The sequence below is a fragment of the Cornus florida genome, unplaced genomic scaffold (assembly GCF_030987335.1).
Source record: "Cornus florida cultivar Cherokee Brave unplaced genomic scaffold, ASM3098733v1 CherokeeBrave_3.0.0_Hap2_Chr10, whole genome shotgun sequence".
Lineage (NCBI taxonomy): Eukaryota > Viridiplantae > Streptophyta > Magnoliopsida > Cornales > Cornaceae > Cornus > Cornus florida.
In genome coordinates this window covers 53,231,051-53,296,258 of record NW_026775580.1, presented here as the reverse complement: position 1 = coordinate 53,296,258, position 65,208 = coordinate 53,231,051, and the positions used below count along the sequence as shown (strand labels likewise).

Here is a 65,208-nt window from a genome sequence, read left to right as displayed (position 1 = left end):
AATAGACCCGACAAACTACTATTTATTTGATTTCCATATCTAAAACAATCATTCATAGAAAAAGGAAGTCCTTGTTGGTGTGCAGTTCTTTCAAACCAATAAGAAAATACTAAAATTGTCGAGTAAAATAGAAATCTAGAAAAATAGTAGCTCCTTTAATGGAAAAATTTTAAAATAATGAAATTATTGATTAAAATAAGAATCTAGAAAAGTAGTAGCTCCTTCAACGGGAAAATTTTATTTTTACGTGTTTTGTACATGAAAAGTTTTTATTTTATTTTATTTTTTTTGTGTAGGGGGGAGGGGGGTGGGGAATAGTTTACTTTCCTTAAAAATTCTCAAAATTTCTCAAAAATTTCTCTTTTCACTTTAATCAAACTTCTAATAGAATTATTATTATTATTATTGTTTTGTTTCTTTTCTAACTTCATGCTAACCAAACCAACTTAAGATACATAGACACTATTTATTTATTTATTTTAAAAAAAAAAGTCACTATCAATGGCAAAGGTGGCATGAAGGGGAGAGGGCATCAAAAAATTACGATATAGGAATAATTGGTTAGAGTGGACCACTTTTAGCTGGATCCTTTTACTTGACTCCTTTCTTTCTCGTGGACCCCACTCAAGTTTATCCTTTCAAATCTGTATTTCTCCACTTCTTCAAAGTTGCCAACACCAAATATATTAATACTACATTGGAGGGATGGAAAAATAAATGAAAAAGGGAGAGAAATGAATGAATGAGTTATTTTTAGAAAAGAAAATGTATTTTTTATTTTTATTTATTTTTTTATTTTTTTTTTTCACTTTTTATTTGATTGGATTGGATGTATAATAGAAAGAATGAATGGGGTGACACATTTGTTTTGTTTGGTTGAAAGAAAAGAAAAGATCGGTTTTTATATTATTTTTATTAATATATCCTTATTATTTAAAATTTTAAAAATTCTATAATTTTTAAAAAGGTTATAAATGAAAAATACATATTTACGGTAGTTATTACTTTTACAAGGGAGGGATGGATGCTTCATCCCTCTTTTCCCTTTCCTACAACTAAATACAAAAAAATTATATGTATATTTTATTTCCTCTCTCATCCATCCCTCCCTCCAACCAAACATAGCATAACTGGTGTTAATAAAATAAAATAAAATATTACAGGTATTAATTGAGTCCATTGCAAATTTACAATGTTACCCAATTAGGATACCTTAGGGAGTTGTTATTTGCGCTCTACATGTAAATTGTGGCCACTCCAACTCACTTTGATAAAGAAAATTACATAATTGTCATTTATTTTAATTTTCAACTAAATTAATCCACCCTTCCTCAAAACCCTAAGGAGGTGCAATGTGCTTGTTACATACTCTCTCCCACAAAAAAATGTCCATGTTTTTATTTTTTATTGTCCTAAAATAATTGTTCATTTTTCATATATGTCCTTGGAGTTTAAATTTTTAAATTTGAATATTCAAAACTTAAAAGGACAAGTTAGTAATTTTTTGGGAGGACAATACATGGCTTACATGCCCCCTTAAAAATTTCTACTCCCCAAAAAGGATATTCTTTTTGGGACAAAGGGAGTATTTTTAAAATATTCTTAATTTATTCTCTTTACCTTAAAGTTATAAAGGCAATTCAAGTTATGTGGACCCACGATAGAAGGGTATATTTGAAATTTCATTACCTACCACTATAATAAAAAAAGAAATTAAAAACTATACTCTTAAAAAATTAGGCTCCCAAAGAGGAGCATATATATATATATATATATATATATATATATATATATATTTGGGATAAAGAGAGTATAACAACTCTAAAATGAAAATAAAGACTCCCGCTTATTCATTTATCATCTCTTTTGAGGCTATATTCTTTACACTCGGGAATTACATATACTCTTCACTCTTCTCACAAATGCTCACCTTTAAACCCATTACATCTTTCCTCTCTCTACTATAATCTCTCACACTTATATCTATTTATAGAGTCTTCAATTACCAATTTCTTGTTGGACAAGAATTCCCCAACTTGCCTATAAGAGCTACCATATTAGTTTTTAACTCTAAAATAGCAGTCTAATACACCACAAATTTCTTCCCAATCTTCAGCCTATTTCCGCAAGTCTTCTGGATTCCAAAACCGATTAGGAACCCCTATTGAATTGGTTCCAAATAACTTAAACATGTTCCATCTTCATCCACCCGAATTGAATTTGTTTCAAATAATTTGAACCTGTTCACTTATGCCAGAACAATACTCGCACACTGAATTCGAGCCACAAAACACAACAATCTCCAACTTAGGTTGAATTCGGTCTTCACATGTTATCTATAGTTCCACCTCGAACAATAATATCTTTATAGCTCAATCTCGATCAACTAAAAATCTCTTCACCTCGAACAATACACATTAAGATGAAATTGAGAAACACTCTAACATTACGAAAGCTCTTTATTATTATTATTATTATTATTATTATTATTTATTTTTCTCATGAAGATCGAGAAGATGGGTTACTTAAATTGTAAAAAAAAATCAAAAAATAGGGATAGTGGTGTAATTTTTTTTTTTTTTTATTAAAATAAAGAGATAAAATAACAAAACTAAAAGTGGAGTGAGAATAAAGACACTCTATCTTTTAGGGTGTGTTTGGATATATAGATAGGGGAGAAAAGAAAAGAAAACATCATATTAGTTATGAGAGAAAATAAAAGAAAAGAAATGATAGTAATAATTTCTCTTCATGTTTGGATAAATAGAGGAAAAAAGAAAACAAAATGATAGTTATTCTCGTTTTGATAAGACAAAGGAGAGAAAAGAAAAGAAAGGATAATGACCTAATTATTGTCCTACCCTTTCATAACCACTTCACACATTATCCATTTTCAAAATCTCACGTGGGATATTTTGAAATGTTTCCTTCTATTAGTTCAATGTAATGGGTCCAAACAAAAGTAAAAAAGAGAAAGAAAAGAGAAAAGAGAAAAAAATGCAATATTTTTATTTTTATTTTTTTCCTTGTCAACAGAAGCCCTACGGCATCTATAAGAAACATAACCACGAAATACAACCAAAGCCAAACGGCACTGACAACACAGAACAAGTGATACAAAAAAAGATGGAGAGACCCTGCATAACCCTGACCACACAAAGCAAAAAAGGCTTGACAATATCCATGTGATGTCCAGCACCAACATGCGTAAGAAGGATTGAGAGCATACGTAGATACCCTACACAACCCTGACACAAAGCACAGACCTTGTGTGACCCTGAAGCCAACATCAGACACCACATGAGACGCCGGGAAAACCGAGGAGGACCAAGGGTTTCACAATCACCAAACCAAGGGAGTTGACCAATCGCCGGCGAACCACCAGTAAGGAAAGCATCGTCGGAAGCAAAACACCACCAAGAACAAAAAACATAATAAAATCGAAACGCCGAAGGATAACCAGCCTCACAGAGATGACCAGCAACAACAAGCTATGACCAATAGTCAATGGCGACCAAAGGAGAGACAACTCTGAACAGAGCAAGAGAAATGAGTAGCTAACTTACTTCAAGAACACGTCCAATGCACAACAACCCTAAACAAAAAAGAAACTCCGGCACGCAAGACCAAGAAAACAACGCACCTTGCCCAAATAGTGAAGCCGACGACAGGGACTCCGTTGCATCAACCAATCGTAACCCAGAAAGTGCGGCCACAGCAAGCATGACCACATACAAAAACCCGACGTGGACAAGCAAATGGCCAGAAAACAGTAGAACGGCCATAGAAGCCAAGCAAACCAACCAAATACCGGGATCAAAAGGGAAACATAGTGGAGATTGGCCAAAAACCCAGCCACCAGTCAAAACCCTCGATCGAACAACCCAGAAGAGCCAAAGATCCATCGGGTCCGCCCACCCACGCAAACCTTTGCCGGGATTGAGTATCAAAGCCATCCCAAAGAAACACCCATTGGAAGAAACGCAAATTTTGGAAACAGAGAATTTCTACTAAGAGAGGAAACTCAGATCACCGAATAACGGAGAAGAACAGGAATAGTGTCGCGAAGAGAGAGAAAGGAGAGACACACACAATGTCAAAAGTTAAAAAATGCAAATTTGGAAGCTTTTTATGGCAGAGATAGAACTAATCATTCGTCATCACCACAACTCAAATTAATACCACACATTCAGACATTACAATAGCACCAATTATGCAAAAAAAAATAATAATAATCAATTGCAAGATCATTACGAAAAATATGACATGCCAATATATTTACATACTACGCGTAATATATATACACAGAGTCACACTACACACAGTACACATTCAACATATATATATATATATATATATATATATATATATATTTTAAAGAAGTAGTCCCATATAAAGAAACTCCCTTTATGTATTATAAAATTATTACTAGTCACTGAAAATTAACAAGAAAAACAAAAAATTCATGTATCACAAAATTGGGATATAAATGGAATAACTTTTATATATATTGATTTGCGGAGGGTATTTTTTATATTACTAATTAATCACTTACTACACTATTTTTTGTCTCTCTATCTTCTCAAATTGGAAGAGAAACTATTCGTCCCTATTCTCTCTTTTCTCTTTTCTAACTCACTCAAATACACTCTCACCCTATCTTTTCTAACTCACTCAAATACACTCTCACCCTATCTTTTATTTTCTTTTCTCCCTATCCCTCCAAATCAACCAATCCAAACACACCCTTAAACTTTGCTTCAAACAATCATCCACAACTAAACTCCGCGTTTTACCCAAAACAGAAACAACTAAACTTGGCGTAACCGCGTGCAATAAAGAATACCAACTTATAATTGAGATAGCCAATCATCAAGAGCCACGTAAACACCTTGGTGAGGTATACCCCTGCATTTTATGCAATATGTTTGGTCCCTCACAACTTCAACGGGGCAAAATTGTCACTTTCAATTGATACATTCCCATGGTATAGAGAAGCATCTCGAATTCACAACATCAAAATCATCTGACAGTCTGTATCCCACTGTAATTCAATACCACAGCAACCCTTTGTATTCTTCGCCTACCTTTTTTTTCATACTATAAATACACCCACTAATGCTCTTCTTCTTCACGAATTGCTTCATTACATTTCATTATTTGATCTACATTTTGTTGTGATACACACACACACACACTCTTGTATTTCAGAGTAGGAAGTGAGAAAGATGAAGCTAGTCTTTGCAACTTTACTCCTTATGTCTCTTGTCCTCAGCTCTTCTCTTCTTCAGACCACAATGGCTGGTTCAAGTATGAAACCATATAACAATTTTTATTTATTTATACATTTTTTTCCTCATCTCTATTGTCTCTAATATTGTATTCATGAAATGGGTTTGTTTATTTATTTTGCAATATTTGTTTATATATATATATATATATATGTAATAATGTACTGATCTGGTGATGATTTGGGTTGTGTTTGGATAGGTTTGTGTGACTCCAAATGTGGAGTGAGGTGCTCAAAAGCATCAGTTCAGGACAGGTGCCTGAAATACTGTGGAATTTGCTGTGAGCAGTGCAAGTGTGTACCTCCTGGGACTTATGGAAACAAGGACAAGTGCCCTTGCTACAGAGACATGAAGAACTCTAAGGGCAAGCCCAAGTGCCCTTAAGTTTTATACCATCTATATAAAAATAGAGTCATGGACCTGTTAATTTTATATATTAAGTTGGTCTTTTGATATGGTGTGATTATATATAAAATTATATATATAATGGTAGCAAAATATATTTAGTGATGAATATACTGAAATAGCTAGAGAGATTGAAGGGAAGAACATGGGGGTTGTTTGCCTCACTGTTTATGCAGCTTGTGGTTTGTGATACATCTTTTTCATGGTCCATGTTGCTCCATGTCCATCTTGTTATGCTTGATATATTGTATTATGGTTCCTTTAAATGATACATTATTTCACTGATCAGTGAATTTTATATGGTAATTTTTCTGTGTGTGTGTGTTTGTGTGTGTGTGTGTGAAAGAGAGAGAGGGGGCAGATGGCTCCAAATCCAAATAGCATGGCATATATGCTTCAAGATTGAATTTGTGGATGATGAATTAAAGCTGTATTTCTTAATCCCCAACTATTTCCAAAAATAGATATGCGGAACATTTAATTCATGTATTTTTCCTTTCAAATGTAAAATTTAATCTTTAATAAGTTCATGCAATATATAAAGTTGTTTAGGATTATGACAAATAAGTAGTGTTAATGACTTATATTTAATTATATGTAATAATTTATATGTAATAATTCCTTAAATTTAAATGAAGAAATTGTGATACAAGTTCAGGACTCTCAAACTAATTTAATTGTATTTATGTGAGTGAGATATATGACATCATCAATTATAATAACATCATCAATTTTAATAATTTTGCCTTGAAGTCATTTTTTTACTTACATAAAATAATTAGTTATTGATTTCTTTGTATTTTTGAAAAAATAAATTATTATTATTAATTTATTTTTATTTTTTGACAAGTAAAAAAGTATGGTTGATACGAAACAATTGATATTTGGTAGTGAGTTGATAGTGAAGTATTAACGCGTAATATTTAATAGATTGAGGGTGACTGGGATTCTCTATGTGGTATGGGCACGTGCAGTGTACGACGTAGCAGATACTTTATTTGTCTGCGGTCCTTATGAACTTATGATGCTTTATGGGGCCCACCACGTACCAAACATGTCACGTGAAATTGTTACTGTAGGTTTTGATAGCATTTGTTATGTTTTTATTCATTCATTTATTTATTTATTTATTTTTAATTTAAATTGAGATTGTTATTTTTAAATTAAAAATGCAATATTATGGAATAATAATACAACATGATGTAAATGTATATATTATCGATTTTTTGGTTTTAAAATCTCGCATTTTTTTTTTACGTTTTATAGACTCAATCGTGCAGAAGTAAACCCTAATCCCTCTATCGTTCTCTCTCATACACTTGATTTTATTATTCTCTTTTACAAAGATCTTTGTTACTTTCAAACATTTTTTAAACATTCGTTCAGATTTCTTCTTGTCTAATTTGATACGTTTTAGTTTAAATTTGTAACAATTAACTAACTTGCAGGTTTTTTAAATTCAGAGAGAAGCCATTTCAAAGAATAAGTTTTCTGGAAAAGCAAAAGACAAAAAGGCCCTTATTCAAATGCCAATAGCTATAGATCATCTCAACAAACAGGTACCAGGGAGGGGCAAGGGTTTCGATTTGCACTAATTTCATTCCATCTTTATATAGAGTGAAGTTCCAACTGGGTACCAAATTGCCAATTTGACTACAGGCAATAGACTCATCTATTTGTTACAGCATATGGAACAATTCTACATCTACTGGAAAATAAATACACAAAATCTCTTTCAGTGGGCACCGGAGACGCCACCGGAAGGAAAAATGAATGCTTTGTCCATCCTCGGAAAGTATGAAGAATATCCTGCATGATCAATGCACCAATTTTGACCACGTCTGCTTCATCGTGTACTAGTAAGTACAGTAAAAGGCAAAATGCACTCAAATTTTCAATTTGTATGCACACTGTCGATATATGCACTGAAGTTCGAGGTATTTGTCGAAAGAGAACGCTTCACCGTTGAAAGAGTAGAACAACCCATCTGTGCTATTCGGCAAGGCTTTGGTGGACAGGGCATAACGACTTCTTGAAGTGTGTTCAAACAAGCATGAAATTGGTCGGCTCGGCTCAATTCCCTGCGTAAACATATCCTTTGGAGCGTATTAGGTTGAACAAAGTACAAGGCAGGCCACCACCATGTGAAATAAGATATATAATGAACGCCACATATGCAGCAGTCGCAGCACAGACCACGAAACCAATTAACACTCCATTAACTTCTGATAAGAAAAAATCCAGCAAAAGGTAGCCGTTGATCACTATTACCAGGGCAGCCACCGTCCAAGCAACTCTCTAAAACACAAATCAACAGCAAGTATAAGAAAATATACTAGTAAACCAGTATCTTACTGATGCATAATTTATTGATCACTATGGGCCGAAGCTTTGCTCAGAAATGACAAACAGAGTTTCACAATATGTGACACGTGCCAAACCCTTCCACCTCCTTGATGGCGACACGTCTCAACTATGATCACATGAGAAATTACAGTATTTAAATATAGCCCCAGAGCACACATGGCAAACATACAGCATGAAGCTCCTTAACCAGTGCGTGTTTTCAGAGTGATTCGATATTACATTCTAACCTTGCATCGTTCCTATACATCAAGTCACACGAAAATAGATGGCGAGAACCAGCAACTGCCTCAGAATGTGATGCGACCACAAACCCCAGTGTGGTAGATACTCTCTCTCTCTCTCTCTCTATATATATATATAAATTAGTAGTGTGGCAAATACAATTATAAAGGATATGGAAAATCACCTCACTTAGTCACAAATCTCTAAATCGACTCGAGCAATACAATAGCGTCGCAAATACAAGTAAATCTCTACCTCAGTCTTCAACACCATAAGAAGGGGATCATTTAGGGGTGGTGACATGAGAAAAAAGTTTTGAACTTTGTCCCAAAATGCATCTGTGCAACCACTCACATGAGTTGCTTGGCACAACTATAGTATTTCACAGGCAACCACTTCTATGAGGTGCTCAATCCAACTCTGACCTTTAAAAATTTCATGAACTACTCCATTTCCCCAAGCAAGAACTTCAGACATGGTTGATATGTAAAAGAGAGAAGAATGCAAAATGGAGAGAAAGAGAGCAGGGAAGCAAATAAGTCGGGCAAGGAAGAGAGCACAAGTGCATAAGAGTAGAAGATAACAAGTGGGATGAGTAGAAAGACATTGGCTTAAAAGCAATGAACTCGATGATTCAATTACTAAACGGATATCCAACATTCTTACATGAACTTTCCTATTTCCTTTCACGTGTCTGTGTCGACACGAAAAGACAATCGCATACCCAATCCTTCACATGGCATGATTGAAGAAGAAAAATCTAAAATTTAATAGAAGAGATAAGTTTCATATTTATGAGATAGTTGGAAACCCTTTTCTTTTACCACATCCCATTTAATTTGAGTAATATTTGAGTATAAAGCATATGATGTATTTAAATGTGTAGCACGTGTCTATGTATTCGTATCCAACTCTTGGACAAATGTTCCTGTACCCTATAATTTAGGATTCAAGGAGGCCTGACACTTGGACACCCCCCACACTGATACACCTAAACCCGGGTCCAGGTAACAAAGATATCCAAAATACCATGACGGTCCAGAAAGCCAATAAAAAAGAGACATAAATCTCAGAAAAAGCTGAAAATACATCTAATGACGTAGTAATCACTAAATCAAACAGCAAATCTAGGTGGAACACATGATTTAACTGTGTGATGCAGACACACGCGAGACAAAATGTTCTTCAGGATACTTGTGTATGTTTTCTTAACTCGGTGGCACAAGTTAGGGCAAGTTGAGGTAAAGTTTGAGTGCCACAACCTAAATAACAGACAATGTACACACATGTCATGGCCAGGTTATGGAAGGTATGGGCATGTGTTGCTTCAAGTGCAAGTACTGGTGAATCCTAACTAACTGATGTGTGCATGTACAACTATAAATACTGGATATTCTCCAAGCAGAAACAGCCAAAGAATAGAAACAATATTTCCACCAGTCAATCATGTCATCTCCACCTTATCAAAGCAACCTCTACAGCTTTAGTCACGACTGGCCAGAACTCATCTTACTCCCACCAATCAATCATGTCATCCCACCTTATCAAGAAATATCTTCATAACCATAATGATTTCTTCAGGATCTGGCATAGAAAGCTTCATAACAATCATTTTCACTCTGCCTAAAATGTTCTCTGTGAGTTACGCAAGTCCTACTTTTTCTTCAGGATCAACGAGTAAGACACAATGGTCTTCCCACCTTATCTTCATAACCACAATGATTTTTTTCAGGATCTGGCATAGAAACCTTCAAAACGATCATTTTTACTCTGCCTAAAATGTTGTCTGTGAGTTACGCAAGTCCTACTTTTTCTTCAGGATCAACAAGTAAGACACAATGGTCTTCCTGAAAAAGATCTTTATGAGCTACATGTATCTTGTGAGGTTAGAGTCTCCCTCAAGACCCCAGAGGGCATATCATTGCACATGCATGACCTAGGTTTCATGTTTTTTGCAAAACCCCATCATGATAAGGTATTGTGTGGTTTTTTTCCAAATAGAAATAAAAATTCCGCGTCATAAATAAGGTTTGACCCATCATCATCCACAATGCCTTGCGGCGTCACCAACGCAAGTTGTCATTCACAATACCACCAAGTCAACCAATGAATGTGTTATATTTCTCAAGTTCTCAACTAATTATGAATAATAATAGATAATATGCAATTCCAGCATTGCCAAACAACATTAATCAACTCTTTGTCATTTCAATACCTAAAAGAGTAAATCCTATTTTTTTAGACATACTTGTCAATGGTTTGTGTCTCCAAATCAACTGCTAGATATTTAGACAATCTTTAGGTCCCACGTATGTTTTAAAGGATTGTCTGAAGATGGAAAACTACTACCTCGAGTCGTAATGCACAGCGATTCTTGCCTTATGAGTTGGCAACTCCTGCTGCATTAGAATTTGGGCCTTGTAGCCAAATTGCCGCTCACATCCTCAGGAGCACCATAGAAGGGCAAGCAACAAATCATTCTAATTGGCTGATCATCTGGGACCCTTAAGAATCTATGGACTGAAATTTAATCCTTGGTCCTGCAAACCCTCTCTCTCCAAGCTCCGTATACCTCTGAGCTTCACTACTCTCATCTAGAGCTAATAGATAGGAAGTATATCACCTCCAAGGTCAAAGAATCCACACCACCAACGCACATCAAAATTCATCTTTCCCGTACCCCCAATTTGAAGAATTCCAATCTCTATACAAGGTACGAGTGTCAGCTTGAGTAGATTACTTATAAAGGGATTGGTCTTGCTTCTCTATTGGATCTTTTAGATTTTCACAACTTTAAAGAATCTTCCATATAACTATCATAGACACAAACACAACCATCACGACAGATAAGTTTATAGCTCATTAAAGTTGGCGTTTGTTAATTTTAGGCAAAGCGTTCGATCAAACAATAAGCAACTCAAACACAGTTGATATATGATATATAATGGAATTAAGCCAACCCAAACACGTGGTGGTTACTATAATGGAATTAGTACAACCCAAACACATTCTGGTTACTTCTAGATGCACAAACAGCAAAAGCTTGGAGAATCCTGTGCTTGAGCATCCCCATAATAAGATCAGACATGTTCCCTAGCTCTTCCAAGAGCCAATACAACACCACCACCATTATCTCTGAACCAATAAAGCAATGTACATCATTATTCAAATGCCATACTAAAATCAACGAATTCTTTTTCTTTTCTTTTTTTGGTAGTGTGGCGGGGCGGGGCCGCGCGGGCGCGGGGGGGGGGGGTTTAAACTTCCCTAACCTCCCGAGACTTGATCTAATTACCATCAATTTATATTTTAAAAAAGAAACTAAATGTACATTGTGCATTTACAACAATGCCCTTTTATTACATCAAAATTTTAGGTTATTGTTGTCGTAAGCATCCACAATGAAATGACTAATATACCCCTTTTAAACTCTCTATTACCCCTCTCTCTCGTTCTGTTTCGGTTCTCTCTCTTCTTTTCCACAGCCACCAACACCAGAGTCACAAACCACCACACACCGATGGCACAACCACTACCACAACCTCTCTCTCATCGGTCTCCTCTTCCTCTCTCTCTCTCTAACTTTTCTCCATTGCTGGTGCCACCACTACTTCTTTTGGCCAGACCCCACCTTCATCCTTCTTCTACCGCCGCTGCTGCCGCCACCATTACAATCTCTCTCAAAGGTGAAAAAATTACTTCTTTGTTAACAAATTTGACAATTTCAAAGGCAAAAAAAAAAAAAAAAAAACAGAGACCCAGATCATGGTTTCGGCTCCAAACCCTTGTTCTCGAAAGGATCTCACTTTAAAGACAATTTTCATCATCAAAGGGCAAGTCCGACTCAATATATTAACCACCGATTAACACAGATGAACACCCATCACGAAGTAACGGCAATTAACAATATGGATTGGTAGTTGAAGATTGTTTGTGGTGTGAATATACACACACATATATTATATCTCAAACCCAAATTCACAGAGAAATTCAATTGCCAAGCCTTTTGATTGTAGCATAGTAGAGCAAGAGAGACCGAGAGAGGAGATATGTTGGCAGAGGAGAGAGAGGATGGCTATGGAGGAAGACGGTGGTGGAGGAGAATGAGAACCTAGAGAGGACCGAGGGGATAGTGGCAAAGGACGTAGTAGTGGAGGATAGAGAAAACTGGGAGAGAAGATGGGGGGCAGATGAAAGTGGCAGCGGAGGAGAGAAGGACCAAAAGATCGAGAAGAGGGATGGTGGCTGACGTGTTGGTTGCCATGTAATATATATATTTTTTTTATAAGTAAAATTTGATTATAAAAGTGTTCAAAAGGGGAACGCGTCCCTAATACAAAAACAAAGGTTGAACCTAAGAACCAATAGAGTCCAATAGGTCAACTAAATCAACAATTGAGGAGCAATCGCTTCCTTTCACACAACAGAAAATAGAACGAAGAATATACATTTTCAAAATCACCACAGATGTTTCCTTCCCTTTAAAAATTCTGCTATTTCTCTCTCTTCATATACACTACCAAACACAATGTGGAACTATCCTCCAATAGTCACGAACTAGGAAGCACGAACACTCCAAAATGGGCGAAGAATCCGTGTCCGACACGTGTTGGACACGCCAAAAAACGTGTCTGGAATTTTTTATTTTTTTTGAATTTTTGGACACGGCACGAACACAGCTCGGACACGGCACGGACACTCCGCGGACACAGCATGGACACTCCGCGGACACGGACACGGCATGGACACTTTTGGAATTTTTTTTTTTAATGCTGATATGTTCTTTTTTTTTTTTTTTTTTTTTTTGTACTACCCTTTTGGTATTGTAAATAGTAAAAGTCCTAGGTCAAATGATGGATGGGAGTAGATGATAGTACACTGACTTGTTTTTGTATCTTTTTTGGGGACTAGCCTTTAGGTTTTTGTGAATGTTAAGTTCTAACAATAAAGTCATGAATGTTAATAGTCCTTTCTGTCTATGCTTTTGTATTTGGAGTAAAGTTGCAATGATGATTAAATGATACTAGTTATTATTCTAATGTCTTATTTTTTATTTGGTTTTATAATTCTGCAACATTGTTCTTTTATAGTTTATTAGTTATGAGTTATGATTTGTATTTTTTAAAGTACTACATCATATATATATATATACTATTTGCCGTGTCCGTGTCCTAATTTTTTTGGATTTGCCGTGTCGCCGTGTCGGTGTCGTGTCGGTATCGTGTCGTATCCGTATCCCGTATCCGTGTCCGTGCTTCTTAGGTCACGAGCGTGACTTTTCACTAGGCATCTTCTCCATGCATTGATCAAGCCTATGGAGGAACGGGGCATTACCCAATGCACAACCCTTCTCCACTGGCGATGTCGCTCCCTGCCAAATCTTCATAACCACTTTCCCAATAAAGCTCTATTAAAAGGAACCAGTTTTCTGATGCCTAAACAGCCTAACTTCAAGGGTTTGCAAACTTCCTCCCACTTAACAAGATAATACTTGAATTCCTCTCCCCTTCCAACCCATAGAAAGTCCCTTTGAATTTTTTCAATTCTTTCAGCGATAGAGCGTGGGATTTGAAACAATGATAAGAAATAAGTGGGTAGGGACGAGAGAGTACTCTTAATAAGAGTAACAACACCAACCCCCCCCCCCCCCCCGCCCCCCCGCGACAAATATTGCTTCTTCCATCCTGACAATCTCTTCTTATACCTATTAATCACCGAGTCCCAACTCCCCACCCTCCCAGAAGAAACCTCCAAAGGCAATCCCAAATAAGAAAGGGGAAAAGCACCGACTCCATACCCAAGAACTGCAGCTAAGGAGCAAATATCTGGGACATCCCCTACCGGGACAAGCATACTCTTTCCAACATTGATCTTAAGCCTAGAGACCGCCTGGAAGCACACCAGAATGCATCTCAAATATCTAAGTTGGGAGATATCAGCGTCACAAAAAACCAATGTATCATCCGCCAACAACAGATGTGAGATCGCCATTTGATGAGCTACGTCCCTACCAACTCTGAACCTCTGATATAACCCAAGTCCTCTGCTCTCCTCATTAGTTTGCTCAAACCCTCCATGACAATAAGGAATAAAAAAGATGACAAAGGGTCTCCCTGTCTCAAATCTCGAGAGCTCGTAAAGAAGCCAGCAGGAGATCTGTTCACTAGAACAGAGAACATAACGGACGAAATGCATGTTTCAATCCATTTCCTCCACCTATCTCCAAACCCCATCCTCTGAAGCAAGTAAAGGAGGAACTTCCAATTGACGTGATCATAAGCTTTCTCAATGTCAAGTTTGCATAAGACGCCAGTGACCCCAGTCTTCAACCTGGAATCAACGCATTCCCCTACTATTAGAACAGAATCCAAGATCTGCCATCCTCCAACAAAAGCATTCTAGGACTCCGAAATAACTTCATCCAATACATAACTCATCCTAAGAACTAGGGGTGGCAAATGGGCGGGTAGGGTCGGATTTGGACTGTGTTGAAAATGGGTGGGTCAAACATGGGTCAAGACCCATATTCAATCTGCTCAGAAAGGGTTGAAAATGGGCGGGTGAAAAATGTATAGGGTCAACCCATTATGACTCGTGAACCCATTAATTATTATTTTATTTTATTTTATTTTATTATTTTTTTAAAATTATATTTAAAAAATGTATAGGGTCAACCTGTTAAGACCCATATTGATGTTTAAAAAATAAAATTTTCTTAAAAATTTTGATATTTACAAACATAGAAAAGGAAAATATAATTTGCATATTTGAAAAAAAAAAAATTGACCTGTGAAACCTGCCCGACCCACCCAAAATATTAATGTTTAAAAAATAAAATTTTCTTAAAAATTTTGATGTTTACAAAATAGAAAAGGAAAATGTAATTTGTATATTTGTTAAAAAAAAAAAAAAAAATTGACCCGTGAAACCCGACCGACCCGTCCAAAATATTGATTCTTAAAAAATAAAATTTTCTTAAAAATTTTGATGTTTACAAACATGGAAAAAGAAAATATAATTTGCATATTTGAAAAAAAAAAAAAAATGACCAGTGAAACCTGACCGACCTGCCCAAAATTTTGATGTTTCAAAAAATAAAATTTTCTTAAAAAAATTGATATTTACAAACATGGAAAAGGAAAACGTAATGTGTATATTTGTAAAAACAAAAAAAAAAAAAATGACTCGTGAAACCCGATCGACCAGCCCAAAATATTGATGTTTAAAAATAAAATTTTCTTAAAAATTTTGATATTTACAAACATGGAAAAAGAAAATGTAATTTGCATATTTGAAAGAGAGGAAAAAAAAAAAAAAAAAGACCAGTGAAACCCGACCGGCCCTCCCAAAATATGGGCTCGGACTGGACTAGGTTGGGCTAGCCCAACTTGCAACCCTTCGTGAAAGAGAGAAATGAGTTTAGTGTAATATAGAATAGATGTGTGTTGTGTGTCTATTATGTGATGGGTGAAATGTAGGTTGAATATGGGTAACCATATCCAACCCATCTTGACTCTCAAATTAAGTGGTTAAAAATTACCCAACCCATTTTTAACCCCACTTAAATATAGTTCACCTATAACCATTAAAAAGCGGGCGGATATGAGCGGGTTGATGGTTTCTGACCCATTTTGCCACCCTTACTAAGAACGAGAACCTTGGCAATCAGCTTATACATGCACCCCACTAAGCTTATTGGCCGAAAGTCCTTAATATGCAAAGCGCCACCCTTCTTAAGAATAAGGGCAATAAAAGATGCGTTTAATGATTTCTCGAATTTTCCATAAAAATGAAATTCCTGAAAGGTGCCCATCACCTCATTACGCACCACCTCCCAACTCTCCAGTAGAAACTGCATTGTAAACCCATCAGGCCCCGGAGCTTTATCACCATCACAACTCGATAACGCCTTCAATACTTCCTCTTCAGAAAATGGAATCTCGAGCCTATCTCTATCCATCCCAGAAACGGTATCAAAGTGGAGACCATCAAGCTTAAGTCTCCGTCCCAACGTCTCAGTGTACAAGTGCTGATAAAAAGAAGCAATCCCCCCTCGCACCTCATCCTCTCTCCACAACTCCGAACCATTCATCCGGATGCGCCCAATATGATTACACCTTGTATAAGCATTAGCAAGCCTGTGAGAATTTTGTATTGCGATCCCCTTCTTTAAGCCATAGAGCCCGAGATTTCTGATGCCACGAAAGTTCCTCCATAATAGCGATCTCAGCAAAAATTGCCTGACAAGAAGCTCTCCGTGAACGCAAAGAATCCACATCCTGCCCCAACTTTTCAAGACGATCAATCTCTGCTATATCAGCTAGAACTCTATTCTTTCTCCATTCGAGGTTCCCAAACACCTCCTTATTCCACCTCTTGAGCTCGTTTTTGAGACTCTGTAGCTTTCTAGCTAGAACAAAGCTAGAAGAACCTGTGCGTGTCGCCTCCCCCCACCAGCACTGAACGTTCATTCGGAAATCTTCTGACCTCAACCACATATTCTCGAAACGGAATGGGGTTCGCTGAGATCTCAAACCCACACAATCAAGAACTAAGGGAACATGATCAGATGTCACCCTTGCAACGGCTGCCTGAGTAACATCCGAAAATATTACTTCCCACTTCCCAGAAATCAGGAATCTATCCAGTCTTGAGAAAGTAACCGGATCCCTTCCATTAGACCAAGTAAAGGCAACCCCTTCCATTGGCAAATCAATAAGAAAATTACTATCAATAAATTCTGAGAACTGGGTCATTTCCGAAGACCACCTGCCCTTGTGGACCTCTCAAACGGAGACCTAACAGAACTGAAATCCCCGCCCAAACACATAGCCGGTTGGTTGCCATGTAATATAGATTTATGTATATATAAATTCAGTAATATATATAAAACATGTAATATCACACCATGAAACTTTAGGAGAGAGTGACTGAACAACACCTAAGACGAGAGATGGAAGTGTCGGAGGTTCAATTTGGATTCATGCCGGTTAGGTCAAATGATTGAGGTTATTTACTTATTGAGGAGACTAATGGAAAGATATAGATTAAAGAAGAGAGATCTCCATATGGTTTTTTATTGATTTAGAGAAAACCTATGATAGGGTACCTAGAGACCTAATATGGAGGGTACATTGACACAATAAAGAGCGTACGATGGTTGTGTGACTATAGTTAGAACGCCTATAGGGGAAATGAGTGAATTTCCAATTAGTGTAGACCATATATATTACATGGACTCTTAAGAAGTAGGCGAAGTACTGGTATCGGACACACATTACACGGACATGGGCATGGAATATGTGTCCGACACTATTGGTTAGACATGCACCTATAAAGTATATCATATAATTTTATTTTATTGTATTATTGTTTCAAATGAGTGAAACACATATATTAGACACTGTTATATAAAAACATTATTTTGGTCTACAAAAACAGAAAAAATATATTAAATAATATGAATATTTAGCAGTGTCCCTATTGTCCAATTGTTTTCAAATTTGATACATCTGACGCTTGAATACGTACCCACACCGGACACATATACCCGACTCCAAAAAACATAGACTGTAGGCCTACACCAAGGGTCAACATTAAGTCCATACCTTTTTGCCTTGGTTATTGATGAGCTGACAAGACACATCCAAGATGAATTCCGTGGCGCATGTTATTTTCTAATGATATTGTTTTACTCAATGAGGCTAGAAAAGGAGATAAAATGGAATATATGGGGTGTACCTTTAGTAAATCCAAAAACACAAATGAGGATGTAATGAGGATTAAGAAACAAGAGGTACAAAAAAAGTGAACATTTTCGTTATTTAGGCTCAATTATTCATAATGAGGGAGAAATTAGAGATGATGTTAATCATAAAATCAAGGCAGGATGAGTTAAATAGAGAAGTGCATCTAGTCTATTGTGTGATAGGTGTATCCCCTTACGATTGAAAGGGAAGTTCTATAGAACAGCTATTAGACCAACCATACTTTATGATACCGAATGTTGAGAATGCGAATGCGAATGTTGAGAATTTGAGATGGATACGCAGTAAGGCTAGAAAGGATATGATTAGAAATGATCACATTCTGTATTTATAAAATAAAAAATAAAAATAAAAATAAAAAGAAGGAAAAAAAATAAAATGATCTACCCTTTTTTTAATGGGTAAGAAAGAATTCTAGTTAACTTTTAGCCATGGATGTAATAAATGCATTAAGGTTAAGAAGCACAAACACTTCTATGACGGTGCCGTGTCCGTGTCCGACACTGACACTTCATGCCGTGCCCATTATTTAAAAATCAACACATCTCGAACACTTGGTCGACACATTCCAGACACTCAACCAACACATCTACACTCTTCGTGAACGTAGATCATAGTTTCCAACCTCTAAAGGAACAAAAATCTAACTATGATGACGAGATAGAATAGTAATATCATATATAATACAACATATTATTTTTGAAATTCTAATAGCGTCATTTTCTAACTTATGTAACTTTAGTATAGAAATTATAAATTAATTAAAGTTCTATAATTGTCTCATTCAATGGATATATACATGGAGATTTATATTTATATTATCTGTGTCCATGCCGTGTCTCATTCAATGTATATATACATGGAAATTTATATTTATACTATCCGTGTCCATGCCGTGTCTGTGTCTGTGTCCTACTTTTTTAGAATTTGACGTGTTGTCGTATCGTGTCCGTATCCGTGCTTCTTAGCATTAAGGTCTGTCATTGGATCTATATTGCCAAATCGGAGACAAAAGGAGAGAAATCTTTAATTTCAAGTAACATACACTAACTTGAAGTTACCCTTTGTAATTATTGCTAGCCATATAGCTTTGACAAAGATTAAAAATCATATTTTTTATGCTCTAATTATCTGAGGTGGTGGGTTGTTAGTATAAAAAAAAGGTATTATTTTTGGTATTCTAAGTGACCTAAGACTCTTGGAAGCTTCCTTACAATAGTTAATGTGCTTGGACCCACATACCAAATGGTGATGATAGAATACTGAGGTCCATAAGACAAAAAGCACAACAGTAAGCAATTTAAACTCTGAAGATCAAGAAGTATATGCTTTGTAAGCTATCCAAATTCCGAGGCACAACCCAAATGGCATTTCCTCGGGGAAAAAATCAACACATCAATATTTCAATATGAAAGCCCTTGTAATATAGGTTAAAGATGAGAACTTGATTGATTTCAAAAATCTTTTGAACAATAATAATAAAAATAAAAATAAATAAATAAAGAAGAAGGTTGTTCTCATATGCACTTTTATGTACCAATCAAAAAAGGGGGAAAATAAAAATAAAAAGAGTGCACTTGTATTAAGATGAAAATCGTATGAAAATTAAAAGCAAATACATCAACGTGGCTGCAACTACTGACAGTTGGGACAAATAAAAGGCTATGCTTGATTAAGGATGTCAATTTACTGAGGTTCTACAATTGTTAAGATTAACTTATTTCTTGTAATAATAAGTCACTAATTATTAGAGGCTCAAAGCAATTTTAGAGTTGATTGTGTTTGATGCAGCATACAGTTTTATTGTTGGTAAGGCCAGTCACTTAAAGCAATAACTATTATCTACTGAAATGAAAGAACAGTTGAATTAACACATTACCTCCAAAGTAGGTCCAATTTTAAAGACTCCCATAACCTGCTGCTTAGTCACCAGCGTAAGAAGCGGGATAAGTGCAAAAGGAATCTGTACAGATTGAAGCACATTAAGCCATTCATTTAGAACATCTAGCGAAGCTTCAGATCTGTTAAAAACAAGAGCTACAATAATAGTTGGCACAATAGCACAACTTCGTGTAATCAATGCCCTCAGCCATTTCTTCAAACGCAAATTAAGAAAACCCCCCATGATAAACTGTCCTGCATAAGTGCCAGTTATGGTGCTACTTTGCCCTGCTGCCAATAACCCAATACCCCAGATATAGAGAATTGGAAACATTCCTCCACCATATTTCTCTTCAAGATACTGCCCTGCATTTACTAGGCCAATACTGTCTGCTTGTTTCGTACCATAGAATCCCTTAGCAAATACAGTTGTAACAAACAAATTGATCATGAAGGAGACAAAAAGTGCAACTGAGGACTCAATTGAGTAGTAATTCAGTGCCTCTTGGACCTGACCTTTCTTGTGAGGATCAATTTCTCTTGACTGTACCAAAGCAGAATGCAGAAATACATTGTGAGGCATTATCACACAACCCACTACTCCCACTGCCTGTCGAATTGTTTTTGAGCTAAGTTTTGGAACCAAAAGACCTGTGAAGAAGATCAAATACAGTTTTACCAACAGCAGTGAGCTATCGAGATAACCTAAAACAAAGAAGGAACATCCAGAAAAAAATATAAATTTACAATTTACCTACTAGAAGCTCTCTTCCACTAGGCTTTGTATCAGCAAACATCCAGGCAAAAGCTAGACCCATAGTTGAAATGAGAACTGCAAAAACAGCTTCCAACTTCCTCACTCCGTAGTTCTCAAGAAATAAAAACATGAAACTGCTCAGCCAAACAAAAGAAACCAACTTCATTCTTTTTTTTCTTAGAAGGAAGGGAATGGACATAAACATCAAAATTCAATAAAAAATGGTCAAATTTTGAACTTTTGATAACTTCTTTCAATAAAATTTAGGGAAATGTGTACACTGATAATTTCAGATGAAGTCATTCATACTATAGACACACATACATATAGCGACATATTTAAGCTGCCTGAATTAAGCAAAATAGTTGAATTGCAATGACATGAAGCAAAGATTTCTTGTTTATTCAGGTCCTAAACAATTAATACACTCATAAAATTCATATCACCCTTTTCCTACCTTTTCTGATCAGTCAAAACAGTGGATGGAAATTCAAAAACATCAAAGAAGCATAAAACTTACCTATCAGCAGCTGTAATTAAAACACCAGCCCAAAGAGGCAGAAGCCCATGGCTAAGAATCTGGATGGCAATGGCACTCCCAATCACCTCCTGTATATCAGCCCCAATCAAGGCCACCTCTGCCATGAACCACAACAACAACCCGGCCCAATAGGGGTACTCCTCCCTACAGAGCTCGGCCAAGTGCCGGCCGGTCGCGACACCGACCCTGGCAGACAAGAGTTGGATCAGTAGGCCCATAGACGTGGCCCACAGCAGCAACCACAACAGGGAGTAGCCGGCAATCGCTCCGGCCTGCAGATCTCCTTCTAGGTTTCCTGGATCCAGAAATGCAATGCTCATCAAGAACCCTGGGCCCGTGAATAACCACAATTTCTTCCATGAGAAAGGTGGGACCGCCGAGTAATCGGCGGCGGAAGCTTCGGTGGAATCGAAATTGACGATCAGGACCTTCTCTCGCGATTCGTAAGCGACTTCTTCGTCGTCTTTTTCACCGCCTGGTGACGGCGATAGAGAGAAAGATTGAGATTGTGCCGATTGGGAAGACAATAGACGATCGGCTTCGTCGTCTTTGGCGTTGTCTGCGTTTGAATCGTCTTCTCGGAGAGGATCGCTCATTGTGTAATAGCACCGACGGGTTGAATCAACGTCGTCGGAGTATTGGTTCGCCGGCGAGAAACGTCGTCAGAGAGCGAGCGAGCGAGCGAGAGAGAGAGAGAGAGAGAGAGAGTTCGTCGGACGATGGTGGTCTCGTGTCGTGCTCGTGGCCTGTGTTCTATTTATAGATTTGTTAGTAATTGATATGCTGTGAAATTTGTAAACTGGTACGCTTTGGCCATACGTAACATGACACGTGGGTGTTCGTTGGGGGTGATTTTGTCATTTACAAGAAACTGAAAGCCATCGTTTTTTACTTTATGACGAGCATGGAAAAACAACTCTCTTTACATTGGACAGTTTAACAAAAATTGTATAGTGTGTTATTTAGGTCAAACTTTGAGGGAGAATTGTGCGACAGAATATGATTTGATTGGTCATGGTTGCAACATGCAAAGAATAAGAGTTTCAATTCATTATATTTTGTACGAGCAATGATATTTATTTAGCCGTCTGGTATAAAAGATTTTTATTTATTGGATGTCATGATATTTAAGCATGGATAAGCCATATAAAAGATTTTTATTTATTGGATGTCATCAAAATATATATAATATATATTATTATATATAAATAATTTTTTTTTTTTTTTTTCATTTTATCCATATAATCATGAATAAAATCACTAATTTGAAACTTAGAATTGGATATTTGTTATTTTTGTTTTCTTAAATTATATATTAATTTTCTAATTAATTCATAATATATTTTAAATTGTATTAATCCCATCATTCAAAAAATAAAAAATATTACAAAACCCTCCGTCATATCCTGAAAATGCCCAAAACCTATCCTTACCGTGTCCCAGCCGTATCCACCAAGAAAATAAAATTTTTTATTTTCAAGATACTTTTAGCCATATCATGAGTCCCCCCTCCCCCTCCCCCTCCCTCGCGCGGCGGCGAACATGATTCCTAACTTTTTTCCTTACATTCCATTTATTTCGTTGATCAGTAAAAAAGTTTTATAATATAAAGTTTAATAATATGAACAAGGATCATCTCAAGCCTTTGAGAGGGCCGAAGAGAATCCAGTGTTTGAGATTGAATTAAAAGATAGGACCCACCAAGATCTTGTGGTAAAGATTGAATCATTAGATAGGACATACTAATAATGGACAACTTTCATCAATTGATGATGTAATCTCCACCTTTGATGGAGTGCAAGATGTCTCTAGCGCCGGAGAGGATCCAAGTCCTAATGATATGAACAATAATCCTCTCCAGCAATGGAGAGAGCTGGAGAGAATCCTATGGTTGAGATTGAATTGATAGATGGAACCCACCAAGGTCTTGTGGTGAAGATTGAATCATTAGATGGGACTTACTAAGAATAGTCAACTCTTATCAAGTGATGATATAATCTCTACGTTTGATGAAGTGTAGAACCTATTTGGTGTTGAAGAGGATCCAAGTCCTAACAATATGAACAACGATCCTCTCTAGCCATAGAGAATCATGTGGCTGAGATTGAATTAATAGATGGGACCCACCAAGACGTTGAGGCGAAGATTGATTAATTAGATGTGACCTACTAATAATGGTCAATTCTCATCAAATGATGATATAATTTCCATTTTTGACGGAGTGCATGACCTTACTAGCGCGAGGATCCAAGTCTCAATAATATATATATATATATATTAATGTATTTAAAATGAGGTTTTTGCATCGGGCCTCAATTAGTATAGTGCCAACTTTACTTGGACTCCATTGATATACAAATGTTTGTATCTAACTGATGCCTCAAATTAGATATAAGAAAGAAAAATGAATTGGAAACTTTTATGTTGCATAATAAAATGTTGAACTATTAGCATGTAGTTCGTTAGGTAAACTTATTTAATTCATTGTAACACAAACGGGTAAATTAAGTCATTTAATATGATAAACCAAGAGGGGGTGGGGGTGAATTGGTTTATACATTTTTCTTCCTTGAGTATAAGTCACACACAATGATTTAAGACCTTGGTTCACAATGCTGATAACAATTGATGCACCATTACTTTTGAAACCCTAACTTCAGCTAGATGTTTGATGAAAATCCACAGTCACAATCCACCCTTTGACACCAGCTGTTTTTTTACAAGGAAAAACCCCTAGGTGGGGTTAAAAAACCTTAGAGTTATGGGTGTTCACCCTTCTTCCACTTTGAATGAATGAATCGCCCATGTCTTAAGGGTTCACCATTTCTGCACTACATCTAAATATGATGTTTGGCATAAAGTTGAGTCTATCACCGATGGTATCATTTACCACTTAACATATTATCCATGTAGCATACAAAGCATAATCATGAACCATTATCATCGTAGGCGTGGCCATATGATAATATGCAAAGTCCTATTATCCCCCTAAAAACATCTTCATCGATGTTAATTAGCAAACCATATGATGTAATTCCTTTGTGTTTCAAATGATAATATTCGAACTCATTTGGAATTAACGAAATACGATCATTCGTAGCAACGCAGCATTGTCATACCTAATCCAACCCCTTAAAAAGCCAAAATAATGGAAGAAGCTCAGAGGATCAAATTGTTTAGCCAATGAAAATGATTCGTTACTCAAATTGGAAACTCCGTAATCGCCTCTGTCTTATGGGTTCACCGTTTCCATGTTGCATTCAAATTGGATGTTTGGAATAAAGTTGATTATCACTGATGGTATCCCCACCACATAACCTTTTGATGTGGTATTATCCACGTATCATACAGGGTACAAGCATAAACCATCATCATCGTAGGCTCGGCCATACACCATAAGATACATCCCATACATAATATTCCTCTCTAGGATGAGATACCTGTTTGGTTGGCATTCGAAATCTCATTTTTGCGACCAAGGCGTCCATTGCAACATCCGAGAGATACGAAATTTTAGCACCGGATTCAATTATAAATCCGTTGTAATGTTATGATTGTACTCTCATTTTGAAAATATCTTCATCGATGTTAAGCAGCACGTCATAAAATATAATTCCTTTGTGTTTCAAAATGGTAATATTTAAACTCATTTGGAATTAACAACTTACAATTTTTTCGTAAAAATACAGTATTGCCAAACCTACCCACCCCCCTAAAAGGCAAAACAATAAAAGAACCTCAGAGTATCAAATTGTTTAGCTAATGAAAGTGATCCGTTACTTAATCTAACAAATCCCTAATCACCTATGTCTTGAGGGTTCATCGTTTTTGTGCTACATCCAAATACAATGTTTGGAATAAAGTTGAGTCGATCACTGTTGGAATCCTCCACCACATAGCTTTTTGATGTAGTATTATCTATTTAGTGTATACAGTATAAGCATGAACCATCTTCATTGCAGGTATGACCATCAACCATAAAACTTATCCCATCCACAATATTTCTCATTAGGATGAGATACCTCTTTGATTTGCATCTGAAATCTCATTTCCATGACAAGGGCGTCCATTGCAACATTCGGAAGATACGAAAGTCAAGCACCAGAATCAATTAATCCATTGTCATGCTCCGACTTTACTTTTATTTGAAAAACATCTTCATCGATGTTAAATAGCATGCCATAGGATCTAATTGCCTTGATTTCAAATGTCAATGTTCAAACTCATTTGGAATTCATAGTTTAAAATTTATTAATAGAAACGCAGCATTACCAAACCTACCCCTTCCCCCCCCCCCCCCCCCAAAAAAAAAGCCAAAACAATAGGAGAACCTCAAATGATCAAATTATTTATCTAATGAAAGTGATCCGTAACTTAATCCTATAACTCTGCAATCACGTATGTCTTAAGGATTCATCATTTCTGTACTACATCCAAATAAGATGTTTAGTATAGAGTTGAGTCTATCACTGATGGTATTCTCCACCACATAACTTTTTGATGTAGTATTATCTACGTAGTGTACAACGTATAAGCATTAACCATCATCATCGGCTCATCACAGGCGTGGCCATACACAATAAGACATATCCCATACGTAATATTCCTCATTAGGATGAGAGATCTCTTTATTTAGTATGCAAAATCTCATTTCTGCGACAAGTGCGTCGATTACAATATCCAGAAGATACGAAATCCAAGCACCAGAATCAATTATAAATCCACTGTCATGCTCCGATTATACTCTCATTTGAAAAAATCTTCATCAACGTTAAACAACACACTATAAGATGTAATTCCTTCGAGTTGGTAATGTTCAAACTCATTTGAAATTAACAGGATATGATATGCTTATAGAAACACAACATTGCCAAACCTAATCCGACACCCCCACCAAGCTATAACAGTAGAAAAACCTAGAAGGATCAAATTGTTTAGCTAATTAAAGTTATTTGTTACTTAAATTGAAAACTTCATAATCGCCTATGTCTAGAGGGTCCATTATTTCTATGCAAGATCCAAAAAGGATGTTTAGATTAGAGTTGAGTCTGTCACTTGTGGTATCCTTCACCACATTACCTTTGATGCAGTATTATCCATGTAGCTTACAGAATACAAGAATGAACCATCATCATCATAGCTATAGCCATATATTATTAGACGCAACCCTTACGCAATATTCCTTACAATGATGAGTTACCTCTTTGCTTGACATACAAAATCTCATATCCAAAACAAGGATGTCCATTGCAACATGCGGGAGATACGAAATTCCATCACCAAAATCAATTATAAATTCGCTGTCATACTCTGACTGTACTCTTATTTAAAAAACATCTTCATAGATGTTAAGTAGCACGTCATATGATATAATTCCCTTGAGTTTCAAATGATAATGTTTGAACTCATTTGGAATTAATAAAATATGATTTGGTCTTAGCAACGCAGCAGTGCTAAACCTAACCTAACCCCCCCCCCCCCCCCCCCCAACAAAAAAAATAAAAATAAAAATTCCAAAACAATAGAGAACCTTGGAGGATCATATTGTATAACCAATGATATTCGTTACTTGTGATACCTCCGGATTTCTGAATGTGGGTTGGCCAGGCCCACGCCAAAACGCCCGGGGATATCAAAAACAAATCGGCAATAAACGAACACATAGTTCAAAAGAATAAGTAGAAATACATAATTTGCTGAAAGAAAACTAAAAGAATAATCAAATAATAAAACCTCTTAATAAATTTTCATTAATAATAAAAATCATTTTGATACAATAAATCCTCCATTAATACAACTCGGGAATCCATACTGTGTGGACCCCTAAAAACCAATCTGAACAAGTGACAACAATAACTGTCTACAACTGAAGAACGAAGAATAAAAGAATCTCTTATGTAGAATCGGAAGAATGAAGTAGACCGATCCCTGCTCAGCATGAACAACCTCTACTTTTGACGAACACCTGAAAAAATAATGGTGGGTCAGGCCCACAAACAAGTTCTACTCTACTACAATCCAAGCAGAGATTCGATACATGTACACATCCTACTCAATCCAACAATAATTAGTAATCCGTATATATATATATATAAATACACATTAAAGGAACCTCATTAGACTATAGGGTTGACTCAACCTGAATGGTAGGCAACATACAAAACATACATATAGTGGGCATGAGTACCTAGACCTACCAGGGTACACAACTACACTATATCTAGCTACACATCCCTGGCGATATACACGCTTTAACCACTAATCCTGAGACTCAAGCTCAAATCATGGCACCATAATTATATATATATATAATCCAGTAACCTTCTTATCCAGTATAAAGTAATCCTCTATAAGTCATTCAACTTGTTTAGCTGACCTGATTTGAATATAAGTAGGACTTAACATTTTTAGTTAATCCATTCCCTTATACAAAATAGGTAGGACTTAATTGATAAGTTAATCTGTCCCTAGAGTGCCACTATCCCATATTGGTGCACTACATCCACACAATTCAATAATCGATATAACAAATACAATAATACATCAATTAATCCAACAATTAACATAATAATAGAATATCATGTTATCACAAAATATGAATAACTTAATACTTCTTTAAGCTTCCTACATCCTGTATCCTACACAAACTGAATCTTACACATGTTGATATTTTATTATACAGTCAAGTAAGCATTCTCTATATAAAATTCATACTACACATTTAATCTTAATTGTTAGAACAAAATAAAGATTAAATCCATTCATTCCTCCAAGAATTCAAATAGCATGCATTGTTGCATTTAAGTTTGTTTAAAATTTATTTAAACTCATCCCTAGTCCTTATTTAATTTTTAAGACCCTTCAAAATTAATTAAGATTAATTTAAACATTTTTACATAAATTCTTCAGGTAAGGCTCGAGCTTTTGTCCTAATTGCTCGAGCTTTCTGTCCAAGGTGAGCTTCCTGTCCGTTGCTCGAGCTTTACATCTAAGGCTCGAGCTTTACATCCATGGCTCGAGCTTTGCCTCCAAGGCTCGAGCACTGTAACAGCGGATCGAGCACTGTTACGCGAATTTGCCCAGAATTTATACTGTGATCTCAATCTTTATTGTTTAAGGATTCCTAGGCATGTTTCTAAGTTCCATCAGTCCACATATATGAAAAATACGTTATTTAAACATGTAAAAATTCATAAAGGAAACCAAATTAAATCCATGAATTTAACAATTCATACAACAAGAACAAATATGAACCAAATTCATAAGACCTATGTTCTAATCCAATAAAATATGCATAATTTTTTAATTTTAATGTTTAAGCATCCTGAAATTTCTTAGGCATGTATAGAAACACGAATCAAATGGAAAGTGATAGAAGAAGAACTTACCTTAAACTTTTGGATCGAAAATTAAACTCATTCTTCCTTGATCTTCTTCTCTAAAGATTTTTCACCTCCTTCTTTCCTCTTCCTCCTTCTCTCTCTAACTCTCTCTTTAGAATATATTACGTGATATATTTTAACCCCCTTTTACAACCTACAGTTATATATTTATAGGCTAAATAATAACCATATTTATTTTCACAATCCAAGTAAACTTAAGAAAGAAAATAAATAAAATTAAAATATTGAAAAGGTAACTTAAAATATATTACATATATAATCTAAGTATATCCTTATTAAATAAATAAAATATATACATCAGATTATTTATTAACAGATTATTTAATAACACTTAAGTTACCATAATATTAAAAGGTAACGTAAAATATGATACGTTTAAAATCTATGTATATCTTTATTATATAACTATAAAATATATACATTTGATTAAATATTAATACTAAAGTTACCATAAAAGTAATTAATAAATTATTTTCCTTTATATATATATATATACATATATATCTATATATATACTATACAACTATCCATGGGTAATTATCTATACTCGTCAAATCTCCTATCCAAGTAGTCCATTGTGACCTAATTGGTTAGCCCATTACTACTAACCATAACCATAAAATAAAAATACAATCAAATAAAATAAAACATTTAATTAAACACATCATTTAAGCACATAATCAAATTAAACAAATAATACAAATAACACATAGCCAAAATACAAATAACATATAGACAAATAACCAATTAATCAAATAACACTTAATTCAATTAAACACATAAACAATTAGTCAAATAATCAATTTAAACAATTAAAAATGCAATAAAAACAAATAAATAAATACTGAGACTATCATTTTAAAATTAGGGGTATTACATTACTTAAACCTGACAACCCTGTAATTACCTCTATTGAGGGTCCACCATTTCTATGCTGCATCTAAATAGGATGTTTGGAATAGAGTCGAGTTTGTCACTAATGATATCCTCCACCACATAACCTTTTGATGTAGTATTATCTATGTAGCGTATAGAGTACAAATATGAATCATCAACATTGTAGGTGTGGCCTTACACCATAAAATATATCCTATATGCAATATTCCTTATTAGAATGAGATACCTCTTTGTTTGGCATGCGGAATCTTATTTCCACGACAAAGGGCAGCCGTTGTATAATCTAGGAGATACAAAATTCCAGTACCGTAATCAATTATAAATTCATTATCATGCTCCAACTGTACTTTATTAGAAAAACATCTTAATCAATGTTAAGCAGCATGCCATAAGATATAGTTTCCATATGTTTCAAATGTTAATATTCCAACTCATTTGAAATTAAAGAAATATGATTTGTTCGTAACAATGCAGCATTGCCAAACCTAACCCACCCTCGCAAAAGCTAACACAATAGGAGAACCTCGGAGGATCAAATTGCTTAGCCAATGAAAGTGATCCATTACTTAAACTTAAAACTCTATATTCACCTATATCTTAAGGGTCTACCATGTTTGTGCTTTATCTAAATATTATTTTTGGAATAGAAATGAATATGTCACTAATGGTATCCTCTATCACATAACCTTTTGATATCGTATTATGCACATAGCGTACAAAGTACAAGCAAGAACCATCATCATCGCAGGCATGACCATACACCACAAGACACTTCACGTTGTTGAAACTGATATCTGCATTGCTAGTACTTGATTTTTCTTGATTGAATATGGGTTTTCCTAAGTTAAGCAAGCAGTGCAAGGCACACATGGAGCCAATTTAAGGAACTGACAATGTCTTAGACCCCAAACCCAATATGCCTGATAATGTAATTCATCATAAAGTCCAGCGTGATGGGAAGAACCATGACGCTTCGATAGGTTGTGGGTCGCTAAGGTTTTTGAGTTGCATTTTCGACCTCTGCATGGATTCCAGAATCATATCAAACTTTAGGTGCTCAAATTACAATATGGGAAATCCGGGGATGTTTTGTGGATGAGCCTTGCAGTTAATAAAAATTGTTTGGAAGGAAAGGCTACGAAAGCAAAAGGACGAAAAGAAGCAAGGAAGAAACCATTTGGAGTGTCTTTAGGGTGTACATTTTTCTAAGGATCACTGGGATGAAAAGAATTATCGATTCACTATCTAAAATAATATCGGTAGCTCCATCTTTAAGTTTTGATTGTTGAGGGTCACTTTCGTGCCCTTTACTTGTTTAGTTCACAATTATCGTCAATAAATATATATGTGTGTGTGTGTGTGTAATGTAAATGTGTGTTTTATTTTGATGGTATTAATATCCATCTCAATAACTAATTTTTGGGTTTGAAAATTTGATGATTTCATTGAACATACATAGTGATGATTTTCTTACCCTTAAAATCTCATATTTTGCTCAAGTGACAGTCTCCAAGATTTCTCCAATTGTTGGATGATTTCTCCAATTATGCTCTCTCGTTAAAAACCCATTGTCTCTCTAAACTTTGTTTTTTTACTTTACTTGCACTTTAGGTTATTACTTTGTCGGTGATTAATTTACTTTTATTTTGATAAATATAATTTAAATAAAAATTTGGATAAAATAACAAGTTAAACATATTCACTCCATCTAAATTGCTTATCTATACTATATTCCACAATCATTCTATATTGTGAAACTCACAATGCATGTTGCCCCAAAAACTCAACTATAATATAATATGATATATATGGGTTGCAAGAAAGGATGAATGGAAAGAAAAATAACTATAGTTTTAGGAATGAACAATAAGGCAAAATAGAAGTTAATAGTATATTATCACTTAAAGAAACTATATATTTATAAGTTATTTCATACCTTATCCAAAAGACACGACTATAATTAGAAGGGGTGTATTCAGAATAGTTTTTAATAGTTGGCTATTATACACTCTTTCATATTTATTCACATCATTCTAACAAGGTCTAAAATCATAAAACCCCCGCTACTTTTATTTATTTATTTTTATCATAAAACCCCAACCTATTTGTAAAAACCGCTACACTATTACAAAGTTATCACATTGCCCCAATATCTATGTCTAACTTGTTAACCGAGATGTGAAATGAAAAAATTGACCTTCTAATTAATGTTAAATTAAATTTTATAATTTTAAATTACAAAATTACCCTTTAAGCTTCACCCTCTCTACAAAATCTGCTCATCGGGTTGACTCACTCGACTCGCCCTTCTTCTTCTACAGAAATCGTTAGATCATCAAAGTCCACAAGACATTCTTCAACGTCTCTCCGATCACCGTGTTCTCTAATTTCACCGCTAATCAACCTTTGGATTCCATTATGGTTGGTACCCAAATTTAAGACCAAATAGTCCGAAAGTTCCTATTTCTCTCTCTCTAGCACAGACCATAAGCAACCCAACAGGAGCATATCTTTCAATCTGTAGAAGATCTCTAGAAACAAACCTTTTAGAAAACGACAGTGTAAAAAAATATTAATCGAAAAGCTCTATGACCGTCGGTGAGAAAAATACGTCATATTTAGGTAGGACACCACTAATAACCGCACTCTACTATGTCATTCTTATACCAGTTTCCAAGTGAAGACTACATATGCAACTATGATCCCCACACAACTCCAACCAACAGAATTGTTAACGTAATTATGACATAAATTGAACGCCATTTTTCCACATATCCACATAATTAACCTACGTGAAAAGTGATAAAAGAACCAATACATCGAACTAAATTTTATTAAATAAAGATAACCCAATATAGATACCAAATTGAACTACTTTATAAGACCAAAAAAATTTCAATTTCAATTTTCGTATAAACTATCTTCTCAAAAATAAAATTAAAAAAATAAATAAAATACCCTATAAACTATAGATATCATAGAATTTATAAAACGTTCTATTTGAAACTTCAAAGCCCCAAATCGAATTGTCAAGTAAAGTTCGAACTTCAATACATCAAGAATTTGTTGACTCTCAAACTCCATGATCGCCGGCTAAAAGCTCTAAGCATCAATGACGCGATCGCATAGAAACCAGTGAGATCCCAACCATAAACTCCATGAACACCGATGAGAAGCTTTAAGCATTAACGATGCAATCACAGCAACCAAACTAGTGAAGTCTCTAGTGAACCACAAACAGACACAACTAACAAAATTTTTAGCGAGCATTATACAGACCATTAACCTCCTTGAAGACCTAGTTGGTCGAAGAAGTCGACTACTGGAGTTTGCGATGGTCAACAATATCGTCGGCTACGAGAGGACAAGAGCGTGGGTAAGGCCGCGTTTGGCACTAGAATAATTACTATAATTAGGCCATGTTTGGCAGTAGTGTTAAGTGGTTATTGTGCTAAGTGATGTGTTGCCGCAATACTTTTGGCCGTTCAGATTGTTTTTGCCACGTCAACAAGAGCATGTAGTTAAATAATAAAATGACAGCGTTTCACTAAAGGGTAATTTTGAAATTTTTAAAAAATAATTTTTAATTTTTAATTTAACATTAAATAGCAAGGTCAAATTTGTTGGTTAATGGGTGATGAGCACTGAAAAGTGCGCATTTAAACCCCTTAAGCTCGAGTATTTTAGGACTTTTATCTATTTTATTTTCCCGTCTTAGACTAATTTCATGTTATTGCCCTTTTCAGGTGTTTATTCCCAAAATAAGTCAATTCAGCCAAATTAGAGCATAAAAGAAGCAATCCCAAGCTGAATGGAAGAATGGAGCTGTAATGACCCGATCATTTTCCTTCCTTTCTTTTTTTCGGTGATTTTCTTTTTTCGTCTTTTTCCTATTTCGTCTTTTTCCCGTTTATCATTTTTCCTTGCATAACCTCACTTTTTGTGCTCGGATTTTATTCCGGTTTTGCATGCATTCATGATATTTGATTTCCATGATATTTATATTTTTACTTTTGTAAAAAATACATTCTAGTTGCTTACTTTTTCGTAAAGGGCATGGATGCATACTTTATTGCAATTATTCTTGACTTTTGGGGTTTTAGTGTAATTATGAAAAATAATTATTTTTCGTCTTAGGGACCTTTTTGTAATTTAAATTATAAGATATTTTGAAATAGGACTTTTTAGCAATTTTTGGAAAATGTAACAAGTGTCATATTCTCATGGTGCCACTTGTTGGTAATGGGGTGGAGTGACTTAGAAGCATAATCTATTGACATTTGGAGGGTGGAGATTCACTCACTTGTTGGCCTAGGATTAGAGCACTTGTTGACTTAGATGGTTGATAAATGTAGGCTTAAGATTAAGCCTAGGAAGGAGCCATTGATTTGTGACAAGTGTAGGCTCATCATTTAGTCTTACATTATATGTGTGTGAGAGGTAGTGTAAGAACACATAGTGAGTGGAGGATTTCTAGACCTTCCACTCACCATTTTACACTTTATTCTTTTCATTTCATTTGTTCTTCATAACCCTAAACCTAGCCATCATTGGAGGAAAGCTTGGTTAATAGCTTATTCCTTCATTTTGGCCTCATTCCACTCACCTTAGGCCAAAAAAAAACCTTGGGAGACAAAAGTTTCCTCTTGATCTCTTCTTCAAAACCCTATAATTGTTTTCCATTTTTAAGCTTGGTTGCTTGGATTATAGAGATTCAATTCTCTATTGAGGTAGGGGTGGTAGTATGTTTATATTTTAAGTGTTTTATAATCCGTTGGGGTTTAATATATATTGTGTACATACTTTTAATATGATAGTCTTGCATATTATAGGAAATCCTTATGATTGACTTAGGGTTTATTGATTTAAGCATGTATGTTGTGTATGTATTTTGTGTAGGATTATTAATGTTATATAGAACTCTTATTGATTTGAATTACTATACTATTGTTATGATAATTTTACATTCTAGTTAACTATTATTGGTAATTGTAATTATTTTTGAAGCTTAATACTATAATGTTGTAATCTAGTATATAAAGCTTATTGTTAATGCATGATTTAAATTGATAAGTTGGTGGTATTGTATTACACATTATATCATGTTAAAGACTTGTCATTTATTATGCCATTCTAGACTTGGAACCCTAAGACATGGGTTGTGTGGTTTCAAAATACTTGTGCATGGAAGGTGGTATATATGCCTTAATATTGTGTATAAGTTTTGAACTCGATATATTTTAGATTCTCTTGGAACATTGTTACAAGTGACAAGGTTAGAGTTTGGCTCTAGTGCGGGAGGTATGAGTTCTCCCCATTTATAGTGCGCACTAGAGTGGTATTCCCAGCGGTTAATGCCCGGAATAACCATTTAGTTCTTGGCTTTATCCAAAATTTGATGTCCAAGTATTCCACTAATTGATTTCGCATTAAATTTCAAGTTGATAACCAATGCTTAATTGTAACTTGTGATTTTGGTTATTGGTGAATTAATGTTGTTAAGTACATTGATATCGTTATTGTGTTATGATGGTATTATTGCATTAGTTTAAGATGATTCCTTAAAACACCTTGAACATAGACGTTAAGTGGAATGATCCATTGTATTCATCTATATTAATCTTGCAATGATATTAAAACTTTAGGGTATACGCATATGCTTCTTCCTACGAGTAACTTGATTACTTATCCTAGTGGTTTGGGTTGTTTTACAGGTAAAGAGACTATGTTCTTAGATGCTCATCATCCTTAGAGGCTTATGAGCAATTTGAAGCATTTTTGTATATTGACATGCAAGTGTTTAGCATACCTTGCTTTTGATGTTATATTTTGCATACTATGGGTGTATGGTATTTTGGAAGCTAATATAGCTACCTTGATATGTAATGATACTTAAGTATTTAGTTTTGACATTAGAAGCATGTATGTAATGAGGCCATGGGCCAAACATGTTCACTTTTGTACTTGTAGTCACTTAGTACCAAATCTTGCTTCAAAAATGCATTTTAACCAACTTTAAAGGTTTGGCATATGAAATTATTATAATTGACATGTATGAGGTCATGAGTCATTGATTTACATTCAAATATCCACATTAGGTTTGTTGGCATGTTCATATACTCATATCTCCTTGAAAACCAACTCTAAACCTTTGTTTTTGAACTAAATCATTATAGGATTTGAGGTTTGGGTTAAGCCTTAATGTTTTTGGCATATAACAGGTCTTACAATAGCTTTTCGAGGTGTTTCGGTCATCCAAAACTCCATTTCGGTTGACCAATGGCTTTTGGGAAACTCATTGCACAGTAAAAAAACTCATTTCCAGTAGCCTTTTTCGTTGTTCAGGACCATTTCGGTCGACTGGTGGCCTATTTCGGTCGACCAATGACCGAAGCAACCTCCCCTTAAAAATATGATTTCAGCAAAATTTCTGTCCAATTCGGTCGTCCAAAACTCCAGTTCGGTTGACCGAAATAGCCTTCACTCATCAGCTTTCTAGGTTATGTTTCAGCACTAAAGTTTCAATTTTAAAAGGTCATAACTTCTTCATTTCTAAACCAAATGGGGTGATTCTTGAGCCTAAACTCAATTATTTTGAGTCAGATTTCCAATGGTACCAATGCCATTCTTAGATTTTAATCATAGTAGGAGTTATTCATATTTTAGTGAGGTAGTGTCCGTTTTTGCTTCAACCTGGAAAGGGCGTTTTTGTGGAATTCTTGGCCAATATTCTTAGAACCTCTTAGAATGTTGTAAAATGATTAGATTAGGTTGTTTTCACCTTATTTGACTTATTTAGAGTTAATTTTCTCTTTTTTTTGTGAATTGACCTTTTTACCCTTAATTGACGGATTTTACCCCATTTTGACTCTCGTTAGCTCTTTTGTTTTCCTTAAGTTTCGTGAATTCATGGAAGGTCACATTGGTGTCTTAGGGATGATTTATATCTCTAGAGACCTTGGTTTGTCTTTTGCTTTCGCATTTTGAATCCGTTATCGGGTTAATTTTTGGGTTATCACCGACGTATCGGGTTGAAAAACTCGGGCCGTCATAAGTGATATCAGAGCTCCTAGGTTTGTATACCTTAGGACGACAGGTTTTGGGTACATATCATGCTTTTGTTGATTTACTTTGATATATTCACATGCTTTTGATAACATGTTTCGGCATTATAACATGTTTATGTATTTCTTGGTAACACGTTTGGTAGTATGACATAAGTTTATGCTTATATGCCTTGGTAGTTAAGAGCATCTATGTTTGACGTGTATACTTATTTGCTTAAGTGCTTAACTGTTTACACGGCTTTCTTTGATTACTTTAGCATGACCGTATATTGCATACCTTGTCTTGCTTCGTGTTTTTATGCATTCATAGTATGAGTTACATTCGGTCATAATAACTTGTGTTATTGTTGACCTCTTTCCTTTCGTGCGTTTAGCATCATGGTTGTTATGCATGGAGAGTCTTTACGTTATGGCATTGAGGAGTAGGTGGATGACATCGGGATCACGAGGGGTCCGGGAAAGCGATTCCAGTTCGTGGCGTGGATGCTAATCCGCCATGGGCACCAACTTATGAGGAGCGAGTGGCTCAGGGAATCAATCAGGGGATCGCTGAATCCCTACAGGAATTGATACGCAGGCAAGTGGCAGGGATACAGATTCCGGCACCGGCACCGATAGTCAATGAGGCGGTGGAGTACTTTATGCGACTATAGAGGGTTAAGATTGATCCATTTGCGGGGAGTTTAGATCCCTAGTCTCAGAAGCTTAGTTGGACCTTATGGTTCGCAAGTTGGACAGTATGGCAGTACCCACGGATAGGTTGAGGATTTCCTTGATTGCTTCTATGTTTATGGGAGATGCAGATATCTGGTAGAGGTCTATGACCAATGTCCACAATGTTGAGTTGATGACTTGGAATGAGTTTAGAGATTTGTTCTTTGAGCGCTTCTTTCCTAGGGCTATGAGGTGCGAGATGAGGATACAGTTCACAGGTCTTTATCAGGGCACTATGAGTGTCATTGAGTATGAGACATGATTTACTTTTCTCTCTCGTTATGCCGAGGATATGATAGCGACAGATGAGGCCAGGGCAATGAAGTTTCAGGATGGACTACATATTGACATCAGGCCACGGGTCTCAATTCTTGATTTGAGGACTTACAGAGAGGTAGTCCAAAGGGCCATGCTAGCTGAAGTAGAGGAACGAGATCAGTTATGGATCCGGAGTTCACATAAGCAGCCTCGCGGAGATAATCCATCATCTTCTGGAAATCAATGGAAGAAGGTTAAGGGAGGAAATAGTACACACTCACAGGGGGCACCACAGTAGACTCGTTCTGCACCCATAGTTCCTGTATCTACGGGATCAACTATGGGTATGATCTGTCACCATTGTCAGCGGCTGGGGCACATCAAGCCTCGCTGCCCACAGCTTCGACCACAGGCTAGTCAAATGTCAGCTTCTACAAGGACAGGCAGGGAGCTTATTTCTATTACAGACAACCAAGCCATCTTAAGAAGGATTGTCCAAAGTTGTTGAATAAGCCACATGGTGCCGCAGATCCGCAGATGGTACCAGCACAGTTTGCAGTGGTTCAGTTTGGTTTTAGAGTTCCTTAGGCACCACAACTGTGGCGCCAGTTGGCACTTATCCAGCCAGGGGTTCTACACCTACTATTTCTTCACATCAGTTAGGCTATCATGGTAGTTCACAGCAGGGCTCAGGGACTCAAGGACGAGCCTACGCTCTTCCACAGGCGGATACTTCCGTAGGCACCTCTTCAGTTCGAGGTATCTTTCTAGTTTTCAGTTCTTGGGCACGGGTTCTTGTTGACACGGGTGCATCACATTCTTTCATTTCTGCATCATTTGCACATTCATTGGGTCTAGAGGTCACACTTCAGAATAGTCTTCTCTGTGTTGACACACCAGTTGGGGGTCTTGTGTCTTTGGATCGTGTTTGTCGGGGTTGTGCTATGATGAGCGCTGAAAAGTGGGCGTTTAAACCCCTTATGCTTAGGTATTCTAGGACCTTTATTTATCTTATTTTGCCGCTTTAGATTGATTTTGTATTATTTCCATTTTTAGGTACTTATCCCCAAAATAAGCTAACTCAGCTAAATAAGAGCATAATTGAAGCAATCTTGAGAAGAATCAAAGAAATAAGTAAAGTGGGAGCAAAAGGAAGCAAGTGGTGGAAATTCAGCAAGTTTGATCGATCTTAGGAAATATTCGATCAATCGAAAGTTCATCGATTTAGACATTTCAAGATGAATCCAAGCTATTTTATCCTTATCTATAAATCCCACAAAGTTCGATCGATCCAACTTTATTCCGATCGATTGAAAAAATTCCATTTTATCCTGTTATACCACCTCACCTACCACTTTTGTCTCTTTCCCAAAAATATCTCCAAAATATCTCAGATCTGTCTTTATCCAAAAAGGCACCACCATAGAGGATCGATCCAGCTTAAATTCGATAGATCTCAGCCATGTTCAATTGATCTCACCATAAGTTTGATCGATCGAACTTCCCCAAGTGCAAGAAAATCCAATTTCTAGCTCATTTAAAGTTGTCTCATATCCAATCATTGGAAGGAATATTGGTGTACGGGCCCAGGTCATTGGGGGTGACATTTAACCTACCTATATAAGGAATATGAGCTATTCTTGAGAGCATATGGATAGATAGAGATACATACACTAGAGACACAAGCTTGGAGTTCTTCCATCAACCAAGAAGAGGAGCAATTTCTTTTATAGAGTTAGCCCTTGAGGGTTGGAGGACACCATCCATGAGTGGCTAGATATCATCTTGGGGTTAGAGTTAGCCATAAGCATGCTTTTTACATCTTAATTTATGTATTTTTGAAGGGATTTGTATTGTGATACATGTTTTGACATATTTATATACATAGATCTTGTTTATTCAATGATTTGTATGGTTTAATGCTTCCAATTGATCATTTCATTCTATCCATATGTCTATGTATGCTAGAATAGATGTTCATGTGTTTGTCTCTAGATTTTATGTTATTGACGCATGTCTATGTGTATTGATGCTATAGATCTAGAGATTGTCAAGAGATAGTGCTTAATAGAATGCTCTTGTGATTTATTTGATGGTTTATACTCATTTCTTGATGGATTGTGCCTCTCCCTTAGTTTAATTAGTTTAATTTCATGTTATTAGCTTAATTGTAGTGTAGTTGTAGTTTAGATGTTAAATGAGAGCACAATCCATGCTTGTTGTTTGATGTTCCATACTTACGAAAACAAGTAGCATATGTCTCTAACCTTGTGATATGTTTGGATTGTGAGCTTAAAGAAAGGATTAATGGCTTAGTTTGATATATTGTGCTATCCATCATGTTGCTTAGACAATATATACTTAATTAGTCATCCATACATGTTGAAACAACCACACACACACACTATTGTTGCAATACATGTTTTCCCCCTCATTAATCATTCATTAAGGGTGTAGAAAAGTTATGGTTAGTGATGATCTCTAATTCCTAAGATCTCTCTCTCTTATTTTCTCACCATGACATTTAATTGTTTACTTTAACTTAAATTACATCTTAGTGTAATTCAACCACCAACCAATCTTTTGATCACTCGACCTACTAATCATAATCTCGATTCCACAACCTAATATGACCCACCAATCCCTTGGGACGATCCCTACTCGCCCTAACTATATTTTTAGTGAAAGGTAGTAGTGGCAAATTATAAATGTAAAACTTGGCCACACTCATCTTAGACCAACAAACATCTTTCTTTGCAAACTTTTGGTGCATAGGTACGGTAAACACCGTGCTATTGAGATAGCTGGGTGGACCTTAGAGTTCAATTTCGTTGTTCTTGATATGGTGGGCTTTGACGTCATTCTCAGGATGAATTGGTTGTCATTCTTTTGGGTTACAATCGATTGCTTCCGCGGGAAGGTGTCCGTTTGCACTCTCAAGGGAGATTGTTTCCATTTTGTAGGAGATTGGAGTAATTCTCAACCGGCGATGGTTTTCAATATTGGTGACTGGAGTCACCACAAATCCTACTTGGCTAGTTTGCTAGTTGACGAGGATAACAGTTTGGGCCGTGTTCTTCCGGCAGTTGTTGAGGAGTTTGTTGACGTCTTTCCATAGGAACTGACAGAGTTACCTCCTTCAAGTGAAGTTGTTTTTGCCATTGATGTCATTCTAGGTACAGCACCCATCTCTATGGCATCGTACCGTATGGCACCAGCAAAACTTGATGAGCTAAAAGGTCAGTTGGATGATTTCAAAGCTAAGGGCTTTATTCGTCCTAATGTTTCACCATGGGGAACACCGGTTCTTTTTACGAAAAAAAATGATGGGTCTTTGAGACTTTGCATCGATAATCGCAAGTTGAATCACGCTACGATCAAGAATAGGTATCCTTTGCCTATGATTAATGACTTGTTTGATTAATTAAAGGGAGCGACATACTTTTCGAAGATTGATTTGAGATCGGGTTACTATCAATTGAGGGTTAGGGATGAGGATATATCCAAGATCGCTTTTCGCACACGGTATGGCCATTATGAGTTTCTGGTGATACCATTTGGTTTGACCAATGCTCTAGCAGCTTTAATAGATTTGATAAACCTTGTATTCAGTGACCTTCTTGACAGATTTGTGTGGTGTTCGTTGATGACATTCTCGTGTACTCAGCTTCGGTAGAGGAGTATGAGTATCACTTGAGAGCAGTTTTGCAGATCCTTAGGGATAATTAGTTGTATGCCAAGTTCGAGAAATGCGAATTTTGGCTGCCGGAGGTGAAGTTCCTTAAACATGTTGTGTAAGGGGGCGGTGTTCCAGTGGATCCGTCGAAGATTGAGTCTGTGATGGATTGGGAGCGTCCGAAGACAGTGTTTGAGGTTCGAAGTTTTCTTGGCCTAGCCGGCTACTACAGGAGATTTGTTTAGGATTTCTCTCGTCTAGCGGCACCTATGACTCGACTTACTCGCAAGGGAGTCAAGTTCATATGGAATGAGGCTTGTAATTTTGTTTTTCAGGAGTTGAAGATCAGGTTGACATCAGCTCCAGTTTTGATTATACCTGAATGTGGTTTGGGTTACGTGGTTTATTGTGATGCTTCGCAGGAAGGATTGGGTTGTATCTTGATGCAGACAGAGCGAGTGGTTGCTTATGGGTCTCGACAGTTAAAGACTCACGAGTTGAACTATCCGACACATGATTTGGAATTGGCAGCAGTTATCTTTGCCATGAAAGGGTGGAGACATTACTTGTACAGGGAGAAGTTCGAGGTTTTCTCTGATCATAAGAGTCTCAAATATCTCTTCTCTCAGAAGAATTTGAATTTGAGACAGCGCAGATGGGTCGAGTTCATGGAGGACTATGACTTTGAGTTGCAGTATCATCCTGTGATACCCCTCGGATCTGAGACATGGGTTGATCAGGCCCAGGCCTAAACCCGAGGGAATACCAAACAATTAATATTTTAAAACGAACACAGATGAAAAAATGAATTAAGAATAAATATTACAAGCTGGAAGAAACTAAAAATAATCCTTTTAAATCCGATAATCCAAAACCTTCAATAATTTAAACAACTCGGGAATCCATCTCTAGTGGACCCCTAATAAATCCAACCTACAATGAAACCACTACAAGCACATTCAAAGTAAACCATCGAGAAATGTCCTACGTCGTCGGAAGAGTGAGTGATGGTCTCTACTCAGCACGATCAAGCCTACGACTGGAACGGTCGAACACCTGAAATAAAATAAAAGTGGGTTAGGCCCACGAACAAGTTCTAACCTAATACAATCCGAGCAGAGACTCGATACACATGTACATCCTAACCAACTCAACAATAGCTAATAGTCCATATATATATATATATATATATATATATATATATATATATATATTCACACTACAGGACTCTCACTGGACTATGGAGAGAGTCTCAACCTGAATAGAAGGCAACATGCGAAAACGCACCCATAGGTGGGCATGAGTACCTAGACCTAACAGGGTATACCTCAACCTCTCATATCCAGCTACGCATCCTACTACATAAACGCTTCCTAACCGATGACTCTGAGACTCAAGCTCATATCGCGGTACCATAAAAATATATTTAAAGTCCTCTCCTATCCATTCAAACCAGTCCAGTTAGTCATTCTGCTTGTTCAACTTCTTTGACTTAACTTGGATAACAAGTAATCAATTTAGTCATTCAGCTTGTGCAGCTTCTTTGACTTAATTATAAGTAGGATTGATTTCATGATCCATTCCCTTATTCTGTATAGGTAGGATGTAGTATTTTTGAAACTAATCCGTCCCTAGTATGTCATCGTCCCATACCGGTGCATACAATCCATCCATCCAATAGTTGATAATACACATCATGAATATAAATACCAACTAATCCACAGCATCCATATAACTGACAGAATATAAATAAATGTTTACATCCATTAATTGCATACAAGGCATAACAGAATTTCGTAAGCTAACATGTTTGTCTTATACCACTGTTACATGATTCTCTCATAACTTATAGCACAGTGAACAAGTATCAACATCTTTTAATCCGTGATAAGCATAATTTAAATATATGTTTGTACATGCTTACTTTATATCGCTACACAATTATCCAAGAATTTATACTACATTTAACACATGTATACCTCCATTTATCATTTATAAGCATATAATAATTCTGTAATCTGACATGCCTATATTTTACCACTGGAACATGGCACCTCAATTAATTTAATGGCAAGCACAATACACCTAGACAACCTATCATGCTTATACATCCAGTCCAGCAATTGATGAACAAGTACTAAGATTTAGTCATCAATTAATATTAACAAGCGTAATTAAAATAAGATAGACTTTAATATGCCCATTTTACACGACTGTTACATGATTAAAATTGGATAATCATTCTCGAAAAATTATTTAAAATGACACAAGCTATTTTAATCACTCGCATCCACTGATAGTTTACATAACTATTAAGAAACATTCACTGCTCAACCTGTAAACCCTAAGTGGTTTATCCTCCATTCCCACAGCCTCTGTAGTCTCAATATAACCTTAGATTAATTTTAAATTCTCATGCACAGTCCCCGTTCACTTCAGACAGGTAAAAAAAAATACCCCAGAGTCGGAAAATATCAAAAATCAAGAGAGAGGGGGAAAAGAGACGTCTCCTCACAAAGGGGAGTAGCCTCCCTTTGCGTGGAGCCAGCTCCACTCATGTGGAGCCGCCTCTACCGCTCTTGGATCCGGTTCCACCCTTGTGGGGAGCCGTCTACTTCTCTGGTTTACTTAGTTCTCTCCTCCTCCTTCACTGGTTTGATCTACGACGACTACCAGTTGAACTGTCCTCCCCCTTTAATGTTTCTACTGATTAAAATAAAGTTCCAGAGACTATAAAAATCATTAATCACTAATCAACATCAATATGAACAAGAAATACACATAAAAACACTAAACAAACAAATACAGAGAGATGTAAACACAGACAGTCAACAACGAACCTAAACATGCAACCAGATTAACTTAGCAGTTTATTTACTCCTGGAGTTGTAATAGAGATGCAAAGAACACAAGTCCAAGGGAGAGAGTAAGGATAAAACTTGCCTTTAGCCTTGCACAGTCGTCTTCCTAAGTTCTCCAGCGAACCACCTCCTGAAATCTTCCTATGTTCTCTTTCTGCCTCCACAACCGTGAGTAGGGTTCTAAAACCCTAGGCAGAGTCTTATTATTTATATTTATAGGTTTATACAAAACCTAAATTTAATTCAAGCCCTAAACTGAATCTGGGTTGGCCACAGAAAATCCTAATTAAAGTCTATGTCGGCTCATAACTTAAACCTGAATAGAACTAAAATCCTAACTATATTTTCATAATTAATAATTAATTAAACCATTTAATAATTAATTCAATTAAAGGAAAATAATAAATTCTATGAAAGAAAACAATTAATACTATTAAAGAAAAATAATTAATTCTATTAAAGAACATAACATAAAACAAGTCGTCATTTAATGCAAATAAATACGCCAATAAACAGTAAAATAATTAAAATTCAATTAAAATAATAAATTAAATACCAAGACTATCCTTTAGAAATTAGAGGTATTAAACATCCGGGAAAGGCCAATGTGGTGGCCGATGCGTTGAGTAGGAAGTCACGGAGTACTCTAGCTAGCATTTCTGTCCACAGATGGAAGATGTTGGAAGAACTTGCAGATCTTGGTTTATAGTTGTATGAGGATGTTTCACCGGCTATCTTGTTTAGCCTTGTGGCTCAACCGGCTCTGGTTGGCAGAGTTATTGAGGCACAGCAGGAGGATGGGGAGATGGAGTCCATCCACAATCGAGTTTCAGGCAGCGAGAATATAAAAGGTTGGACCTTACATTCAGACAGTGGTCTCAAGTACAGAGGGAAGATGTTTGTTCCTTTATCTTGTCATGACGTTGTTCTTTAGAATTTTCACCATTCTCGACTCGCAGTTCATCCTGGTGGTACAAAGATGTATCACAATTTGCGGAGATAGTTTTGGTGGAAAGGCATGAAAAGGGATGTTTCTCAGTTCGTGGCTAAGAACTTACTTGTCAGCAAGTGAAGGCAGAGCATCAGAGCCTGGCATGTTTGTTGCAGCCACTAACAGTGGCAGAGTGGAAGTGGGAGCACATCCCTATGGATTTTTTGACGGGACTTCCAAGATCCAAGGTAGGAAATGATGCCATTTGGGTCATTGTTGACAGATTGACTAAAACGGTTCACTTTTTGCCTATAACAATGACAGATAACGTAGAAAGACTTAGTGGACTGTATGTGAGGCAAATTGTTAGGCTTCACGGGGTTCTAATATCCATTATTTCGGATAGGGATCCTAGGTTCACGTCTCACTTTTGGCAGAGTTTTCAGGAGGCTCTTAACACGGGACTTCATTTCAGCACGGCATTGCATCCTCAGACTGATGGTCAGTCGGAGCGTACCATTCAGATTTTGGAGGATATGCTACGGGTTTGCATTTTGGATTTTGGGGGTAGTTGGGAAGATTACTTACTTTTGGTGGAGTTTGCCTACAATAACAGTTACCAGACCAGTATTGGCATGGCTCATTTGAGACGTTGTATGGTAGACCTTGCAGATCTCCAATTTGTTGGACCGAGGTAGGTGATGTAATCGCCTTGGGTCCCGATATTGTCTTTGAGACTACAGAGAAGATTAAGTTGATTCGGCAGCGGTTGGCTACAGTTCAAAGCAGGCAGAAGAGTTATGCTGACAGGAGGAGGAGATCCTTATTTTTTGAGGTAGGGGACCACGTCTTTCTCACGGAAGGGACTTCTGAGATTTCAGCAGACGGGCAAGTTATCTCCTAGGTTCATTGGACCGTTTCAGATTTTAGAGCGCGTCGATGAAGTTGCTTATCGTTTGGCGTTGCCACCAGACCTGTAATACCCCTGATTTTAAAAGGATAGTCTCGGTATTTTTTAAAAATTATTTTAATTGCATTTAATTATTTAGTTGATTTCTTGGCTAATTGTTTACTTGTTTAATTGATTTAATTATTTGTTAAATGTGTTAATTGATTTAATTGTTTAAATGAAATTGTGTGTGATGATGTGTATTTATTTAGGAATTTAATTGTTTTATTTTATTTTTATTTTCATATTTTTAAGGAATTGGATATGGATAGTAGTAATGGACCAACTAATTGGGCTCCATGGACTACTTGGATAAGGGGTTTAATGGGTACGGATAATTACCTATGTATATGTATATTTAATAAATAAATAAATAAATATATATATATATATAAGGAAAGTCATATATATTTATATATTACATATAAAAAGGATTACACATAGATTATACGTACCATATATTTTAGTTACCTTTTTAGTATTTAGATTTTATTTATTTTATTTATTATTAGTTGGGATTGGATAGGGAAAAGGATTAGGGTTATTTTAGTTGTCTATAAATATATAACTCTAGGGTTGAAAAAGGGGTTAGAAAATAAATCACGTAATTTATTTTAGAGAGAGAAAGAAGGAAGACGAAGTAAGAGGAAAAGGAAGAAGGAGGCTAGGGTTTTTTTTTATCAAATCCCTAAAGACAAGTTTTAATTCTTCTCTTCTCCTTTGATTCATACCCTATGCATGCTAGATTAACTCTAAGTTCTTTAAATAAATTAATTGGATTAAATTTCATGACTTAATTTGGAAGTTACAGTTTATGGGTTTTATTAATGAATTTGTGATGAATTTAATATCTTTACCGAACTGGGCATTGTTTGGTGGTATTTGTATTATTAGTTTTTTTTAAACATGAATTTTTTGTATGAATCAGTTTATTTCATCTATGGTGAAATCAGATTTTTGATTCTTTCATAAACTTTACACGTCGAACGAGGAAGGAAACAAAAACAATGGTCTAAAAGAAAGAATCAGATTGTTACAACATTAGAATTCGTTTTCCTTTATAAACCAGGCGCGCCGAACGAGGAGGAAAGAATATAAAGTCAAAGGCTTAAAGCAATGATGCATCTGTTTACTTTCTAATTTAAATTTCATTCTCTTTTAATGATGCATCAGTGCGTTTTCTAATTTAAATTTCTTTCTCTTTTAATGTTGCATCACTGCGCTTTGTAAATTTAAGTTTCATTTTTTTTATTTAATGCGTCAATTTGTCGTGTAATTAAAAATTGCGTCCTCTTTCGTTAATGCATTAGTTTGTTAATTTTAATTGAAATTTCATTTGTTGAATAGGGGGTTAGGAATGAGTCTGATATATAAAAATTTAAATAGATTCATTAAGAATTAGGCTGCATGATTTAAATTTACATGCTAAGTATGGAATTTAATTAATTTTAAAACATAAATTAATTAAATATTTTTGGATTAAAATTAATTGTTTAGATTTAATTAATTTAATCAGAATATGGAGATGTACAATTTAGTTGAGATGCATGTTAATTTCTTTTGCTGTAAATTAAATGCATGCTACTTAGAATTGATATTTTTGCTCAAGTAAATGCAAATGATGTGTATATGATTTATATCATTTTTATTTGAATTATTATATGTAAATATTATTTACATTATCCTTGGATTGGAAACTTTTATTTGGTTATAGTATGGATTAATGCACCATTATGGGATGTGGGCATATTAGGGACGGATTAACTTAAGAGTTAAGTCCTACCTATTTTTAATAAGGGAACGGATTAACCATAGTGTTAAGTTCTACTTATTCGTGTCAGGTCAACGGAATAGTTGGATGACATATTATTAAAAGAATATTTGGATATTTTTATTTTAATGGTTGGATAGAACGGATTTTACATATATAATTATACGCCATGATATGGGCTTAACTCCCAGGATCAGTGGTTAGGGTGCATATATTATCAGGGATGTGTAGCTAGATATAGTGTAGTTGTGTACCCTAGTAGGTCTAGGTACTCATGCCCACTATATGTGCGTTTTGCATGTTGCCTACTATTCAGGTTGAGACAACTCTATAGTCTAGTGAGGTTCCTTTAGTGTGTATATATCTATATATGGACTATTTAGTTATTGTTGGGTTAATTAGGATGTGTACGTGTATCGGGTCTCTGTTTGGGATGTAGTAGATTAGAACTTGCATGTGAGCCTGACCCACCATTATTTTTCAGGTGTTCGTCAGTTCCAGTCTTAGAGATTGTTCGGGCCGAGCAGAGACAGTCATTCACTCTTCCGACTCTACGTAGGACTCTTCCTCATGGTTTAATTATTAGTTTTCCAGTTCAGTTATTTCAGTTAGGTTATTATTAGGGGTCCACAATATGGATAATCTAGTTGTAATTTTAATTAATTATTGGTACCAGAGGATTGGAGGATTTCATTATGGGATTTTTAGTTATTTTTATTTGAGGATTAATTATTTAGTTTTCTTTTCAGCGTATTTATTGATTCTTAATTCATCTTGTATTCTAATGCTTGTTTAAATGTTAATTGTTTGATATCACTTGTACTCTGTGCTCGGACTTGATCACCTGTGGCTCTAGAATCTAGGGGCATGAAAAGGGATGTTTCTCAGTTCGTGGCTAAGAACTTACTTGTCAGCAAGTGAAGGCAGAGCATCAGAGCCCGACATGTTTGTTGCAGCCACTAACAGTGGCAGAGTGGAAGTGGGAGCACATCCCTATGGATTTTGTGACGGGACTTCCAAGATCCAAGGTAGGAAATGATGCCATTTGGGTCATTGTTGACAGATTGACTAAGACGGTTCACTTTTTGCCTATAGCAATGACAGATGACGCAGAGAGACTTAGTGGACTGTATGTGGGGCAGATTGTTAGGCTTCACGGGGTTCTAATATCCATTATTTCGGATAGGGATCCTAGGTTCACGTCTCACTTTTGGCAGAGTTTTCAGGAGGCTCTTAACACGGGACTTCATTTCAGCACGGCATTGCATCCTCAGACTGATGGTCAGTCGGAGCGTACCATTCAGATATTGGAGGATATGCTACGGGTTTACATTTTGGATTTTGGGGGTAGTTGGGAAGATTACTTACTTTTGGTGGAGTTTGCCTACAACAACAGTTACCAGACCAGTATTGGCATGGCTCATTTGAGACGTTGTATGGTAGACCTTGCAGATCTCCAATTTGTTGGACCGAGGTAGGTGATGTAATCGCCTTGGGTCCCGATATTGTCTTTGAGACTACAGAGAAGATTAAGTTGATTCTGCAGCGGTTGGCTACAGTTCAGAGCAGGCAGAAGAGTTATGCTGACAGGAAGAGGAGATCCTTATTTTTTGAGGTAGGGGACCACGTCTTTCTCACGGAAGGGACTTCTGAGATTTCAGCAGACGGGCAAGTTGTCTCCTAGGTTCATTGGACCGTTTCAGATTTTAGAGCGCGTCAATGAAGTTGCTTATCGTTTGGCGTTGCCGCCAGACCTGGATAGGGTTCATGACGTCTTTTATGTCTCCATGTTGAGGAAGTATGAGCTAGATCCATCGTATATTTTACGGTGGACAGATGTTGTTATTGATAAGGATGTGACCTATGAGGAGGGTCCAGTCCAGATTCTTGATTCACGGGAGCAGGTCTTGTGGACTAAGACCATTCCATTGGTTAAGGTCTTGTGGAGACATCACGGTGTTGAGGAGGCTACCTGGGAGCTCGAACAGGAAGTTTGCTCTCGGTATCCTAATTTGTTCTCTCTTTCAGGTATGACTCGATTCCGGGGACGAAATCCTTTTAAGGAGGGTAGGTTGTAATGACCCGGTCATTTTCCTCCCTTTCCTTTTTTTCAGTGATTTTCTTTTTCATTTTTTTTTTTCCTATTTTGTCTTTTTCCTATTTCGTCTTTTTCCCGTTTATCATTTTTCCTTGCATAACCTCTCTTTTGTGCTTGAATTTTATTCCGGTATTGCATGCATTCATGATATTTGATTTCCACGATATTTGTATTTTTACTTTTGTAGAAAATACATTCTAGTTGCTTACTTTTTTGTAAAGGGTATGGATGCATACTTTATTGTAATTATTCTTGACTTTTGGGGTTTTAGTGTAATTATGAAAAATAATTATTTTTCGTCTTAGGGACCTTTTTGCAATTTAAATTGTAAGATATTTTAAAAAATGACTTTTTAGTAATTTTTGAAAAATGTGACAAGTGTCACATTCTCATGGTGTCACTTGTTGGTAATGGGGTGGAGTGACTTGGAAGCATAATCTATTAACATTTGGAGCGTGGAGATTCACCCACTTGTTGGCCTAGGATTGGAGCACTTGTTGGCTTAGATGGTTGACAAGTGTAGGCTTAAGATTAAGCCTAGGAAGGAGCCATTGATTTGTGACAAGTGTAGGCTTACCATTTAGTCTTGCATTGTGTGTGTGTGAGAGGTAGTGTAAGAACACATAGTGAGTGGAGGATTTCTAGACCTTCCACTCACCATTTTACACTTTATCCTTTTCATTTCATTTGTTCTTCATAACCCTAAACCTAGCCACCATTGGAGGAAAGCTTGGTTAATAGCTTATTCCTTCATTTTGGTTTCCTTCCACTCACCTTAGGCTAAAAACCTTGGGAGACAAAAGTTTCCTCTTGCTCTCCTCTTCAAAACCCTATAATTGTTTTCCATTTTTAAGCTTGGTTACTTGGATTATAGAGATTCAATTATCTATTGAGGTAGGGGTGGTAGTATGTTTATATTTTAAGTATTTTATAATACTTTGGGGTTTAATATATATTGTGTACATGCTTTTAATATGATAGTCTTGCATATGATAAGAAATCCTTATGATTGATTTAGGGTTTATTAATTTAAGCATGTATGTTGTGTATGTATTTTGTGTAGGATTATTAATGTTGTATAGAACTCTTATTGATTTGAATAACTATACTATTGTTATGATAATTCTACATTCTAGTTAATTACTATTGGTAATTGTAATTATTTTAGAAGCTTAATACTATAATGTTGTAATCTAGTATATAAAGCTTATTGTTGAGGCATGATTTAAATTGATAAGTTTGTGGTTTTGTATTGCACATTATATCATATTAAAGACTTGTCATTTATTATGCCATTCTAAACTTGGAATCCTAAGACATGGGTTGTGTGGTTTCAAAATACTTGTGCATGGAAGGTGGTATATATGCCTTAATATTGTGTATAAGTTTTGAACTTGATATATTTTGGATTTTCTTGGGACATTGTTACAAGTGACAAAAACTAGAGTTTGGCTCTAGTGCGGGAGGTATGAGTTTTCCCCATTTATAGTGTGCACTAGGGTGGTATTCCGAGCGGGTTAATGCCATTCTAGACATAGAATCCTAAGACATCGGTTGTGTGGTTTCAAAATACTTGTGCATAGAAGGTGGTATATATGCCTTAATATTGTGTATAAGTTTTGAACTTGATATATTTTGGATTCTCTTGGGACATTGTTACAAGTGACAAAGGTTAGAGTTTGGCTCTAGTGCGGGAGGTATGAGTTTTCCCCATTTATAGTGCGCACTAGAGTGGTATTCCCAGTGGGTTAATGCCCGGAATAACCGTTTAGTTCTTATCCAAGATTTGATGTCCAAGTATTCCACTAATTGATTTCGTATTAAATTCCAAGTTGACAACCAATGCTTAATTGTAACTTGTGATTTTGGTTATTGGTGAATTAATGTTGTTAAGTACATTGATATTGTTATTATGTTATGATGGTATTATTGCATTAGTTTAAGATGATTCCTTAAAACACCTTGAACATAGACATTAAATGGAATGATCCCTTGTATTCGTCTATATTAATCTTGCAATGATATTAAAATTTTAGGGTACACGCATATGCTTCTTCCTACGAGTAACTTGATTACTCACCCTAGTGGTTTGGGTTGTTTTATAAGTAAAGAGACTATGTTTTTGGATGCTTATCATCTTTAGAGGCTTATGAGCAATTTGAAGCATTTTTGTATATTGACATGCAAGTGTTTAGCATGCCTTACTTTTGATGTTATATTTTGCATACTATGGGTGAATGGTATTTTGGAAGCTAATGTAGCTACCTTGATATGTAATGATACTTAAGTATTTACTTTTGACATCAGAAGCGTGTATGTAATGAGGCCATGGGCCAAATATGTTCACTTTAGTACTTGTAGTCACTTAGTACCAAATATTGCTTCAAAAATGCATTTTAACCAACTTTAGAGGTTTGGCATATGAAATTCTTATAATTGACATGTATGAGGCTATGAGTCATTAATTTACATTCAAATATCCACATTAGGTTTGTTGGCATGTTCACATACTCATATCTCCTTGAAAACCAACTCTAAACCTTTGTTTTTGAACTAAATCATCATAGGATTTGAGGTTTGGGTTAAGCCTTAATGTTTTTGGCATATAACAGGACTTACCACAGCTTTTTGAGGTGTTTCGGTCGTCCGAAACTCCATTTCGGTTGACCGATGGCTTTTGGAAAACTCATTGCACAGTAAAAAACTCATTTCCAGTAGCCTTTTTCAGTGTTCAGGACCATTTCGGTCGACCGATGGCCTATTTCGGTCGACCGAAGCAACCTCCCTTTAAAAATATGATTTTAGCAAAATTTTTGTCCAGTTCAGTCATCCGAAACTCCAGTTCGATCGTCCGAAATAGCCTTCACTCATCAGCCTTTTAGGTTATGTTTCAGTATTGAAGTTCCAACTTCAAAAGGTCATAACTTCTTCATTTCTAATCCAAATGGGGTGATTCTTAAGCCTAAACTCAAGTATTTTGAGTCAGCTTTCCAATGGTACCTATGGCATTCTCATATTCCAATCACAGTGGGAGTGATTTATATTTTAGTGAGGTAGTGTCCGTTTTTGCTTCAACCGGGAAATGACGTTTTTGTGGGATTCTTGGCCAATGTTTTTGGAACCTCTTGGAATGTTGTGAAATAATTAGATTAGGTTGTTTTCATCTTGTTTGACTTGTTTAGAGTCAATTTTTTTTGCCTTTAATTGACGGATTTTGCCCCATTTTGACTCTCGTTAGATCTTTTGCTCTGCTTAAGTTCCGTGACTTCATGGAAGGTCACGTTGGTGTCTTAGGGATGATTTATATCTCTAGAGACCTTAGTTTGTTGTTTGTTTTCACATTTCAAATCCGTTATCGGGTTAACTTTCGGGTCATCACTAACGCACCGGGTTGAAAAACTTGGGCCGTTACAGGAGCAAAGTGGAAGCAAAGTGGTGGAAATTGGTAATCTTTGATCGATGAAGAATATTTTCTATCGATCTCACATTGATCGATCCAGCCTCACCAAGATGGATCAGATCTCTTGTCCTTATCCTCAAGAAATTCCATCTTCGATCGATCTTACTTTCTTTAGATCGATCGAACTTCCTTGATCTTATCCCTACCTACCACTTTTATCTTTTTCCCAAAATATCCCAAATATATCTCAGATTTGTCTTAGTCCCAAAAGGCGCCGCCAAGGATTGATCGATCTGGCTTTACTTCGATGGATCTGGCCACAATTCGATTGATCTCATCTGAATTTGATCGATCGAACCTCCTCAAGTTCAAAATAAAATAGAGTCCAGCTCATTAAAAGATGCCTCGTGGTGCAATCATTGGAAGGGACCCTAGCGCACCAGACCTGACCATTGGGTGTGACACTTGAGCTACCTATATAAGGATTTTGAGCTATTTTTACAGCATAACTCAGATATCTCATCATAACTCACATATCTCATATCACATATCTTGGAGAGAAGGCTAGAGCTTAGAGAGACATACACTATTTGGGAGTTCTTCCATTCTTCTAGGGTTTCCATCAAGAAAAAGATCATTCCTACCATGGAGATGGCCCTTGAGGGTTGGATGACTACATCAATGAGTGGCTAAACATCTTCTTGGGGTTAAAATTAGCCCTAAACATGCCTTCTAAACCTTGATATTTTGTATTTTGAGGGGATTTGTGTTGTAATCTTGTCTTGACATTTGATTTATATATGAATCTTATTTTTACAATGATTTGTGTTGTTTAATACTTCCAATTAATCATTTTATTCTATCCATATGTCTATGTATGGTAGAATAGATGTTCATATATTTATCTCTTGGTTTTGTGATATTGATGCATGTCTATGTGTATTGATGCTATGAATCTAGAGATTGTCAAGGCATAGTGCTTAAATAGAATACTCTTATGATTTGTTTGATGGTTCATACTCCTTTCTTGATGGACTGTGCCTCTACCTTAGTCTAATTAGTTTAATTTTCATGTCCTTAGCTTAGATGTAGTGTAGTTGCTTTATTTTCTTACATGTGAGGACAATCAATGCTTGTTGTTTGATGTTCCATACTTATGAATGCAAGTAGTATAATTCTCTACTTGTTAGTGTGTTGGTTGTGAGCTTAAAAGAAGGAATAATGGCTTAGTTTGATATATTGTGCTATTCACTAGGTTGTCTAAACATTATATGCTTAGTTAGCCATCCATGCTTGTTGATTCAATCAATTACACTTCTTTGTATTGCAACACATATTTCCCCTCATTCATTACACATTAAGTGTCTAAAATGGTGATTTTTAGTGGTGACCTTTAGATCCCAAGACCTTTCTCTCTTGTTCTCTACCTTTTATTTATTTTAATTGCCTTATATTGAATCTATTTACGTTGTAGTTTAATTAACCAATCAAACAATCTTTTGATCACTCGACCTACTAATCCAACCTTATTTCCATTTTAAGCATGCACCCAATCCCTTGGGACGATCCCTACTCACCCTAGCTATATTAGTAGTTAGAGGTAGTAGTGGCATTTTATAAATTTAAACTTGGCCACAATTTTATTGCAATTTGGGGTGTTACGACTTTGAAGCACACCAAGTTTTGGCGCCGTTGCCTGGGATTGATTTGGCAATGCCGTGTTTTGGAAACAATTAGGAATTAATACTATTTTGATCGTGTTTATACTTTATTTTCTTTTTAGTTACTTATTGTGTTTGTTCTTAATTGGCTAGGTGAATTGAGAAAGGAAGTCAAACAAGGGAAAATTGAAAAATAAGGAGCTTATCTAAGCATAAAAGGCTAAAATCTAAAATTTGCAAAGCTAAGCGGAAATTAAAATGAATTGAAGTTGCTTAAGGACCCTTTGTGAGATCTTTCTAACTCAATCTCTAGTTAAATCGTCGGCCCACGTGGTGGTAAGTTTTTCATTTCTTAGATAAATCGTGAGCCCGTGTGGAGGCAATTTACTTCTCTTTGCATATTGTTAAAAGCATGGGAGTATGGGATCATCGTATGTGGAGATTTGTTGATTGATTTGTTGTGGGGGCGAAGTGATTGACATTTGATTGATTACTTGTTATTTGTTTTGTTAGTGCATGCATGGTCGTAGGTCATTAAATCCTACCCTTGTTCTACTTGATTTTCATCTTGAATCGGTTGTTCGTAATCTTAGGAGAAGAGGTAATTCTCATCATTCAATTTCATCAATGGACGAGCAACATGACGACCATGTGAAGGACCTTGGTCACATAGACCAACAAAGCATTCTATACCATAATGTGCATCGTGACAACATCCAAGTACCATTAGGCATGCCTAGACCATTCATTCCACCACAATAACAAGGCCAAATTCCATTGGGAAGGCCTCGGCCAATTTTTCCTCCATAACCTCCCATGGTTCAAGTTAATCACGGTGTTCGTTTAGCACCACTAGTTGGGAATCTTCCCATTGCTTTGCGTGATCATTATGTTCCAAATGAATATAATGCACTGACATGCATTCAATTGCCCCCATTTAGAGCACATTATTATAACATTAAACCACAAACCATTCAAATACTTCCTAACTATCATGGACTTCCAAGTGAAGAACCGTATAAGCATTTGGATGAGTTTCTTGAAGTGTGTTCCACCGTGAAATACACGGACATGCCAGAAGAAGTTTTAAGACTCAAACTTTTTCCTTTTACCCTTAAGGACAAAGCAAAATATTGGTTCAACAATCTTGGGCCTTTTTCGATAACTTCTTGGGCAGAAACGCAACAAGAGTTCTTGAAGAAGTACTACCTAGTATCAAAGACCAATTCTATGAGAACTTCCATTCATGAATTTTCTCAAGGGGAAGGGGAATTATTTCATTAGGCATGGGAAAGATTTAAGGACTTGCTTAGGAAGTGTCCACATCATGACATTCCTAAATGGAAATTAGTCCAATACTTCTTCGAAAGTTTGCCGAATAATCACAAAGGAATGGTAGATGCATCAATGGGTTGTTCTTACCTTGATAAACATGAAAATGATATTTGGCAATTGTATGAAAGTATGAGTGAAAATTTCATGCATAGATCTTTATCCTCTAAAAATGGTAGAATTCTAAATGGAAGGAAGAATGTCGGCTTATATCAAGTTCACAATTCAAATGATATAGCCGCTGAGGTGAAATCCTTAACTCAAAGATTTGATCAATTTTTGGTCTACCACAATTCGGTAAATCAAATGTCTTCCTCCCCTAATCATGTTCATCATACATCTAATGAATCTTGTATGACTTGTTCTAGTATCTTACATACTACTTTCAATTGTCCCCATGGATATGTGCAAAATGAGCATCATGAACAATTTAATGCTGCCTTTGTAAACCAAGGGAATAATCCCTATGACTCACATTACAATCCCTGATGGAGGAACCATCCAAACTTCTCTTGGAAAAGCTAAGGGGAAGGCTTAAACCCTCCCCAAGGTGGTTTTCAAGGCATGTATATTCCACCTCCAATGCAAAGCCAATGTTCCCAAGGTTATAGATCTTCGTTTCAATCATCACATGGAAACCAATTTTCTAACTCTTATTTTTCTAATCAATCATCTTATTCCCAAGGAAATTCTAGGAGTCCCGTTTTTGAGGAAAAAGTGTTGACCACTTTGGGTACTCTAGAGGCAAACACTCAATTGTTTCATTCCCATTCTTAATCCATTGTAAGCTAGAAACCCAAGTCGGGCAAATAGATAGTACCTTGAATGCTAGAGAGAAAGGGAAGACGCCTCTAAATACCCCACCAAAGCAACAATTTGTTGTAGAAACCAATGAAGGTCACACAATTGAACATGTCAATGCGGTGATGACCTTGAGAAGTGGAAAAATTGTGGACAATCAAGTTGGTGTCCAAAATGAAGAGAGTGAACCGGTGCAACCAAAAGTTGACACCCGTCCTGTTTCACATTACATTCCTCCTTCATTGCATGTGCATGATCATTTTGTTGAGAAAGTGGTGAAAATGACTTGAAAAATGATTTGAAAAATACTTGTGTTGAAGATGTTTTGAAGAAAAATCTTGAAAAAGACTTTGAGCCAAAGGCTCTATTTCCGGACACCTTGAAAGGGTCCATCTCTCTTGAAAAACAAAAGACCAAAGTGAATGAAATCATTAAAGTGTTTAGGCAAGTAAAGATCAATCTTTCACTTTTGGATGCAATTAAGCAAATTCCTGCTTATGCCAAGTTCTTAAAAGATCTTTGCACCCAAAAGAGGAAGAACAAAAGCCAAGCACCAAAGAAAGTAGTCTTGACCGAGCAAGTAAGCTCTATTTTGCAACACAACACTCTCCCAAAGTTTAAGGGCCTCGGTTCACCTACTACTTCTTGCATCATTGGTGACCATGTCATTAACCGAACTCTTTTAGATTTAGGAGCAAGTGTTAACCTTCTTCCATACTCGGTATATGTTAAATTGGGCTTACCAAACTAGAAACCGACGTTGGTAGTTTTACAACTTGCCGACCGATCCATCAAAAAGCCCGGGGGTATCATTGAGAATGTGTTAATTAAAATTGATAAATTCTTTTTCCCGGTCTTATTCATTGTCATTGACACGGAACCGATCCCAAATCCCAAGAATCAAATTCCCATTATCCTTGCCCGTCCCTTCTTGGCAACCGCCAATGCCAACATCAATTGTAGGATGGGGATAATGAAAATTTCATTTGGGCACATGAAGGTGAAGTTGAACATCTTTAATCTAACCCCGAGTTCAATAGATAAGCATGAAAAGGTGTGTGTTGTTGAAAAATGTATTGACAATGAATGTGACAAAGTTGAGTCGTTGCTTGAAGATCAAATTTCCAAAAGTTCATCTTCCAATTTGATTTCTAAGAAAGTTATTTCAAAAGCTAGTGTTGAAAGGGCATGGAAGCCCAAGAATTGCATGGACAAAGGACCATCAATCTCCTTTGAGTCAAATCCAACAAGTTCTTTAGGGAACCATTTGTTGGATGGGATTCAAGGTGCCATTCACCCCGTCAAGGAGATGATGCACAACAAGATTTTTGATCCGGGTTAAAAGAGCCCAACGTCTTGCTAGAGACGTTAAACACTAGTGCTTCATAGGGTTTACAACCCTATTCCTCCCCCATTTCTATTTTACCTTTCATTTCTTGCGTCGTCTAGATATATTCTGGGTTCATACACATTGTTGAGGAATTTGGTTGAGAATTCATGTACTGTCATTTTCAAATCAAGCATTTTGTTCCTGTTCGATCAATCTCGAAAGAGGTTCAATCGATCGAACCTCATCCCTGCATCCAATCATCCCTATGTCCCATCGTGCGTAATTTTCCTGCATATTTCAACTCTCTGTGCATCGTGCGAACTTCATTCCGATCGGTCTGAGTGTTCCAAGATTGATCGAGATTTTTCTCAGATCGATCTTCATTCTATACTTAGAAATAAAAAATCACCTCTCTGTGCATCGATCGAACTTGTCTATAGGTTTTCACCTGTTGGATCGATCGAGCTTTGATCGATCTATGCTCGATCGATCTTAATGTCTCCTGTTGACTTTGAATTCTTTTTGAATTTTGTTTTTAGTTTTTTATGGAATCAATCGATTTGAGTTTCTTCCTGATCGATTGACTTTCGACCGATCTGATTTCTTAGTGATCGATCGAACTCATCGGAAACAGTTTTTAAAAATATGACTTAAGGGTCATTTGGATCGATTTCAGATCAATCTAAAACCCTCTTTCTTTTCTGGCGAGTTCCCATCTCCGGTGAGTCTCCGGCAACCTTCCACAAGCTTCCAATCTCTCTTTCGCTCCTAGATCTACTCTCTCTTTCTCGGTTTCCACTCCTCTCATTCGTTTTTGGTAAGTTTTGAGTTATATTATCATTTTTGAGCTTCAATCTATATGTTCTTGATATTACCATGTTAAGATCTAGAGTTGCTATGTTCCATTATTGCTATTTTTGATCTTTGAAGCATGTGTTTATATATATGTATATATGTGTATATATTTTATTTCGATTTCAATTTTAGGGGTCATATGCCTAGTTAAGTGACTATTTGTGATTTGTTGAAGTGTAGAGGGACCCACGAGCTTGCTCGGGTGCCCCCGTGTTATCCACGTCACAGATTTGTGACTTTTCATATTTTTTGCAGAGTTCGATCAATCACGTTTTTCTCTGATCGATCAGAGAAAGATTGATTTCACCATGTCCAGATCGATCCAACTTGGATCGATCTTATCTTTTCCTGATCGATCGAATCTCATCACTTTGCATTTTTATATCTTTGCATACTCTATAGTGTTCATGCTAGTTTATTTATGCCCAATGCCTGTGTTTTCCACATTGGATGCATTTCATACTTATATTGTTTAGCATGCTTCACTTATATGAACATTCACTGTCCATGCCTGGTTGTATCACCACTTGCATAGATTCATGTCGATTATTCTGAGTTGTCTATCTTACCTGACAAACATGTTTCTATTTGTGTGCTTTCAATTCTATATTTTATATATTATTCCTGTTACTGACTCCAGTTGCAAGTGTTTCTTTCTTTTGCCAACCATGGCCCGAGTCAAGACTGTTGCCAACCGGCAGTATATACGCCGAGTGCGACAGCATATAGAGGAGCCAGAGGAGCATCAGGAGCCAGCTCCATCTCAGTCTGAGCACTCTTCTTCTTCTGCTTCAGCTTCTTCATCTTCTTCATCAGCGGATGAGGCTGAGCATGTACCACATCCTTCACCACCACCGGCACTGCTCGGCCAGGTTTGAGATAGACCTAGTAGGAGATATTCACGCCTTCAGGTGGCGCATGAGTCAGTCTTCGACATTGCTTTCTTTTTACGGTTGATTCTGACCAGGGAGACCTTTGATGATATTGATCGGCGCGGCATTTCAGCCATTTTTGCTCCAGTCACCTACTCGGTTTACCCGAGGCTCGTCCGGTTGTTCTACCAGAACCTCCGGCCGTCCCCGAGTAATTTATAGGAGCTGTGGACTACTAATGATGGCCATCTCATCCGCATTACTGTTGAGTCATTTTCCACATCCTCTCGATGTCCACATGTCTGCCCTTCCGGCTTTCATTATCCTATTTTCAGGCGGCCATCTGACGTAGATATGGTCGTTGCTCTGACTGACCATTACAGTGATGGTGAGACATTCGCCACCCGGACTTATCTTCCTGATGATTTATGGTTCTTTGATTCGGTTTTGTAACAAAACGTATTTATAGAGGGCCATAAGATCCAGCGGCGCTCAGATTTTCTAGCTGCTCTTTATGCTTTCTACACTGGCCATTGGTTCTCTATTCCTGCACTTTACTGGAGTGTTATGATGAGGCTATATGCGAGTTACATAAGTAAAGCCAAGCTTGGACGAGCTACTTTCCTCCCATTCGGACACTTTATTACTCAGATCCTCCGAGACCAGCATTACATTTCCATCCAGCAGAGCATACTGAGTCAGGGGTTTGCCACTATGGCAAGAAGGATTAGAACAAGAGTTACAATGCTCTTATCAAGAGTTTAGATCAGGAGGCCATCTTAGCAGCAGAGGAGGCTGCAGAGGCAGAGTTAGCAGAGATAGCGGAGCAGGCAGCAGCAGATGATCTAGTAGACCCACTGGTGGTTGTAGACGCGCATATGGATATAGATCTAGAGCGAGAGCCTCCAACAGAGTCACCATATCACTTTCCGGCAGGGTCGCCATTACACTCTCAGGAACCGAGTCAGGATGTACCTCAGTTTCATGATCCAGCCATCCCTGACGCTCCAGTTCAGACACCTAGCCTAGGAGAGCGTATCCAGACGTTGGAGGATGCGGTTATCTCTTTCCGAGTAGATGTGACATCTCTCCGCTCACATATATTGACTGCGCTGTAGGGTATTTCTAGAGATATCCGCGGATCACGCCCCACTCGCCCGACCTCCTCTGCTTGATCTATCTCTCTATCTCTCTACCCTCATTTATATATCTATGATACTTTATTGTTGTTTTGATATTGTTATTTTTGCGGCCAGTCTGTTGGCCCAGACACTGTGTTGTACCTTATACTATTTTTATTTTCTAAATCGTATGCATGATATTTTTGGATCTCAGGTTCTTATATTGATATATTTATTTGTGATTGACTCCATTATTGGGTACCTTCCAGTGACTTTAGTGAGAGAGTGCTGCCAAATTTTTTCAGGACCATCCTTTTTCCTCTCTCCTTAGTTCATTTAGTATCCCATTTACACTTGCATGTCCACTGTGCACTGTAATTATCCCCTTTGTTATCTGATCAGCTTTTCTCCCAGTGCCATCTTTTCAGGACCACAGTCAATCCTAAGTTTAGGGGGGTTGTACCACCCACTTCGGATACTTGTGTCCCGGCCATTCTTTGCCTTAGCTGCACTGGTATACTCTTTCCTTTGTTCTCTTTGCACATTGAGGACATTGTACCGTTTAAGTTTAGGGGTAATGGGTGTTATTTGCAGTATTTACTTTCAATTCAAAATTTTGAGCATGACTTATGTATTTGAGGGATTTTCTATGATTAGTCCACGACTAGTTATTATTTTGATCTTTTGGGGACTATATTGCTTAAAATTTAAAAATTGCTTGACTTGAGAGCCCAATACCCTTTGTATGCCTTGTGGACACCATTTAGGAGTAAATTTTTTGAAAGATTGATATCTTGCTTGCACTTATAGTCCACATCATCCTAATTTTGTGATTATTTTGAGATTTACTTTAGGATTCTACACTAGCACAGGTGCACACTAGCATTCATTTATGGGGTACATGCTTTGTTGATTATTGAATTGGTTATATCCCAATTGGGCTAGTAGTGCATTGAAAGCTTTCATTTTGATAAAGGTGGATAACAAGCCTTTTTTATTGAGTAACCGGGATTCTAGCCTCATCAAGTACTGAATTTCTTGCGCCGAAAGGTGGAAGGCCCAAACTCTAGGTTAATAAATGAAAAAAAAAAAAAAAAAAAAGTTGCGAAAGCAATAAAAAAAATGAGGACTTCTCCCAAAAGGTGAGAAGTGGGAAATGATTAGATAGAGGTTGTCTTGATTTGTAACCTAGTTGATTTGAGTTTGTAAATCCTTAGGGGTGTTTGAACACCTAATACCCTAAAGCCGTATGGTTTAGGAGCCATTGACCTAATGCTCGATCTCATGGATCGCTAGAAAGTTTAATAGATCAACACATTGCACTAATCTTCCATCTTTGATCCTTAGGATTAGAAGAAAAAAAAGTTTTTTTTTTTTTTTTAGTGAAAAGAATAAGTGCACCTAGATCAATAAAGTTTTAATAAAAGGTCTACTCTTTGTCTTGATGATCTGTACTAGATTTATGTGCTAGTTTGAGGGTAAGGATGTGATCATTTCTTTAATTGGGTTAGATAGCAACAAACTTGATGTCGGTCCACTTAAAAATGATTCTAGAGTTGTTTTGATTTGCATGATCATTTTCTTGATGTGTGGAGGACCATACTTGCTTGCTTGATGTTAAGATTTCGGGTGAAAATGGTTGAAAAATTGCATACTTGAGGTAGTTTTCTCCCAATGCTTGTTTGCAATATTGGTGCCTCTTTTATGAGAATGAGCTTAATGTTTGTGGGTATTATTTCTGGAAACCCTCACGAGACTTCACTCGTCCACTAGGGGTAACCTAGGGGTTTAAAAGGCTTTTTGCATGTGCTAAATACAATCGTGTTCCCTACAAAAGTGGCGTTATCCATTTATTGTTTTCTAGTTCATAGTTGTTTAGTTGTTCATTGTATTCCTTTACTTTGTAGCTCATTGCTAGGGACTAGCAATATCTAAGTTTGGGATTGTGATGAGTGCTGAAAAGTGCGCATTTAAACCCTTTAAGCTCGAGTATAATAGGACCTTTATCTATTTTATTTTTCCCTCTTAAACTAATTTCATGTTATTGTCCTTTTTAGGTACTTATCCCCAAAATAAGTCAATTCAGCCAAATTAGAGCATAAAAGAAGCAATCTCAAGCTGAATGGAAGAATGGAGCAAAGTGGAAGCAAAGTGGTGGAAATTAGCAATCTTCGATCGATCAGGAATATTTTCGATCGATCTCACATTGATCGATCGAGTCTCACCAAGATGGATCAGACCCCTTATTCTTATCCTCAAGAAATTCTTTCTTTGATCGATCTTACTTTCTTCAAATCGATCGAACTTCCTTGATCTTATCCCCACCTACCACTTTTGTCTTTTTCCCAAAATATCCCAAAAATATCTCAGATTTGTCTTATTCTAAAAAGGCGCCGCCAAGGATTAATCTATTTGGCTTTACTTCGATGGATCTGGCCACAGTTTGATCGATCTCATCTGAATTCGATCGATCGAACCTCCACAAGTTCGAAATAAAACAGAGTCCAACTCATTAAAAGATGGCTCGTGGTGCAATCATTGGAAGGGACTCTAGTGCACGAGACCTGACCATTGGGTGTGACACTTGAGCTACCTGTATAAGGATTTTGAGCCATTTTTACATCATAACTCAGATATCTCATCATAACTCACATATCTCATATCACATATCTTGGAGAAGAGGCTAGAGCTTAGAGAGACATACACTATTTGGGAGTTCTTCCATTTTTCTAGGGTTTCCATCAATAAGAAGATCATTCCTACCATGGAGATGGCCTTTGAGGTTGGATGACTACATCAATGAGTGGCTAAACATCTTCTTGGGGCTAGAGTTAGCCCTAAGCATGCCTTCTAGACCTTGATGTTTTGTATTTTAAGGGGATTTGTGTTGTAATCTTGTCTTGACATTTGATTTATATATGAATCTTGTTTTTACAATGATTTGTGTTGTTTAATACTTTCAATTGATAATTTCATTCTATCCATATGTCTATGTATGCTAGAATAGATGTTCATGTGTTTATCTCTTGGTTTTGTGATATTGATGCATGTCTATGTGTATCGATGCTATGATTATAGGGATTGTCAAGGCATAGTGCTTAAATAGAATACTCTTGTGATTTGTTTGATGGTTCATACTCCTTTCTTGATGGATTGTGCCTCTACCTTAGTCTAATTAGTTTAATTTTCATATCCTTAGCTTAGATGTAGTGTCGTTACTTTATTTTCTTACATGTGAGGACAATCCATGCTTGTTGTTTGATGTTCCATACTTATGAATGCAAGTAGTATAATTCTCTACTTGTTAGTGTGTTGGTTGTGAGCTTAAAAGAAGGAATAATGGCTTAGTTTGATATATTATGCTATTCACTAGGTTGTCTAGACATTATATGCTTAATTAGTCATCCATACTTGTTGATTCAATCAATCACACCTCTTTGTATTGCAACACATATTTCTCCTCATTCATTACACATTGAGTGTCTAGAATGGTGATATTTTGTGGTGACCTCTAGATAGCAAGACCTCTCTATCTTGTTCTCTACCTTTTATTTATTTTAATTGTCTTGTATTGAATCTATTTACGTTGTAGTTTAATTAACCAATCAAACAATCTTTTGATCACTCGACCTACTAATCCAACCTTGTTTCCATTTTAAGCACCCACCCAATCCCTTGGGACGATTCCTACTCACCCTAGCTATATTAGTAGTTAGAGGTAGTAGTGGCATTTTATAAATTTAAACTTGGCCACACTTCTATTGCAATTTGGGATGTTACGACCTTGAAGCACACCAATGGGTCGGACATGGATATTGGGACAATGTGATAACTTTGTAATAATGTAGGAATGTTTACAAACAGATTGAGATTTTATGATTAAAAAATAAAATTAGTGGAGGTTATATGATTTTAGTCCTTCTAAGAAAAACTCCATCAGTGCTCTGTTTGGCGAAAATGGAGTAGCTTTTGAAGATTGC

The 65,208-nt window shown here is 36.4% G+C and overlaps 2 protein-coding genes across 2 annotated transcripts; one reads left to right on the top strand and one right to left on the bottom strand.

Moving 5' to 3' along the window:
* Positions 1 to 5,034: 5,034 nt before the first annotated feature.
* On the top strand, positions 5,035 to 6,002 carry LOC132279244 (peamaclein-like). Its single transcript, XM_059781176.1, has 2 exons — positions 5,035 to 5,310; positions 5,491 to 6,002. The coding sequence occupies exons 1-2, from the start codon at positions 5,229 to 5,231 to the stop codon at positions 5,673 to 5,675; spliced, it is 267 nt and encodes an 88-aa protein (XP_059637159.1). The 5' UTR covers positions 5,035 to 5,228; the 3' UTR covers positions 5,676 to 6,002.
* Positions 6,003 to 7,281: 1,279 nt separating this feature from the next.
* Positions 7,282 to 21,977, bottom strand: LOC132276644 (metal transporter Nramp2). Its single transcript, XM_059778169.1, has 4 exons — positions 21,211 to 21,977; positions 20,688 to 20,824; positions 19,932 to 20,584; positions 7,282 to 7,994 (listed from the first exon to the last, which is right to left on the bottom strand). The coding sequence occupies exons 1-4, from the start codon at positions 21,825 to 21,827 to the stop codon at positions 7,770 to 7,772; spliced, it is 1,632 nt and encodes a 543-aa protein (XP_059634152.1). The 5' UTR covers positions 21,828 to 21,977; the 3' UTR covers positions 7,282 to 7,769.
* Positions 21,978 to 65,208: the final 43,231 nt, after the last annotated feature.

Coding starts and splice junctions, on each gene's coding strand:
- LOC132279244 (XM_059781176.1), top strand. CDS start 5,229: ATGAAGCTAGTCTTTGCAACTTTACTCCTTATGTCTCTTGTCCTCAGC. Junction 5,311..5,490: donor GACCACAATGGCTGGTTCAA/GTATGAAACCAT, acceptor GTGTTTGGATAG/GTTTGTGTGACTCCAAATGT.
- LOC132276644 (XM_059778169.1), bottom strand. CDS start 21,827: ATGAGCGATCCTCTCCGAGAAGACGATTCAAACGCAGACAACGCCAAA. Junction 20,825..21,210: donor TTAATTACAGCTGCTGATAG/GTAAGTTTTATG, acceptor TTGGCTGAGCAG/TTTCATGTTTTTATTTCTTG. Junction 7,995..19,931: donor AAATTGGACCTACTTTGGAG/GTAATGTGTTAA, acceptor TTTGTGTTTTAG/AGAGTTGCTTGGACGGTGGC.